Below are 60,948 nucleotides of genomic sequence, written 5' to 3' on the forward strand. Positions count from 1 at the left end.
GAGCTGAGATATTGACATCCCTTAAGCCTTAAGCCTTCTTGAATTACACACATTTAAGTTTGGATAGTGATGGGTGACAGTTAACGAATATTATTTTGTTTTAGAGCCTTTCATTGTAACAGTGTTAAAAGGCTCTGATTGAAAACACAGCTCATGTTTTCCTGCAAATCTGCAAAATGTGTTTTTAAAGTCATGTCATTTCCGTGCTTGCCGTTATGGGTCCTATCTGACCTAGAAGTGGTACATCCATAGTACAAAAATAAAACTTTGGACATGTGTATCTTTAGTTACGACTAATTTTGTATTATTCACTTATTATTCACTCATGCCTGTCAAAATAATAAGTGTGGATAAATCTTTCCTGGAGCAAACAGAAGCCGATGGTTTCCCGTCCGGAGTGATTGTGATAGTGTCCAGTGCTGGGGCTGATGTGGGATCAACTGTTTGTGTGTGTTCAATCAGATGGATCAAACTATTTCAGCGTTCTCAGCGCTCCTGTCACACACACACACACACACACACACACACACACACACACACACACACACACACACACACACACACACAGAGACTCCCTGAATCATCATCATCAGCACAGATCTCTATTGTCCAAGGCCTGAGATACACAAACACATTAACACTAATTTATCATTTAAATAAGACTGATCTCAACCCATTGGTCATAGAAAGCAGGCATTATGTATCACATTTCTGATGGTAAATTATATTTGTCTTGATTTATAGACCTCATGCACCAGAGAAACCGAGAAAAAAACAAGGCCACCGCCATCTTTAGAATATTGTCTTCGAACTTAAGTTTTGGCGGTTACTCTGTAAATTTTATTGGCATTGCTGTCCAGGAGTAATTAGCTTTTTGAAGTGAATTTACTTAATGTAACGTTAATGACAGTTTTCATGAGGAATGTATTGTTTAAAGCAGATGTTTTAACACATGTCAGTCGGTCGACCGGGAAGATTTTAAAACGAGCCGTTTATTCATACAAAGACTGCTGTGAAGATTAACTTACTTTAGTCCGGAAGACAAAAGACATACAAAAATCAAGTTCATAACTATAAGGCCGATATAAATAATGAATGTAATAACTTTACATCGCTTTATAAAACGGTTAGGTCCAATCCTTGATTCTGTCAAAACCCGTCTACTCTGCTGTGTTTTATTCACTATTAACAACATTATAATGACGACCGCTTCACCCAACGGTTCTGTGTGACACTACACATCACCCCTAGCAACCACTCTTAACAACTTAAACATGTCTGATAATGAGTGTAGGTAAGTTAGGCCTACCTGCGTTTACAGTAGACATAGCACTTTCCTCCAGGACATCAGTCTATTCACAATAAAACATCCGTTTGAATGTCCGCTGCGATATATTGTCCTTTTAACTTGTCTTGAGGTTTTTCCCATGCCGATTGTCTTCGCGCCTTTCTTCTCCATAATCACAAGTTTGAGTTCTTTCAATATAAAAGTCTTCTCTACTGACTCATTCAAAAGACAGTCTTTGTCGCCATCTAACGTCGAAATAACTTCTGTTGCTGTTCACGGTCAGGGACTATTTTATCCAGCTGAAGGAATTTAGGCTTTTAGGGATTTTACTTTATGAAAGTTGCATAGATAGGTTATATAGCCTACTTTTCAGCTTTAATGTGTATTGTGTGGTTAAATATATTGGTTTATGTTCTTCTCTCATTAATGGCAGTCTAACCCTCAATACTTCGCTTAGATAAGCTATTTTTTTCTCATATTTCTAGCCTCATTCTAAGGTGCCATGTCAAGTTATTAGTGTCATAATTCAACTGAATTCAGTTCAAAGTTGATTCAGTTTACTTCAGTGACAGTCAACATGAGTTATGCAAAAAAAAAAAAAAAAGATTCAGTTAGCAGAATTGAAGACAAAATTCAGATTAAATCAGCTCAAGTTTTTTTCTCATCTGATGGTTTGTGGTTAAATCTATAAGATATTGAATATATATTGAATAAAAGTATTTTAAACCCTCTTAAATATCATAACTGTACTTGCTGCTGCAATCCAGGAAAACCAGCAGGAATGAGAACAGAAATGCTTTTAAAAACTCATATTTTTGTCCAAACATATTTTGTGCATTTTGTTGAAATCTTAATTATTTATTAGGTTTCATTATGAGATAAGGTAGTCAGTGTTTAATCATTTGAATGTCTTACTTTTTCAACGTATTCATAATTATCAATAATCTATAGTAATTATAAAATATATAAATCCCACAACTCAGGCTGATCAAAACGCTGCTAATATTTCTGTGCAGATGCAAATTTGAGTATTGTTCAAGATTTATATATTTTTCTTTCTTAAATCCCACACAGCTAAGAATGGTTGTGTAGTGTGAGGTGCTATATTTCTTATTGTGTTGATGATGGACTAAATAGATCATTAATCTTATTGAGGCACAAACTGCATTCGATGCACAACAGTGTTTGTTGCTGGAAGCCTGTGATAGATGCAGAAATTAACAGAAAAGTTCTCTTGCTTGTTCATCAGCTTTGACTATTTGAATAACAAAAAGCTATAGCAGAGCTGATCAAGTATAAAAGCTCCTGCGGCGGATCAGTCCTGCACAGAACCAGCCATGAACAAGGTAAGCAAACATCCACTACTCATGTTAATGTTCAAAACGTTCAGTTTTATAAAATCGAAATTTGTTTTTGTTATGTGACTGTTAATGGCATTTAAACCTGGATTTTATTCTGCAAACATTATGGGATGCTTTTGAATGTTTTCTGCACGTTCAAAACGTTTTTTAAACCGTTTTTTAACCGCCTATTCGTGGTTATGAAATCGTAAAAGAAACATTTCATTTGGTCTTTTTCTATTACTTTTGAATATTCTCTAAACGTTCTGAAACAATTTGTAACATTATGAAAAATGGTAAGATCATCCAAATGTTTCAGAAAAAAAACGTACAAATAACGTTTTTCTAGCTCCCAGAATATTTTGTTGTATGAATATCTGAACATGCGAACACAAGAAAGAACAGCATCTTTTATACAAAAAAAAAATTAAAAAAATAATTCTGGCTTCATGCATTCTTCTTTATAAACACTTGAATGTGGGTAAATTTAATTAAAAAAAACTATTCTGAGCAAAAAAACTTCAGAGCGATGATCAGAACACAGATGAAGTAAATCTAGCCCATCAACACCTCAAAGCTTCAGTCTTTTCCCCTTCATGGGTTCGACATTTCATTCATACACTGATGTTTGATTTATATGCTGTTTAATGTTGATAATCATGTTATTTTACATGTGCTTCTATCGCTTGTTTCTGCTTTTTCTTCACCTGTGTTTTGATCCGTGGATTCAGTATTTTCAGATGATGAGTAACAGCGCCACCTACCGTATAACAGTGAAAACACAGACGCCAGGGAAAGAGTTAAAGACCAGATGGCAGAAGTTTGCTCTTTGAGAGAACATTAGCTGGGTCTCCTAATAAACCTTCACGTTTGTGTTTGGTCCAGATAATCTTCTACGAGGAGAGAAACTTCCAGGGCCGCTCATATGAGACGGGTAATGACTGCCCGGAGCTCAACTCGTTCCTGAGCCGCTGCAACTCCTGCCGGGTGGAGAGCGGCTGCTTCATGGTCTACGACCGCTCCAACTTCATGGGGAACCAGTTCTTCGCTCGTCGAGGCGAGTACTCCGACTGCAAGAGACTGGGCCTGAGCGACTCCATCCGATCCTGCAGGATCATCCCGCAGGTACAGCGCCCCACTCTGGCTTAGGGTCAAAATACTAAATATTAAACAAAACAACATTATCAAACTGAAATTTAGTACATTAATTCAATTTAATGACATTTTTTGAACGAATCAAAACCCTGACACTCTTCGCGTGTTGGTCAAATATGTCCGAAATTTTTGTATTTACATTAAATCAATGTAGGCTACTATATTTTAGTTCAATAGTGTTTATTTTTGTTTAATATTTTGTATTTTTAGGGGATTTTATGATCCTTAATTATATTTACGCTGTATTTATAATCGATTTGTTAATTTTTTGACCTTTGCACTTAAACTGCCATAAATCTTAAATGCTTTAGAGCGACAGATCTAAGTTTGATCTCTTTAAAAACGGCACTTGACCGATTATTGCTGAAGTGAAAAAAGTGAACTTAAAATTTACAGGATTTTATGCTTGTTGTAAATAAAAATAAATTTGTATATGAAATATAAATTTTCAAAAACATGTTTTACTCTGTTTTAATTAAAAATTTGAGGTTGATATCTCAAAACATGAGCGTTCAGTCAGATTTTATGTGGCTGCAGTACCGAACGCTTCCACTAGAGGAAACCACGTTTGGCTTTTTGACCAGTGTGACTATTTTATTGAGGACCATTTAACTTGTTCAAATCATGTCCATGATTTTTTTTGTGTGTGTTCACACAACAAGTACCAAAACCTTTACCAAGTTTCGTATAAAAAAAATTAAAATTGTGTTAACCCTCATTGATGCAAACTGTTACATCAGTACCAGACCTGTGTTTGTGTGTGTGAGCAGCACAGAGGAGCCTTCAGGATGAGGATCTACGAGAGGGAGAACTTCGGAGGGACGATGCACGAGCTCACGGACGACTGCGACTCCATGACGGACCGCTATCGTCTGGCTGAGATCCGGTCCTGTCACGTGATGGACGGGCACTGGCTGATGTACGAGCAGCCGCAGTTCCGGGGCAGAATGATGTACCTGAGACCCGGAGAGTACAGGAGCTTCAGGGACATGGGCTTCAGGTTCAGCTCCATGCGCAGGATCATGGACCCCTGCAATTAATCATGATCAATCAACAATCAATTAAATGACCTTCATATTTACCTACTCTTTGTTTTGATGTGTTTGTCATCCTTCCCTCGAGTCATTTTGACCCGAAACAAACATCGAGTGTTCATCAGAGGGGTCCAAGACTAGTCGCGCTTGAACCACAAACACACACAAAAATAATTTAATGGATTCGAGGAGTTTTGTGGTTGAAATTTAAAAAAACAACAACTCGCGGGTCTATTAGACCTCCTTAGGAATGAATGGAATTACACATGGAAAAAACATAAAAATGCTCAAAATTCAAACTAAAAATACAAAAAAATTAGCAAAAAAGTATTTTATGACTACATGTGTATCTGAATGCACACTGGAGAAAAATCACTTTAGGACCAGCTCATCTGCTGCATATTGAACTAGTCATGAAATATCATGTTATATTATTATTTTATCACAAGAGGCCGGCAAACACACCCAATTTAAAGGGTAGAAGTTATTTTGAATTTAAGTTGAAAGAATGTGCGTAAATTACTATTTATTGATAAAATCTAGTAATTTAAAGGTAAAAAAAATATCACATTACAAAATAGAAAAAATATTATCAAAATGAAATAAAATATGCTTTCTGAAAAAGAAAAAAAAAACTATTATACTGTTCTAACTATAATTTTAGGGCTTCAGGTCATTTTGACCTTTGAGGGAAGGATGAGGGTTCTCAAACCGTTAGCACAAAAACATCTACTCACCGTCCATGGAGAGTGTTTGAAACAAAGACATTACAAAGTAGCAATTATATTAACTTAATTTTTATTGCAAATATAAACTATACAAATACATTTTACAAAATGCATATCAGAGCAGTAAAAGAGGGGGCGGTGTCAGCCGAAGGCCGAGAGCGCCCACTGCTTGACGTCTGTGGGGCATTGTGGGTATTTCTGCAGCGCCTCCATCACCTGAGTGTGTTCCAGCATCAGCTTCATCAGCTGATACTCACGCTGGACTTTACACACACCCGAGTCTACCGGACGAACCAGCTCCAGCTGCAGGAGATGCTCAAACGCCTGAACACACACACACACACACACACACACACACACAGCATCGAATAACAGAGCATTAGAATAGGAGCGGAATAATTGAAACCGTGCAGTGCAGTGGTTAAAACACCACCATATTCACTCAATACACACATGCATCAATCCAAAAAACCAGCACTGAAACTTTCCACGCCTCGAGTGTGTGTGATTAATGTTGATGACAGTCCAAACACTCGCACTGACCTTCATCACCACAGGCTGCTCAAACTTATGGATGGAGTGAGACTTCCTCTGAATGAACTTCTTAAACTCTGAGGGATGGAGCGAATTACATTCATTCCAGCTGAAAATGAGCATTCACACATAAACACCACTTTAAAATGTGCGGGAGGATGTCGTACCGTTATGAACCATCTGGAAATTGAAGGGTTCTCCGTCATAAGTGTCATTCAGATGTTTCATAGCGATGATCAAACACAGCTCTAGGATAGACAGACCTGAGGAGAGGCACGAGAGAACGTTAGAGATGAGTGTTCCTGTCGGGCTGAACCATATTTCATTTTGGCATCGATATCGCAATGTGTGCATCCACGATAGACACATCACAATTGCAAAGTTGAACAATCATAGAGTAGTTCTGAGAGCTGAGGCGCATATTATGATCATATAACTCCATGTAAAACCAGAAACTAAGCTTTTTTTTTTTTGCACAGGCCTGTCTAAAGGGATAATGGTGCCACCTAGTTATCAACAGTAAAAATTACACATTGTACCGCTTCCCAACAGGGAAACCACCAACAATCAAAAATGCATGATTATATGATGTCATGGCTTTGCGATCAACAAATGTGGCTGTAATGAAAAAAGTCAATGGGGCAAAATTGTAAATGCAGTGTAAATGCATCTGGATGTTGAAACCACATGTAAAAATAAACGTGTTTGAGTGTGTTATAGGCTATATGTCAGTCCTTCCAGAAAAACGCGGAGTTTTTTTGTGATTGTTGCGGGCAAAAATCCTTGATTACGCGGCCTGTTTTCTTTAAAAATGCGATGGAATATGCGGGACATTTATGAAATTTTATGCGATAACTTGCAAAAACTGCGGTTTGATGAAAAAGACAAAAAAAGTGATTCCCCCACACCCTGTTCTCACTAGGCTAATGTAAGAGTCATTTCTTATTACTTCCTTTGATAAGCAAGCATACTACATCACAGAAAGTGCGGGGAATATTTAATTTCTCATCTTGTTTTATTTCAGACAGTAATGAGTGTAAATAAGGTGTGGCCCCTTTAAGAGCTGCGCGCTCCCTGTTGAACTCTCTCGAACCTCATGTGTGCGGGTAATTTCTGTTTGATGCAACTTCCTTTATCTTATGTTGTTTATTACGTAACGATGTGACGGTAGAACGTGTGACAGACAGTTATACGAGTTCGATTTGTGAGATGTCTATCCCCTACGTGAGTCTGTCTGGCCTCTGCAATAACTTCAGCTGTGAGCTATCCCGTCGTGTAATTGCGTCACTTCATAACGTTCCCATGGAAACAGGGGGAAATGGCTGCTCTTGTGTGAAGCAAACGCAACATTTTTCAACTTTCTGCTTAGATATATGTGGCTTTTTTGCAACGAAAATGCGAGGATTATAAAAATCATGCAAACCCCGCATATTTTGCACAGAAATCGGCAATTTATGTGGCGAAAGTGCGGAATATTTGAAAAAATGCGGCCCCCGCATAAATATGCGAACTTTGGCTTATTTTTGTGTTGAATTCAGCGATTGCATAATTGCATAATTTTCTGGAGGGACTGATATGTGATGTTATAGCGTTATTGCAGTACGCATCACCGCAGATGAATTACATTAAGCAAACGCAAATCACATGCTCAAAAAACACAATCGTCTTCATTAAAAGATTCAAAATTCAATACTTTTATTGCCATTCAACTCAGTGCAAGTCGTTAGGGATCCGTGTGCTCATATAACAGGACACAGCAAATATATACACAAAGGGGAATTGAAGATCGGATTTATAACCGTTTTGCGATGACTGATTTATGTGAGCAAGTGTAAACGGACCCGTTTTGATAAATCAGATGTGAACAGGCCCATAGAGATGCGGTGTAAATCATGTAAACATCAGTGTCTCACCGTGAAGGACGTTTGCTTTCGAGTCGGCCGAGATCAGGCGACTGGCCTCAAGCACATCAGACTCACGGAGGGTCGAATGAGACACACACACTCGACTCACAGCCAGAAACTACGAACACACAAACACACGTTCACACTACCGATGTCAAATTACACAAATTCCTCGTGAATGTAAGTACACATTGATGGTCTAAGACATGAAACGAGCGGTTTGGGTGAGAAAACCAACAGTAAAAAACGAGGTAAAAACGATATAAACACTGTTCGTTTTCTCACACAAACCGCTCGTTTCGTGTCTTAGGCCATCAATGTGTACTTACATTCACGAGTCATTAAATCATGTTTAATTTGGACTTCTCTGTGCTGCTCTTTGAGGTGGTGACCATAGACCTCCATTATATGACTGACAGACAAGAACGGTTTGACCTAAAAAAATCAAAATTAAAAATACTGCGGAAACAAAGACACCTACGTCTTGGATGGCCTTGAGGTAAGATAAAAAATTCAAAGTGAACTATCCCTTTAAAGTTGAGTTCATATATCTGACTGCTTGTATTTATTGACAAAATTACATACATGTAAAGCAAATATGATAATCATAATCAAGCCGAACCGTGAGACCAGTGTAGGTTCACACCTCTAATTGATAAATCTTATCAACTAAATCTGTTATCGACAATTAATCGATCGTTGATTTATCATTGACACACAAACACAGGAGCACAACTCAAGTGGTCTGAACGAGATCTGAACTTACCAGCAGCGAATGCAGAGAGCGGAGATCTTTACTGGAGTTAAAGCTCTTCTTCAAAACCTCCTCAACACACTTATCTTCACATAATTTCTGCAGGAGAACCGAAGGAGACGTCAGAAAACTGTGACGGGTTAAAAATATCCCATTCCTAAATCCCAAGAATCTTTTATTCAGTGCTGTTTACAGTTGATGTGTGAACACAACTACACTATACAGTCCCTCCAGGATTTCACGATTTTTTTTGTGTGATTTTTGCGATCAAAATGACTGATTTTGTGGTGGTAATTTCCAAAAATTTGCGAAAAAATTTGCGATTTATATATAACATTTACCATAATAGTATTCAGTCCTTCCAGAAAAACGCGGAGTTTTTTTGTGATTGTTGCGGGCAAAAATCCTTGATTACGTGGCCCGTTTTCTTTAAAAATGCGATGGAAAGAATATGTGGGATATTTATGCAATTTTATGGGATGAAATTGCAGGAATTTGCAAAAATTGTGGGAACTTGCAAAAATTGCGGTTTGATAAAAAAGAGAAAAAAAGTTATTCCCCCAACATCCTGTTCTCACTAGGCTAATGTAGTAATTTCTTATTACTTCCTTTGATAAGCAAACATACTACATCATAGAAAGTGCTGGGAATATTTAATTTCTCATCTTGTTTTATTTCAGACTGTAATGAGTGTAAATAAGGTGTGGCCCCTTTAAGAGCTGCGCGCTCCCTGCAGTGATACGTGCGCCTCAAACACCCCATGTGTGCGGGTAATTTCTGTTTGATGCTACTTCTTTTATATTATGTTGTTTATTAAGTAACGATGTGACAGACAGTTAAACGAGTTCGATTTGTGAGATGTCAATCGCCTCCGTGAGTCTGTCTGGCGTCGCGTAATTGCGTCACTTCATAACGTTCCCATGGAAACAGGGGGAAATGGCTGCTCTTGTGTGAAGCAAACGCACATTTTTCAACTTTCTGCTAAGATACATGTGATTTTTTTTGCAACGAAAATGCGAGGATTATGAAATTATGCAAACCCCACATATTTTGCACGGAAATCGGCAATTTATGCGGCGAAAGTGCGGCATATTTGAAAAAATGCGGCCCCCGCATAAATACGTGGACTTTGGCTGATTTTGCATTGAATTCAGCGATCGCATAATCGCGTTTTTCTGGAGGGACTGACTATAGTAGCGCCTGCCATCCAATAATAACTAATGAAAGAGTCTCAGCTTTCATACGGTTTCATCTCTTCATCTTTACAACTAATCACAGCAGCAAATGTGTGTAGCGTCGGTACCTCGATGCTGCGGTTCCACTCGGTGGAGAACCTGTGGTCCGGGAAGTCCTGAGGCAGACGGAGCTGATCGAGAACCACGTCCACATACTGAGCGAAAGAGAGCGAGCTGAAGAGATGAACCTGTCTGTGAGAGAACCGAGACTTCACTCGCTTCTCCAGCAGCTCCAGCACGTCCTGCAACACACACCATAACCACAGGAGGATCAGCTGGGCTTCCGGTAGATCCTCTCGTGTGCCGGAGTAACCAGGGCTACGACAACCAATCAATTTATAGGGCGTAAGTAGACTCTGTATGGCCGTAAGCTATTTTACTTCGCAACATGTTAAATGTGGATATTTCCGTTCACCTTTAATGTCTTAAGTAATTTTTCATCTGATTTAAGAATGTTTAGATATTTGTCATGAAAAAACAAGACTAAATGACTGGGGAATCACATCATGTTTTGCAGTGTACGTCACTGTTTAAAGAAAAGCCCTGGGCAAGAGTTGGAATGTTTGGAATATATTGAACACAAAAAAAGATATTTTGAAGAATGCTGGAAACCAGACAGTTGATGGACACCAATGAAGTCATCTTTCATCAATCATCTTTTGTGTTCAACAGAAGATAGAAACTCATACAGGTTTGAAACAACTTGAGGGTGAGTAAATGATGACAGAACTTTTATTTTGAAGTGAACTGTCCCTTTAAGTTTGTTGTTGACTCGTGTGTGTGTGTGTGCGCACCAGTCTGCAGGTCAGTCCCACCACAGCGACGGGCGTCTGCGCAGACTGGGACACGTCCAGCAGGTTATACAGCAGCGTCTGGTTCTTATGATGAGCGAACAGATCAAACTCATCCAGCAGGAACAGCACAGGACGACTGCTGCTCCGGTCACCTGACACAATCACACAAAACATTCAACGGTTCAATCGATTTCATTACTTAAAAAATACAGCTCAGATCAAATTTTAATAATGGATGAAAAACTTAAACTAAATGGAAAAGTAAAAAAGTAGTAAAATTACTGAAAACAAAACAATTTCAAATTAGAAATATTAAAATAAAATAAATTAAAAGATTAAAGCAACAATAAAATAAGACAAAAACTTCAACTTAAAAATAATAGAAATAGAATAGAAAATAAAAAAAAATAATAATACAAAAATGACAAAAATAACTAAATTAATTAACTAAAATGAATAAGAAAACTAATTCAAAATATTAAAACAGTATATAAATTATACTACAGTTACACTGATTAGGGTCGGGTATTTGAATTGTAGAGTTTCCGATTCTGCCTTTCAATTTCGATTATTTTCTTATTTTCCCATTTTAGATTCCAATTAGGTAAACATTTATTCTGTGTCTTTCTGCAAAACATTATATTTCAGACAGAACAACAATCCCATGAAGCATTGCGAACAGCAAAATTGAATTAAAACTTATGGAGATATATAATACAAGTCATTATATTAATAAAACAATACGTTTATTTCAAAATATGCATATTTATTTAAATATTTAAGTATCTTGAGAGTATAAGGAGATCGACTTGATTAAGTAGGCGGCACATTCTTTCTTATATTGACTCTGATTGGTGGAATATTCTGAACTGCATCATGGGTAATGTAGTTTTCTCCCCAAGAATCGTGTTAAACACGATTATTTTAAAACAAGTAATGTTTACAAGTAACAAATAAGTACGATTAAACTCTTAGCTCACAGAAGAGCGGGCTTTAAAGTGTTTATAAGATATATTTAAAAATAAATATGAAGCTTTCTGAGTTCTTCTTGCGCTTGAATGGTTTAAAACGGGCACATTGGAATCAATAAGCAAAATATGAATATTAATTTTACCGCAAGTATCCGATTGCAGAACTGATTTTCGATTGCCAACGCCTCACCTTTCTTGAGAGCTTCCAGAAGAAAAGCCAGATTCTCTGCAAAACTCCCCTAAAACACAAGAAAAGCTGCACTTTTTCAGTATATAATGACAGAACGTTGGTTTGTGGGTAAATTATTCCCGTCTCACTCACAAACACTTTGTCTCCAACGACGTTCTCCAGGTGCAGCTGGCGAGTGATTTCCTTCAGGGCGATTTTGTCGTCCGTCTGCAGAAGACCTGCGCTCAGAGAACCGGTGTGTGAAGATGTGGCGTCTCGTGTCGGTCTCACACTAACAGTAGGAACACACAAACACACACACACACACACACACACACACTCACCGTTGAGCTCCACTAGAAGGACATTCTTCTGCACTTCCTTCAGACTCATGAGCTCTCTGAGGACACAACCCAGCAGCTGCACACACACACACACACACACACACGTGCAAGGTTGAGCCACTGTAGTCACTATTCAGACTATCAGACTATTTTAACGATGTCTTTAATAACTTTCTGGTCCGGAAAGTTTCAATTACAATAGAAGCCTATGGAGGAGTGATCCAGCTCTCAGATTTAATCACAAATATCTTCATTTGTGTCCCGAAGATGAATCAAAGTCTTACGGGGTTGAAACAACATGACAGAGTTTTCATCTTTGGGTGAACTATCGCTTTAAAGGAGGGTGGATTCTGATTGGCTGGCAATGTTTTTATCCTTCATCAGCTGGAAAAAACATTATTCACTCTGAAAATTATTCCCACGATATCATGCCTCAGTGTCGTTATCATTACAGTTGTAGTGTGGACTTCACAATTATCAAATCTTGGTGTGAACAAGCCTTAAATCTCAGACGGGTCGTACCATAGTTTTACCCGATCCTCGAGGACCGACGATGAGGACAGAGTTACTCTCTCCATGAACAGCAGTGCGTCTCAACAGCTCCAGCAAGTGCCTGAACACACACACAGTGTTAGAATCCACACACACTCACTCATTCACTCTCTTTTTCTCTCTCTCACACACACACACAGAGAGAGATATTGTGTAATGAACACACTTGTACTGTGAGTCCAGACCCGAGGGCTGATCCGGCAGCTTCTGATGACACAGTCTCTCTCTCAGGATCTTCTGAGCCTGAACACACGATCACAACACTATTAAACACGATTAAACACTAACGATCTGTAGAAACCCAATCATGAGTGTAATAAACACTGACGGACCAGAGACACACACTGGGCTTCAGTGAGAGCGGCGGATCTGCGTTTGCTCATCTTCACCTGCAACACATTCAGCACATCTCAGTTAATACTATGCAGAAGATTACAAACATTAGACTGCAATTATTATAAATACATGCTAAAAAAGTATGTTGGACAAATATACAGCAAACATTATAGTAGATAAATATACAGTTACCGACCAAATCAGACCTTTTTATATTCATTAAAAACTTTTTTCCCACATTAAAGATCTAGGAATGTATATGAATGTATAGAGTATTTTATTTTTAGGCCCTGTCATTGGTCAGCAAGTGTTTTGCCATGTTAACACCCTTCTTTGTTTTATTGTAAATAGCACCGCAGTGTGACTTGGTGAATTTTGACAGTGTGGTTTACAATGACAATATTCCGTGTTATTTTTAAATTAATATGAGCTCATAAAACTAGAGATTGCACACATTTGTCTTTAGCACACTGTCTATCATCTTTACTCGTATTTACATTGTTGCACTTCATGTTGTCTTAGTCCTGAAACGTTATTTAATCATTATGTATTTATATGTGCAGCCATGATGACGTATAATTCAAAAGCATAATTCAAACATAATTCAAAAGAGTTTCATGTGTAGTTTAGTATGTCGTATGGCAGGACGCTGCTGCAACCGCTCACATACAGTAAACAACTAGTTCAATTACGTAAACAACTTCAGTAAAAGTATATAAACTCACCCACGAATGTCCAGAGATTACGCGCCAGTAGCAGTTTCTGCCCCGCGTGTTTCCGGGACACAGCGCAATGTATTTCCGGTAACCACATGAGGCGCTGTGCGGCCCACTAAACCGAAATTCTGATGCTTTTTTTGGTAACAGTCTATGGTAACAGCCACTAGGTGGCGCCACTGGACAACAGTACAGTTTTTGAGGTAGTTTTTTTTTCTTGCGTTAGTGAGTATTTCCATTGTATGCAACACTACTCCACTAGGCCTGAAATATATTTTGTACGTTTTAATCTATTTTTTTTTTACAGTCTATGGTTTTAATCCCCTGATCATGCTACAAACATGATGATATTATAAAACATGATTTCTGTGTGCGTTACCATAACTTTAATTGCGACTATGGACAGTGGCTTGTGTTTTTTTTTTTGTTTACACAATCTTGCTGGTTGCTGGTTAAGTAGCAAATTGTTTTTAACTGCTATAACGTTAACTGTTGTGAGTTAAAATAATCACCTAATTATTTCAACCTACTTGACCTCTGCACTGGACTAAATGTAGCCTGGCATGCCAGACCTACATCAAGATGTCAGCACACTTTGCTGCATATTTTTTTTTTCTTTTTTTTTTTTTTTTGCTGCCGCTAGGGTAGGGTGCGTCTAGATTTCTAGGCTACTAATCAATGATCAATGTTTTTCAAACAGGCCCAGAGAAAGTTACTCATCTTGAACTTTTCAGTAATCGATCCTAAAGCAGCAGGAGCTGGATGAAATATGATATTATTCTACAATCTGACTTGTGATGCATCCTGTAATCATAATCACAAAAATGGTGTTTTGTTTGGCCAGATGGACAACTTTTGAAAAAAAAGTTTTATTTACAGAATTCAAGTACACACAATTATGGCATAATTCAACATCATGCATTATGTTTTCGTGTTGATACAGCTCTAGAAAGTACCAAATACAATACAATTTTATTTATATAGCACATTTAAAAACAACTGGTGCTTACCAAAGTGCTTTAGAAAAGCCAAGAAAACGAGGTTAAATAAAAAATAAAATACCCCCTATTTTTAAGTTAGTAACAAATTCTAAGGGATCTTGATTGAGAGGATGGAAGCAATAGTCTGCTCCGTAAAACCGAATAAATTATGTTGTAGCCAATAAAGCGAGATCAAAACTGGTGTCCCGTGCCGTGCTGCGGCATTTTGAACTAGGGCTGCACGATTAATCGAAATGAAACTGCACGCGATTTGATAAAGGCTGTCAAAAAAGAAGTTTCATCTGTCCAACATCCATTAAAGAGATTTTACAAATAACTTAAAATCATTCTTCCATCCATTAAAATGGGGTTTATTGCAGGTCAGAGTATAGTGAGGCAATGTATAGAAAAAATAATGTATTCAATAAAAAAGTCTATGTAGAAAACAAACAAACAAAAAAAAAGTAAACAATGGGAAATCAACACTCTTAGAAAAAATGGTTCTATTTAGAACCAGAAATGGTTCCATCCCCCGCTTCATATATGGAACTCCAAAATGGTTCTATATAGAACCATTTTTTTGGTAAAAGGTTCTATTGGCCAAGTATGGAACCCCAGGGTTCTACATAGAACCCAGAGGAACCCTTTTTTTAATAGTGTATAGAACCTTTTAGGGGTTCCAAATACGTAGCGCTGATAGAACCTTTTAAGGTTCTATATAGAACCTTTTCTTAAGAGTGAATGGATCGCAATGACAGTTCGGACTCTGAGGAAATTGTAGCCTTTACGTTTACCATGACGGACCTCATGTAATTATGAGCCTGATATGTGGCCAAGAGAGCAGGGATTGTCCAGGATTAGACAAAACAACAGACAGAAGAGAGTCACGGGACACATTGAATTGCTAAAGCTGTCTAAATGTGTTGAGGAATGTTGGCGTTTAGTAATGAAGGAACATTAAAATATAAATCCCAAGAAATAATAAACTTTACCTGTATTCACCCTCACCTAGTATGCAGTGTTTCATTCAGGAGTGTGAAGTGTAGTAAATGTACAAAGACATAGGCTATATTATAAGCTCAATATTCAGATGTTTATAATGTTTGGATGAGCTCAGGTTGATTGGGAAATTTTTCACCAAAAAAAAAAAAAAAAAAAAAGCCAATACCAAAATGTGTCCCAATCAACCTGAATGCACCCTACTATCTGTTGGTTTCTTTAAAGAGCGTAAATAAATGCGAGTGTAAATGTACATGATGATACTTGCAAGTAAAAATGCTACAATGATACCAAAGAATAATCCTGTGACAGACCCTGAAACTCCATTTTCAGCTCCAGCAACTGCACCAATAAGAGCTCCAAATACACCCATCAATATCACTACAAACTGTGTGGATTCCATGGAGATTTTCGATGTGTTTTCTAAAGGTTTGTCAGCCTCTGTGGTTTCTTTCTTCTCCACACCAGCATCTCCTTTGTCTTTATTCACTGTAAAAGAAAATAACACTAATAGATCCAGATCCATCCAGGGCTTCAGTAAATATAGGTTTAGTGAAGTAATACTCACAGTCAGGAGGATCTGCGATACTTCCCCGTCTCTTTCTGAGCTCACTCTCACCAGGCGCTTCTTGTGTCTCGAGTTTAATCAGTTCAGCTTGTGGTGTGAAGAAATCACCACCGTTCTCCTGCACTAGCTCGTCTATCTTCTTTATAAGTTCATGGTTCTGAGCGCTCTTCTGAAGAACATAGTGTCGTCCTCCACACTTGTCCAGGATTTTCTTTGTGCTGCGAATGTGTTCTTTGATTTGTGAGTCCTCCACTCCTTCATCACAAGTGAACAGCACGATGGTGTGTTTCCAAACGCACTCAGACAGTAACTTCATTTGAGTTTGTGCTGCTGTGATTTCATTTGTAGAAGGTTCATTAGAGAGAGTTTCCACCGGGATGACCAGAAGAAGAGCGTGAGGTCCTGGAGGAAAAAGAGACACGCTTCTCTTTACTTCTTCTTTTATGTTCTCTGGTGTTTGTTGTTTTGAGGATCTGTCCCATCCTGGAGCTTCAACAACACTGATCCTCCTTCCATCTTGATCTCGCTGATATAACGCACACTGACCAACTTTCACTCCTGTCAGATTCTCACAGTTCAGGACTGATTTGACCACTTTATTCTTATCGTCTCCCGCGTTTCCTAGAATCACAATTCTGAGCTCTGACTGTACAGACGAACCTCCTTTAAAGAGCAAATCAACAAATTAATATTATTCCACAATGGTGTTAAATTAAATCTAGGGCTGTGCAAAAATTTGCATCCAAAATAAAAGTCTGTGTTTACATAATATATTTGTGTGTGCTGTAATTATTTTGTATATATATAAATACACACACGTTATTCATATATAAAATATTTATATAATATAGATTATGTATATATATATATACACAGAATTTAAGCGCAAATAATTCTTAAATATATACATGCATAGTTATTTATATATACAAAATAATTATATACAGCACACACAAATATATTGTGTAAACACAGACTTTTTTTTGGATGCGATTAATCGCAATTAATTTTTGCACAGCCCTAATTAAATCATTTGATCATTGGAAAACACGCACAGAATGTTTGACCTACCTGTAGGAGATTTATCAGCCATGATCTCTGTGTGAAGGTTTGTTTGCTCTTCATGGAAACTGATAACAAGAAAACACACAGAGAATCTTAAAGCTCTTAAGACCATAAACTTGTTGGAACTTTTTAATTTAATTTATTAATGCATTCTGTTCTGTTTTATTTATTTTTATTTTTATTTTGTTTGTATGTATATTATGTGGCTATATGCATATGTGCTGTATTGTTTTCATTATTTCTCCTATGTGCAATTTGTATATTGTTGTAATTTAATTGTATGTTTGATACCTTGGCATTAATAAAAAAAAAAAAAAAAAAAAAAGATAGGCTGATAAAATAAATAAATAAATAAATAAAAACAAGAAAACACACAGTCTGTTCTACAAGTTTCTATTATTTCCCAAAGCCATTTGATCTTGTTTTAAAACATTAAAGGAACATGGTGACTTTTGGGGACTTTAGCTTATTCACTGTATCCCCAGTTATAAGTCCATACATACATTTTTCATCTCCGTGCGTGCCGCCGTAACTCTGTCTGACGCACCCACCGCTAGCCTAGCTTAGCACAAAGACTGGATGTAAATGACTCCAGCTAGCATACTAATCCCAAAACGGTGACAAAATAACACCAACATTTTCCTATTTACATATTGTGATTTGTATAGTCACAATAAAAATAACAAGGTCATATCAAGCACAGCCATCTTTTAACCGTATAAATACTGGGAAATATTCTCAGAAGGTAAAGCACTACTTGGGTGGAGTGATAAGCGCAGCACCTCGAGACGCCGTGGTGAAGAGCTGAGAGTTTGAGAGTCCAAAAAAGTTGGCGTGTTCCTTTAAGCAATGCCTAATCATCCAATTAGAAGATATAACATTCGTTTTGAAGTAGGCTAATTATTTATGCTTAATTTTCGCATGATTTTTTCAGAGGAAATGTGTTAAAAAAAAAAAAAAAAAAAAAAATTTGCAGGGAAGGTTTATTTCAATAGCTCAGAAAAAGGTAATATGCAAATTATAAAGCTATCATTAGTCTATTAGCTTTGAGTCCACAGTCATTAAGTATGAAAAAATACAGAAAACTTGGGGAAAATTTGAAGATCAAGTCCTGTTTTCTCATTTCAGCTTCAACGCTGAACAAAAGCTTATTCAACAGCAGAATACACTTAAACAGTTTTTCATGCAAGCACAGAAAACATATCAAGCAATAAGCAAAATGTAATATTGTATCGACCTACCTCGCATTGCTTGTTGGTTGTTTTTCTGTTTCTTTACATCCGTGTTAAAGTACTTTCAGTTGTGCCGTTTATGGTGTTGTGAACTTTGAACAGTACCTTACCCAGGTAAAATTAATATTTGATGATAGTTGCACATAAGGCGCATGCGGGCTCTGGTGGCGTGATCTCGTAGGATCTGGTAACTGGTCTCATATTTCAAAAATCCAGAGACTTTCTCAAATCTCAGCTATTCAGTTGCAAATAAATACAGACTGAAAACAGTCTGTATAAACAGTCTGTATTTAAAATACATAAAGATTGCAAAATTTGTGATTTCTGTGACTGGATACTTGACATTACATACTTTCTGAGTGACAATAATACTCCAAACTATTCTAAAACAACATTTTGATCATTGTTTTTATAATAATCACACGTTACATCATACAAAAAAATCATTTATATAGAAACCATTATAATTAATCAAAGTTTTTTTTTTATTGTTCACAGTTAAATCCCATCAAAATAGCCTATAAGCTTAAAAACTACATATTTTCAACCCTTTTTGTTTTTAAGGGCTGAAAAGGGTTTGGAAGTCATTTATAAAATGGAATAAATGACTGTGAATCAATTGTTTTTCATCTCTCCGTATCCATGAATGATCACTTTAACCAGCTTGTTTTATCAGTAAACTGTTGCAGGTGGAAAATGGCCTCACATTGTTTATGACATATGAGTGTCTACGAATGATTTACTATAAACTACAATGAAAAACCATTAAATGTCAATATATTTCCCAAAATTTACAGTATCTGCTTACTGGGCCATGAGTCTCAGACTTAACCTATACATAAAATACTAAACAACAAAAATGATTTACTCCAAATAAATTGTATTTACATAGGGCTTAAACAGTCATTTAGCCATGAGAAACATATTTAAATGCTGATGTGTTAAAAAATCACCTGCAAGAAGTAAGATCCAGAAAAACATTACGAGTGTAGCATATTAACGTGTGCTCAGGAAAATCCATCAACAACAGCACAAAATCTATAGCAAACACTTGTTTAGCTTCCTCACATCTTTAATATCTAATTCGCTAATGTTGACATCATAGCTGATTAAATGTGTTATTCCCACAGAAATGATGGAAGAACCAAAGAGGCAGAGGTTAGGATGAATGCTGGTATTTAATAATGCGAGAATATAATAATAATAAATCCCACTTCACCTGTATTCACTCCTTCTGTCATATGCAGTATTTCCTTCAGGAGTGTAAATTAGTGTAGTAAAAGTATTTTATTTCTGTTCTCTCATTATAACTGTCTTTTCTCCTGTTTTTCAGGTTTCAGTTTTCCAGTGTCAACGTTATACAAATTATCCCTCGCAGTTTTCAACTGTTTTCAAGAAAACATCAGTGCCAGTGTTGGGGAAAGTTACTTTTAAAAGTAGTAGCGCATTACAATGTTGTGTTACACCCTAAAAAATATTGTGTTAAACCCTAAAAAGTAATTAATTGTGTTACTTATTTACTGGGGGACAAAATGGGGGGGAAATGTTTTCGATTTGAATGCCATTTCCTCCATTTACATACATTTAGGGACTATGGTAAAAAATCCAGGAAATAATTTGATTATAATGATAAATTCTGCCAAAAAATAATAGTAGGCTATACTACAAGCTTTGTATAAGAAAAAGATGTCTTATTTTATTGTTTAATTGGGATTGATCACCAAAGCTTGAGAGAATCATTTCATAAAGTCAAAAATGTTAGCCATTAATGTTTTGTGTGTAAAAAAAAAATTAATAATGTGAGACTCACTCACTTTCCACTATAATGTAGAAACAACATAAATACAGTATATTTTAAATAATTGTTTAATGGCATCTTTTTATGAATGAGGCCAGTATCACTGATTTTAACACTTGATGTCTCAATGAAAATTATTTTCCCCTCAAATTTAAACATTTATTAGGCATCAAAAAATATAACAACTTTTAACTTAAGTGAACTGAAAACAAACCTTACATAAACCCACAATAAATGCCATATTTACCTGCATCGTACAAAAGTTTACAGTTCACCTTTAAATGAGTAGGCCTAACGTTACACTTAATGCTTAATTGAAAAAAAAAAATAGTAATGTGAAATTGACTATTACTTTACTGAGCATGAAGTTTATTTACTTAAAAAAAAGAGGAAAACCAGTTGCCTTATAATTATTAAGTAAGTGAACTTAACACTTTTTACAGTGTGTGCTGCGTTAATTCCCGTTGCATATTTTAACAAATTAAAGCTGGTTAAAACTAATCGCATGCGTTAATATGACTGTACATTGCTGACAGAAAATGCTGCGGTTTAAAGAGGACTCGTTGTCATGTGTTTTTAGTAACCTACACAGAATGTTCTACATGAAATATTTAGCTAACAGTCTGAAGTTACATAGTGTATGCTAACAGTGTTAGCTCAGTCAACATAAGGCTAACATCAACAGGTGAAGAGAGAAAATATGATGATCCTGACCTGAGCTAATTTACTGAATCAATCAACTCACATCTCCTTTCTTTCTGTTCATCCATGATGACATTAGTCGCCTGTTGTTGTTTCTGGTGTTTCATCGTTGACTGCCACAGAACTTTCCACTGCAATTTTGCGTTTAAAAGACGCGCAATGGCCGTCAAGGCAAACATTTGTCTGTCCCCATTAAGCCTGTAACTTAAAGGAGTAGGTCACTTTAAAAAAAAAAAACAAAACAAAAAAAACTTTTGCTGATTTACTCACCCCCATGTCATCCAAGATGTCCATGTCTTTCTTTCTTCAGTCAAAAAGAAATTAAGGTTTTTGATGAAAACATTCCAGGATTTTTCTCCATATAATGGACTTCAATGGGAAGCAAACGGTTCAAGGTCCAAAAGACAGTTTCAGTGCAGCTGCAAAGGGCTTTAAACGACACCAGACGATGAATAAGGGACTTATCAAGCGAAACGATCGCTCATTTAAAAATAAATAAAAAAGTTTAGGTTTTATAAGCACAAATGCTCGCCTTGCTCTGTTCTGTGATGCGCGTTCGTGACTCCTGTTCGAACTCGTTTATCAAAATGAACAAATCTTTTTCCAAATCATGACTCGAAGGGTCCTAGATAAGGTCTGGGATCATTTAAAGCCCTTAGAAGCTGCACTGACACTCTCATTTGGACCTTGAATCTTTGGTTCCCATTGAAGTCCATTATAGAAAGAAAGACGTGGACATCTTGGATGACATGGGGGTGAGTAAATTATCAGCAAAAGTTTTTTTTAAAGAGAACTACTCCTTTAAATAACATTATACAATACTATTCTGGACTGTCCGCGCTAATGTCTGTACCAGCCTGTATCTGATCAACTTTCTAGCGTATGGTGTAAATGTTTTGCTTAAGGTTAAAAGCGTGAATAAATTTGAATGTAAATGTACACAGTGTAAAAAAATAAATGTAAGTTCAGTTGCTGCCTTACATTTTTAAGTAAAGCCAACTTGGCTAGTAAGAAAATATTGTTGTTTTAACTTAAAAAAGTAAATGACCTGGTTGCCTCATAATTTATAGATAATACAATGGGATTCAAAATATGATGTTATCTACAGTAAACCATATTAATTATTAAAGAAAAAGTTGTGATAACAAATCACGAAAATGTGTGTTAACAGTGTGCCTATAAGATCTTGAAACTGCTTATTTTAAGAGTAAAAGTAGTGTAAAATCATATGTTGCCATGAGTTATTGACATCAATTTTGAAAGTATAATCCCTACAAGAACTCCGGAGATCATTCCCTTGCAAGATCCCGAAACTCCAGCTTGAGCTCCAACAACTGAGCCGATAAGAGCCGCAACCACAACCATCAACATCAGCACACATCTGTGGAGTTCAATGCAAACTCTCTGCGTCTTCTCTTGTCTGTCATTTCCCACTGTGAAAGAGAATAACACTAATAATAATCAGTGCTTTAGTGATTGAGAGAGCAGCTGAATAGGTGGAAAATACTCACAGTTATGAATATTGTTCTGCGAAATGACCTCACTTTCACAAAATGGTTTTTCCTTTTTCTCAATCGGTTCGTTCTCTTGAGGAAAGAAATCACCATGACTCTCTTCTAATAAATATGCTAGGTGTCTAATCAAATTATTTAATTATTGAAATAAATTGACCGACCTTTAGAAGGTGCAGCACCCATGATGTCAGTGTGTGAAAGGGTTTTAGCTCTTCATGAAATTGATAACAAGAAAACTGAACTTAATACACAGCCATTTCATGTCACACTAACACATATTAACACTAATTTCATTAAATAATTTCCCCCATTATCATTATATGACAAAAAAAATGTGTAGGAAAGATGCAAAAGTGAATCTATGCTGAACAAAAGCTTATGCAACAACCAAATACACTTTTTGGAAATTTTTTTTAAACACAGAAAACATATCGAACAAGAAGCAAAATATAATATTTCATCCGCATACCTCGTCTTGGTCGTTCTTCTGTAGTCTATAGCTTTACTTCCGTGTAAAATATGTTCATTTACGAACTTTGAGCAATACTTTATCCACGTAAATTAATTATTAACTTGGCCATAAAGGTGCATGGAGAATTTTGTTGATTAATTTTTTGTAATAAAATATTGGTATTTTGTAGGACACTTCTCTACCCTAAAGTGTTACCATTATAAATTATATTTTTACATGTAACACTTTATAATACATGAAGTATAATATTCTTGTTGCCTAAAACAATGAGTTAATTATTTTCAAATATTGAAAAAAATTGCTTTCATTGTTTAAAGTTAAATAGCCAATCATGCATTTTGGATACAGATATGTTGTGCATTAGTATTTTTAATATTGGACAAACATTTCATCATCTATCTGTCAATAAACAGATTCCCTCATTTCATTCTGTTTTTCTTCCTAAAGATGAATATATTGAACATTTCCATTGTTATTACATAAAGGACTCGATATACAAAACACCATGTTTCCTCTGGTAACGGAATTCTCTTATTTCTCCTCAAAGGTCACACACACACACACACACACACACACACACACACACACACACACACACACACACACACACACACACACACACACACACACACACACACACACACACACACACACACACACACTGTACAGTTTCCAAAATGAATTCATAAACAGCAAATGAGACCAAGCTGGATATAAGAAAGAAAACATCATGACATCATATCAGTTTAAAATAAAGCACATGTCTTATGATGCATGTACACACATGAAATAAAATAGAAATAAAAGAGTTAACAGGCTCTTGTCTCGATTTAAGGGCCGTCTTTGAAAAACGCGCATTAGCAAACCTTCAGATGTTTCACTCTGCAGATAAACGGCAGCTTTCAGATCAGTGTGAACGAGCTTCTGCTGGAACGCTCAAAGGCCTTTGGCTGGGTTTCAGTGGGTCAAAGGTCAGACTCTCGCCCCATCCTCAGAGGTCAAAGGTCAGACCTTCACCCCATCCTCAGAGGTCAAAGGTCAGACCTTCACCCCATCCTCAGAGATCAAAGGTCAGACTCTCACCCATCCCCAAAGGTCAGACTCTCACCCCACCCTCAGAGGTCAAAAGTCAGACCCTCACCCATCATCAGAGGTCAAAGGTCAGACTCTCACCCCACCCTCAGAGGTCAAAAGTCAGACTCTCGCCCCATCCTCAGAGGTCAAAGGTCAGACTCTCGCCCACGCCCCCTCCTGCGAGCGGCGGTAGAGCTGAGCCTGTCCGCCGGGGAACAGCTCGTCCGCGCTGGGATGGTCCAGGAGGAACCGGATGGTGGATTTGATGTGCTGGATGAAGTGAGGAGGTTCTGCTCGCGGAGACGTGGACAAAAACTGAAGGACAAACAGACGTTAATTAGCTTCGCTTTTCATCCTGCAGATCTCAATAATGACTGAACACACATCAAGCAACATTTATCACTTCTACATGATCCGATAAACTTCTCACACACACTCTCCTACACTTCTCCTTTAGACTTTTTAATACAGTAAAAGTCTTCTAGTATAATTATCGTGTATTTCTGATGTCAAATATGCAGTAAAAGCAAGAATAACTTTAATATCGTTAGTGATATTTTAAGATGAACACTTACTGGACTGAAGCAACTGAGGTTTACTTGATTATACATCTAATTTTTTTTAAATCATGAGTATGAAATATGATAAACAGGCTTTTAAGGAAGGTTTATTTGTTCATCTCGCAATCATCATTCTATTTTATTGCATTATAAGTTTAAAAAATACAGAGCTTTGATCATAAAAGCATTTAAATATCATCTTCAGACATTATAGGCAGATAATAATATTTATATGATTTTATGACAGTATCTGCTATACTGTGATAACGATCTCATTGATTTATATTGCAAGCATCAGAATTTCATCTTATTTTTTGTCCATGTAAATATCAGGATCTGCACCAAATTACATATTTTTGCTCGGTTTGAGTGTCTGAATTAAAGTATACCAGGAAAGAGCCTGATATATGAGATGTGATCCTCAAGTGTATACTCTGAAGGGCGTTCAGACCTGGAGGATGGTTTCATCATCTTGAGAAAGCCAGAAGCCCATGTCTTCGTTCGGCGTCCATCGGCACGGGCCGATCCTCACGAGCTCTCGGCTGGAGTCATACACGTCAACCATCTGTCAAGAACGGTTACAGTCAACCACATTTAATTATACTGTCTACAGGACAGAGTGTTTCAAAGCAGCTTTACTGAGATAACAGGAAATAATGCAACAAAGTTTGTTTCTAGAAGAGAATCGCGTCACAGTCCAGCTTAAGTTCAGTGATGGTTCATTTTTGTTGTAAGAAAGTTATTATTTTAGTTAATTTATATATATATATATATATAGAGAGAGAGAGAAAACCGTGATGTCATCGTCCAGCTCAGATCAGTTCTCATATAATGGTGTAAATCTAGCAGATCAATAATATCGTTGAACATTAATTTAAAGGAGTCGTTCACTTTTAAAAAAACTTTTGCTGATAATTTACTCACCCCCATGTCATCCAAGATGTCCATGTCTTTCTTTCTTCAGTCAAAAAGAAATTAAGGTTTTTGATGAAAACATTCCAGGATTTTTCTCCATATAATGGACTTCAATGGGGTCCAAACGGTTCAAGGTCCAAAAGACAGTTTCAGTGCAAACTGTTCAAAGGGCTTTAAACGATTCCAGACGATGAATAAGGGTCTTATCAAGCGAAACGATCGCTCATTTAATAAATAAATAACAACGTTTAAGTTTTATAAGCTCAAATGCTTCTAACTCGTTCATTAAAACGAACAAATCTTTTCGTTCAATCGAAAAAAGATTTGTTCATTTTGATGAACGAGTTCGAACAGGAGAGTCATGAACACGCATCACAGGACAGAGCATTTGAGCTTATAAAACTTAAACTTTGCTGTTTTTTGTTTTTTTAAAAATGACCGATGGTTTCGCTAGATAAGACCCTTATTCATTGTCTGAACAGTTTGCACTGAAACTGTCTTTTGGACCTTGAACCGTTTGGACCCCATTGAAGTCCATTATACGGAGAAAATCCTGGAATGTTTTCATCAAAAACCTTAATTTCTTTTCGACTGAAGAAAGAAAGACATGGACATCTTGGATGACATGGGGGTGAGTAAATTATCAGCAAAGGTTTGTTTAAAGTGAACTACTCCTTTAAATGTCCCCAACTAAGCAAAACAAAAGCCAAAGGTGAAAAAGGGCGACAGTGACAATGAATAGAATAGAGAAAAAAACCTTCCCAGCAGGCAATTTTACTTTTAAAAGACGTCTAATAGCCGTCTTAACTCAGCTCAGACGTCTAGGCTGAAACTAGGCAAAACGTGGGTAAATTTAATAGACGTTTAAAAACCATCGCCCAAGAATAGATTAGTCATCAATTACATAACAAACAAATGAAATGAGTGAAGAAATGAAACCGAACACCTTGTAATCACTGTTGACTTTGTGTACATGATGAAACATCTAAAGTTATTCTGCAAAAAAACGACATGTGCCCAAATTCAGGGTTATATTGGCTAGAAGTGTGTTACAAGTGTGTACCGGTCCTCCAGAGAAGCTGCGAGCGGACCTGAGCTCCTCCGCCGGCCCTCGACACGCAAACGAGGCTGGAAACACGTGACCGGTTTTAACATTCACCCCTGCGATCAGACAGAAACAGGACTCATGCAATAACTCAACGAGAAACGCTTATAAACTGGTGGATTACACAACTAAAAGCTTGATAGCTTAACATTTGAAAATGAACTAATTATACAGTTATATTGTGATATAATGAACTTCATTTTATTATTATTATTTTTTAAATATTTTCATTTAAATAAACAATAATAAACAAATATTTTTATTTTAAAGAGAAATAAAATATATTTAATAATAATAATCATTATTAAATTATAAATTATTATTTATTTATTTAATATTTATTTATTTATTATTATTATATATATTGCCCAAGTAATGTCATCACACACATTTTGGCTAAGAATAATAAATAATAATAAATAGTAATAATAATAATTATTAAATTATAAATCTAATAAAAAATGTTAATTATTTTATTGCCTAAGTAATATGATCACACAAATTTTGGCTAAACTAGCACAGCTTTAAAAAATCAAATAAACTGCAATCACAATATTTATCACAATTTGACCGCACTGGTCACACTTCATGTTTGTTGTTGAGTGAAACTGGTGAGGACATTGAAAATATGCCTTTTTATTAGGGTATTTTATATTTTTGTGCATCATCCTTGTAATTGATAATGTAAATGCACACTTCAGATAACAGAGAGCTGATATTACCGATCCCGTACACCACTGGCCGATGAACCCCGTCTCGGACCGCGTCGTTCATGTCTGAACAAACACAGTTATTCATTATTCAGAGTTTCCTGAAGTCTTACATCAGCTGAAGAACACACTCATCAACTGCATCAAACACAATGTGCAAATGTACAGTCAAGTATTTATTTTAAGTTCCTCTCATAAAGCATAATTTAACCTCCTGATTTGGAGTATAATAAATGAATTGTAATGACTGCTTTTCCAGTGTTTTTTTTTTTTTTTTTTGGATGTGGTTTGCTGAGGTTTCATCAAATGATTTTGTTTTTTGTGGTACACAGGTTTACATTTTAAGGGTGAACTGTCACTTTAAAAGGGGTTATATGTAAGAATTTTCCCAGGAGTCAGACCTGTGATGCAGCACGTCTCCAGGTGAACGTCTTCCTTCTGCTTCTGAAAGGCAGCTGCAAATCAAAACACTCTCATATTCGGATCTCACACTGAGCGTTTCGCCTTCATCACACACTTGTACACACGTACCCAGAATACTAAGGCTGAGCGAGTGAGAGGTCTTCTTGTCGTCATCGAAACCCCCGACAAGATGCAGCTCCAGTCTGAAAACACACACACACACACACTCCTAAAAGTCATTATACATGTGAAAACCCCATTAGAGCCGAGTGATGCGTGAAGATCTACAGCACCTGCCGTCTTTATCCGGGTTGCTTTTAGAAGTGACGGCATTGACTATCAGAGGAACTTCAGTCCATGTGCTGGACCCATCACAGTGTGCAAGGCAAGTCGCTCCGCTGCCTTCAGAACAGAGGAAACACAGGATCACACACCCGTACATGCAGTGAAACGACATCAGGTATGGATTTGAAGACGGTTTCGTGTCACCTGTGTGTCGGAGAACGACTAAATGGCATGTCGTGGCATCATCAGAGCCCAGGATGGAGACCGAATCTGAGGAAAGAGAAACCTCAGGGTCTGTTTGATTGACAGATGTCATTCGCTCATCACACACACACACTCACTGTCCGCTGGAGTCGTGGACGCAAACTCTCTCTGCTGGACGTACAGGAGCTGCTCAGGGTCCACGGGCTCCGGGCTTCGGCACACAAACTCCTGCGCACTTTCCTAAGAGAGAAACACACGTTAATGCTAAAGAGGAATGTTTTTAACAACAAGATGCATGTAAGAATTCAAGTTTGAACCTTTTTAAATTTTATTTATTATTATACATTTTTGCAATACACTTCAATAGTGCTGCTGAGTGGAAAATAAATTCATAACAACATTACATGTAGTCTGTATATGAGCTCATTATTAGGTTGCATGCAAAAATTATAAGAGCAATACATATATATATATGAAGAGTTCAGATGCAAAAGCCTCTAAGTGCCATTTGAAATTTTCTTCTAGAATGATGATTTTTATCAAACTTGTATATTTAAGTTCAGTAATTTCACTTAAATAACAATTAATAGGTAATTATCATTGCCATTTAAGTGAAATTACTGAACTTAAGTATACAAGTTTGATAAAAATCATCATTAAAGAAGAAAATTTCAAATGGCATTTAGAGGCTTTTGCATATGAACTCTTCATATATATATATATATATTTATTAAGAGTTCAGATGCAAAAGCCTCTAAATGCCATTTGAAATTTTCTTCTTGAATGATTTTTATCAAGCTTGTATACTTAAGTTCAGTAATTTCACTTAAATAACAATTAATAGGTAATTATCATTGCCATTTAAGTGAAATCACTGAACTTAAATATACATATTGCTCTTATTATCTTAATGATATATAATAGAGCTGTAAAATCATGTGTATATACATACACATTATAAAGTATATTTGAGTATTATTGTACTTTTAAGGATTTCTACCTTTGTACCTGTGTACTCGAGTAATTTTTTAACTATAAAGTGAAAGAGGATCTATGTATCATAGTTTCTGCATAGACACTGCCATATTATATTACTTCAAATATTAAATTGGCTATCAGATTACTATGTTTGTACCTTCAGATCCGGGTATTTGCTGAAGAGTTCTGCGGTTGAGTTCACGCGCTCTACTCGCTTATTCTGAGTCCACAGCGGCATCCTGGTAGAGATTACATCTGATCATCCGATTATTTTATTAAACTTTGATGATTAATAACTCATGTGAGATTCTCCTCCATCTCACCGCTGGACCTCTCTCTCTTCCGCGGTGCACACACGTCACAGGTCATGTGACTCTGAACAGCAGAACTGATTCGCTAGAAGGGACATTAAACGGAAGTCAGTTTAACAGTAGAACTAATCCAGAGGAAAGGCTGATGCGGGTTCATCATATGCGATACATGTAAAATCCGACAGGCGGCGCACTGCTAACTGCAATTAATAAACGACTCATTAATAAAAAAATTGGCATTTAATTGAAGTCCTTGTAAAACACGTAGACATTTTCTGTAATCTAGCTTGTATAATAATTTAATTAAATAAATATTTAAATATCTACATGTGAACATATGTAATATCACTGTTGACCAGCAGGGGGCTCTAGTGCATCACCTTTATCTTAGTTAATGAGATCCAGCGCCTGGGTTTGCTCAGGATGGTTTTTCTTTCCTTATGCTAAATGTTTAAGAAATGTATTGACAAGTACATTGATGTATGAACACAATGTACAGAAGAATATCCGTTCAAGAATTTTACAGAATAAAGAATGATTATAAAAAAGCAACCCCTTCATCACTTATCCGATTATGGGAAATATTTTTATTTTTAATAGGCAGTTAATAAGAAGCTAAAAAAGCTAGTTACATTTTCTTAACCCCAAATTAATTCAAATTCATCTTACATTTTTATTTGTCTCTTTTAGCTTGGCAAATCTTACTAACGTTATAAGGTTTATAACTATTTAAACCAAAGAATTAAAGTGCCAACTCACTGTGACCGTGTGTGTGTGCGTATTGATCACAGTTTATAAGTTTTCCTGGGAACATGTTTGCAATGGGATCACAATGACAGGAATTACTCAGTGTTTAATCACTTTAATTGCACAACTACAGTACAAACAGTGACAAATACAAGTCTGAAACCACTGAAGCTATCTTGCATTCATAATTTACACAATTCTCATATTTTTTACCATAGTCTAACTTTGTCCTGTGACTAAACCAAGTTTGATCTCATGCTGGAGAAACACATCCATATTGAATATTTAATATTAATAAATATTTGAATAACGTTTTATTAATTTATACCTAAATTATCTGTTTACCTATTTATTTGAACCTTTCTTATTTATCATCATGGGCAATAAAAACCCAAATATGACATGAGGTTGTTTCTCTACATAAATAGTTCAGACACAAATATAGAATATTAATGCATTTTTAACCTTCAAATGGTCTTTGCTTCCTTATGGACTTCGGGGATTGAGTAATTGTACAAAAAAATATACATTTTTAATCACTCAAATAATATCAATTTTTATTTTTATTTTTTACTCCTCATCTATTCATTAATGCTGTGTTTTTGGAGATATAAAGTACTTTTGTATCCATATACCACACAATTCCACAACTACACCATCATTTTTTATGATACATTGCATTTATGCTCTAGTACTAGGCCTTCTTTTCTGTGTAAAAATGTTCAGATTTATGTCGGATTTTTTTTTTTCTGACACATGAAGAAAACATTTTTTCCCCACATTTCCCATTCATTTCAATGTGGGGTCATATTGACCCCGAAGACCGGAAGTGTAAACATTTTTTTATATACCTTCAGAACAAGCCCAGTTAGATAGATTACGAAAAGTTACAAAATCTTTTTTTTATTAAGTAAAAGTCGATTGGGGTCGTATAGACCCCACGACCCGATTGAGGGCTACAGAAAATTAAGTAATATATCCGTTACATGTTCCTTGGTTTTGCGTTTAGTTTGTGGTATTTGGACTTTTATTTTGAAGTGTATTTTCCGTTCGGCATCGCCTGTTTCCTGTTGCCACAGTGATTGATTACCGTCATCTGTTCCTGGTCAGTCTTTGGTGAAACATCTTGCGTTGCACTATCAGTCCACAGCAGGCTGGTTTTAATGAGCACCATTATATAAAACCAAAGAGAATGAGGCACCAACTCTCTCCTAGATTCACACACACACTCTGGTCTGGTGTGTTTGATCCGTCGGTCTGTGATTATTCCCTCACTGAATGGATCGCATGAAAATGAGGTGTTTTATCCTCAGTTTTTCAGTCTGTGGTGTTTTTTGTCTCGGATGAATACACCCGCACTTCACAGGAACAGGTGTGTGTATGTGTGAGTTTTTCCAATGCATGCGTGTGAATATTCATGCACTGTCATCAAAAGAACGAGCTGTCTAAACTCACTTTTATACCGAATGAATCAAGCAAACACTAGAAAGTGAGCGTCGTGTTTGTAGTGTAAGTGGCCTGAACAGATCCTGTCCGGAACGGCCGATTCCTGTTGAGGGAAATGGAGCTTTTCCTGTTTATAAGGAGATTCCAGCCAATCAGGGGCTTTCATTCAATCCAGACACATCAATCCAATCATCTAAAAACAATAAAAGCTGCAGTCTGAGACCAATAAAGTTTTTGGACTCTAAAGAAACAAGAACAAATGCATCTGTTTTCTTAAAAAACAATTCCTCCTTTTGCTGAATTGCATTAAATGTTTTTAGATAAAACAAGCTTTTAATTTTTAGCAAATCCTCTCAAAGCTGCTTTTAGATATTATCCATTAATGAAATCCCTGGAAACAATAACTAATATGAAATTAACTAAACTATCACAAATCGTCTATATATTCTGATCAACATATATTCAATGGGCATATTCATTATAATTTAAATAATATAAATTATGCATTTAATTGCACTCCCTTTCAAGCAGAACACATATTTTGAATGTTAGTTAAAGCGCATGTGTTAGATAAATTAAACACTCCTGTGAGAAATTTAGGTTGTGCAGTTTTATTAAAGTCCATGAACAGAATTAAACATGTACATTTAACAGGAGCTGAGTGACAGATGTATGGAGTGAATAAAGCAAATAAACAGCAAACATGCATTTATTTGTGAATGAATCCTCCAAACAGACACATGTAATCCAGTGATGTAAAGATATATATATATACACATTTATAAAAATATGAACATACACATTTTATTGATATTTCTAGGTGCTTTAACAGGCATCACAAACTACAAATGAGTTTGTGTTTCATCTTGGTGACGCCCGTTAAATACTTTCACGAGGAAGCATCTACATGCTGCATTTGGTTTGCGCTTCGATCACGTCTCTGTTACTCGACCACTAAATCAGAGAATAATAATAATAGCAATAATAATAATAATAATAATGAGAGCGGGAAGTGAAATCCCGCTACTAGAATCCTGACGAGCAATTGATGACTATTAAATATAGAAAATGAGTCTTCTACAACCAAACGAAAGGAAAGTGTCCAGAGCGCATGATAATAACATGGATTCCCATTTAAAGACCAAGTGCAGAAAACATCAGTCGTAACCCGCCACTGAGCGTGGGTTAGGGGTTATGACATCACGGAGCACCACCTGCGCATGTGTGTGAAAAGAAACCACAAGCGCATTTGGTGCATTTCTGACTCGGACGGTGATTTTGTGCAGAGTAACCCCGCCGTCTAACAGGCTGTCAATCAATATCCCTCTCCCAATCATCGGTCTCTTCAACAAGTGAAGCCCCGCCTCCAAAGGCCGTCGTGTCTGATGGCTCCGCCCCTTCCAGCACGTGACACAAGGGAACGGCAGACACAAAAGCCTTCTGTAAGCAGTGAAACATCGTGATGTTGTACCTCTAGATTCGGAGACTCGAGGGTGAGTGGGATAAAACACCAGTCTAAACTGGTCCTGACAGCCTGTTAAACCAGCAGGGTTTAACCTCAGCAGCCCGACTGAGTGATGTCACCGCCAGAGCTTTTGGTGACCTCCATCGTGGTGAATATCTGAAACAAATGAAGGGAGGACATGTTAAGAACATCAAATGAGTAATCCGCCTCAATGTTCATCTTTCTTTAGTGTGTAATGTTGCACAATATTCCTCATTATAATAATTCATGCGCAGAATAAAGGGGCGGGGCCTGGTTAAGTAAGTTAGTAGTGTGTTAAACTGGCGGTTATGGTGAGAGCGAACCAGACACACTCGAAACGCTCGACCAATCGCAACACACCGTCCAGCCGACCAATCAGAGCACAGTGTGCTTTTCAGAAGGAAGTGAACAGAGCGTTACTGACAGACTGGGAAGAGAGGAGCCGCAACAATGGAGAATATAGCCATGTTTCCATCCACTTGTCAATCGAATTATCTGAAGTTCGGTTAAAAAACTCATGCGGATAAAGCTGGTGAAAGTGTGTTTCCATCAAACGGCTTTAAAGCGAATAAAAACCTGTACGTGATGACATCACATGCTGTTTTGCGATCAAATTGAGACATTTTAAGGCGTTTCCATTCATTTTCGCACTGAATCGAACAACATTCAAGCAAACTTTCGCGAACAAAGTTTTGTTAGAGAAAACAGATCGCGCCATCTACCAACAAATGATCAATATTTCACAAGTTGAAGGCTAATAATGCTTATGTGCCAGCTGATAGCGACATATGAATGGGATAATGCATGCGAGGCGGTTGTTGAAGGGGATGTATTCGCTATAACAACCGCCTCGCTTTATATTATCCTGCTCATCAACCAAATAAATAAATAAATCAATAATTTGACTCAAAATATTGACTTAAAAACGAGTTTATTGATTTAAAATTCGATTTATTGCTTCTGCTAAAGAAAATAGTCTGTTCCGTCTCTGAACTGCGTCCATGGCAACGGTGTGTTATAGAAGCGCCGCAGTCTGTTAACTAGAAATAACAGACCACATTATACATTAGAATTCAACCAAGCCACGTAAAAACAAGCAAAACTAACCTAAGAAAACAACGACGCTATAAACATTGCTATGATGATGCGATGCCCGTTAATGCCCGACGACAGCGGAGGTGACTGTGGCGTGGGAACGACAGCGCTCCATCAGTTCTGGGAGATCGTGGTTCACGGAAACCCTTTAGTTGAAGCATTTTTTTACTTTGTCCACTTACATCTGTCTTTGTTGACATACTGGCTGGAAATGAACTCGTCTTCTGGCGTCTTGCAACCATAAAAGGGCCTAAAACTTAATCGCAATTCATTATTTATTCGGCAAATAACATTTCCATCAGCTTTTATCGCATTAGCCGTATATTGATCAAGAGAAAATCCGATGAGGCCGAACGCATTTCATTTGAGTCGATTTTCATGAAATTTCATCGACTTTTACTGTTTCCATAAGGCATTTTTCATTCGATATCACTTAATTTGGATAAAAACGTGTCAATGGAAACATGGCTTATGAGGAGAATAATCAACATTCAAGCAGGAAAACCTGTTCTAGCAGAGAAGGGCGTAACAGATCCACTTTAAGGAGGAGTGAAAGGAAACGCACCTCAGCACAGGTGGGGTGAATCCCGATGGTGTGGTCCAGCTGGTCTTTGGTAATCCCACACTTCATAGCGGCTCCGAAGCCCTGTGTGACCTCTCCAGCATTAGGACCCAGATAGTGAAAGCCAATCACACGGTCCTGCAAACACACACACGGGTTACAGGATCACATCTCTAATACTGATAGAATGCAATCAAATGCTTTTCATTCAAAAAAAATTCTTTAATAGAAATCAAGTCACTGCTTGATACTTTTTTTCTTCATTTCATTGCCGAAATGGAGAAGCACTTTTTATATTCGTTTCTAACAGAACACACAAATCTGCTGTTGGAATGCAATTGTTCATTGTTTGTTCACATTGTGCAACTTTTTATTCTTAAAAGGTATTGGTAAATATTGAAATTAAAAAAATTATGTGGAAGCCAGTTATTTATCGAAGCTTGTTTCCACCAGAGAGGAAAAAAAAAAGAAAAAAAAGAGAAATCAAGTCTTAAAAAAACTTTTTTCCTTGAGCTTTATTTTTACTTTACAACCCAAAATTGCGAGACAAAAAAAAAAAAAAAAAAAAAAGGGAATTAAAAATTAGAAGTTAACAAGTCAAGTCACAACCTTTTTTATTATGTGGCAGAAACAAGCTTCCAGCCTCACTTTAGTATCTATTTTTAATTATTACAACATTCATTTTTCACTTAGCTTTTATTTATTTATATTTTGAGTTGTCATTTTAAGTTTAGTTTTAGTAATTTAAGTACTTCAACTTGACCCTATTTCCTAATTTCAACTAGCTTCCAAGGCAACAGTTGTTTATTTTAAGTTTTTGATCTAATCTTTATATTTTATTTCAGCTTTATTTCCATTACAACAGTTTTAGAAAACAAAAACTAACAATGAAGTGCTTCTCCCAGTGCTGTTTGTTAAGAACAATAAATTAGACCTTATTGTAAAGTGTAGAATTGTATAATCAAATGTCTGATCTTGACTTGACATCAACATTGCTAGCGGACGCTGGCCGTCACGCGCGTCTTACACTGTCGAGTTTATTGCAGATGATCTTGGCGTAGCACTTGTTGTTGTCTCGGTTGGGAACGGTGAACTCCAGAGGCCAGAACAGGCTGTGATAAACCTGCACAGACACGCAAGCATCATTACAACAATTACCAGCACACACACTACTCATGTTCCCCGCCCGAGCGCACACACACACACACACACACACCTCGAGGTTCTCCTGTCCGTAGATCTCCACGGCCTTCTCCTCTGCGTGACCACAGCTGCCGTATTCCATAGGAGTGAAGACAGTGGTGGGAACGTTCACATAATCGCACTGTTACACACACACACACACACACAGAAGAAAAAGTTATAATCACCAAAAAAATAAAAAATAAACCGCTCTTTATTAGAGTGCCAGATTATGCGATTTTGACTAAAATCTTGCCGTGGGCAAGAAACATGTCTGACTACATGCTGCTTTCCAACCAGTCACACACACCACAGTGGAGGACCGGAAAAAATAAACATGCTAGTATTTTTATATGATGTCATGAACCATCGCAGACGCGACTTCGGTTGTTTCCCACTATACGAGATGAAACGATCCAGTCTTGTGTCAAGTCTTCATTTATAAAGCACTTTAACAATGTAGATCAGGGCTATTCAATTGGCGACCAGCGGGCCAAGTGCGGCCCGCCAATCATCTCCATGCGGCCCGAGAGCACTCCAACCTCCCCCTCCTATTTTCTGGTGGTGCGGCTAAATTTGGTTTGATATGCGTGTGGCCGCAGTAGCGCGTGCAGCTGGATGACTACACGCACTGTGTGTACCATGAGCGCTCCGACTGAACTGAGAGAAACGTTTTCAGTCCGAATATTTCAGCAGTTATTATGCGTGTCCCGTATTTCTGTCGACTGAACCAGCGATATTAATCATTCGTTGGTTCGATTCCTATTTCCTTTTCATGAATTGGCCAAACGCGCGTGCATAACAGTCGGAAACGATTCGGATTCGTTCGGACCGTTCTGTCACTGAATCATCTGAAGCGGTTTCTCGGTCAGTAAGAACAAATAGAGAACAAAATAGCGCTGGTTTCAGTTGTTTCACTAGTTTACTTTGAGCTTGGCAGCACAGTCCAGTGGATAACAGAACGTAAGCTTAAAGGAGTTGCGTTTACTCCCGGTCCCGGACACTATTATTAAACAGCGTTGCGACATCCTTTGAGAAGCGTTTCAATCGGACACTCCTCTCTGTTACAAACCACAAATCACTCAAGGATTTTAACTAGTTTTAAATCGGATGAAACAGCCTTAACATTCCCAACACTACTGATGAGGTAAATAGCAGAAACATGAACAAAGTTAGAATACTATAAATGCCATAATCACCACCCTTACAAACATTTACCATGAATGTAAAAATTTACCATGATTTGGGCAGAAATGTCATTTATTTTGCATTAGATTTATTAGGGGGGTAGAGGAATATATAATTCATTAGTGTGTAAAATTGTTTACCTGTTTAGGCATTTTTTATACAGTGGTAGTGAGCCACAAGTCTCACTGTCAGGATATTTTAATTTAAGCCTATAAAAATTATTAATAAAATAATTCTTACCAATAGCTATGATATTGTATAATTCAATATATTTGTATATAGCTGTAAAAAAGTTATTTATTATTATGGTCTGCATACTGTTGGGTACCACATTTTCTAGTAAATGCAAAACCCTTTTTTTTTTGTTTACTTTAGCTTACTTATTGATACTGTTATGTGTCAATAGATAAGCTAAACCCACCGGCCCAGCTCAACTTTTCGATTTAATAATGCGGCCCTCGAATGAAGCTAATTGAATAGCCCTGATGTAGATTGTTCCAAAGCTGCTTTACAGTGATAACAGGAAATTAAAGTAACAGATTGTTTTGGCTTTATGACTCTAGAATTATTATTACGTTATTGTCCAGCTAAAGTTAGTTTTGATTGATTCACTTCCGTCAAAATGATCGTTAGTTATTAACTTAGGGGGCCGCTAACTTGACAACGCTCCAACAGAAAACTCTTATAGGTAAACTTTAAAACCGCGAACCTGTGAGAAGGCTGACGGCGTGCACATGCGTATTATATTAATATGGCGTCCTAATGCCCGAATCCCCACGACGTCAAACGGATTGTGCCAAAATGGTGTAACCTGAACCAGGCATAAGACTTTAATCTCCCAGGAGACGGCAGCGATGGTTGTGAGTATGGCAGACCTTTAAAGAGGATCCGGCGTACAGTCGTCGAGCCAGAAGTTTCCCGGCCTGAATGGCCACAGGCGTGAGCTCCCACTTTCCCTCCAGAATATCTCCAATCGCATAGATGTGAGGAATATTAGTCTGCTCCTCGTCGTTCACGGGAACCTTCCCAGTCCTGGATGGAGGAACAGACTGTGTGAGTCAATGGGGACCAAAAGCCACTGTAATTGGACTGTATGTGCATGAACGGCATACGAATGAGTCACAATAGAAGAATATTTCACACTTGGCTCAAACCATCAAAACTTTAGATCGATATTTTTATTAAATGACCTAAAAATCTGTTTGTTTAAAGGATAAATAAAACATCTTGGAGAGAAATGAAAAATGCTTCGTAATAATGCATCAGCCACATTACATCATCATCATTACTTCCCTTCTGCAATTTAAGAAAAGTCAGAGTTACTGTAACAAATGCAATATATTAAAATCCCACACAGTTTATTTTATGCAACACACAATGCACATTACAAAACTGAGAAACCATGGACTATAAAACAGCCGTGCATCAGTCATGTGTGTGTGGGTCATATGGAATCACATGACTGTGCTCGAGAACGGATCTAAAACCTCTGTGCTGCACTAATCCCTCAAACCACACACACACACTTCAGTCTGTGTGTGAATTAATATACATACTCTCATGCTTTACTTTGCTTAATTCGTCCCGCCCGTCTAGTGGCGTGTTCTGTAAACACACTCGGTGTCACCGAGGTCAAACGCTGGACACACTCCCAGAGGAAATACTGCTGATTCACCATGACACTCCAGACCCCGCCTCTCCTACTCACTCTGACCCCGCCCCTTTAAATGCTACCGTGACAACAAGGAGTCTTATGGGTTGTGGGGGAGGAGCTATGAGGCCACATGACCAAAATAATCTAGTCAAAAGAAAGAGACATACTTGGCATTGACTTTAACTCCAGCTTTGTCCAGACCGATCTTTCCTGTACAGGCGTCACGGCCCACTGCGATCAACACCTGACACACACACACACACACACACACACACACACACATTAGCAACATGAAAGGAATGTCACAATGCTGACAAGTGAATTTGCCTTTTGTTACAAAACAACAATTTCATGAATATCTTTATTTACATTTATTTTTTCTTTTCTAAAAACAATACAAAATAAAGTTATTATCAGAATACATTGTTGATTCAGTTCTTACACACTTTTTATCTTTTTTTGGAACATACGTTGAGTATAATTTTGTCTTGAGATATTCTCTATTGTGATTCTCAGGTGATTGTCACATGACCAACTAATCGCTGCTTTAAAGGACCTTAAAAGGTGTGCAGTTAATTATTTTTGTGTATATATATATATATATGAAGAGTTCAGATGCAAAAGCCTCCAAGTGCCATTTGAAATTTTCTTCTAGAATGATCATTTTTATCAAGCTTGTATATCTAAGTTTAGTAATTTCACTTAAATGGCAATGATAATTACCTATTAATTGTTATTTAAGTGAAATTACTGAACTTAAATATACAAGTTTGACAAAAATCATCATTAAAGAAGAAAATTTCAAATGGCATTTAGAGGCTTTTGCATCTGAACTCTTCATATATATATATATATATATAAAAATACACACACACACATATATATATATATATATATATATATATACATGCTTGTATATAATTTAAGAAATATTTTCATGTATGTACTGTATATAGATTTATATATAATTTATATATATTATAAATATTTTATATATAAATACTATTTTTTCTTAAATATACAAGCATGTGTGTGTATTTATATATATACAAAATAATTATACACAGTGCACCCACATATATTATGTAAACACAAACGATTAATCGCATCCAAAATAAAAGTTTGACAGCCCTACTTTTTATATACTTTAAACTCTCGGGTGCCTTGGTTTGATACGTTTTAATGAACAAAATAATATTAAGGCAAAGCATTGTTCACACGGCGCAAACTCCACTCACAGGAATGATTTACATTTCCCTTGACCTGTAGTCAGACCACACACACACTTAGACAACTATACCGCTCATGTAGGGTCAAACTAAATAATTGATGAAAGTGCTTTAGGGTTCGTACACGCACTGTAAAATTAAATTCCAGGACTACTTTTTTGGTTTTCAATGACTTTAAAGATCTCATTTATCAAACAATATCTTTATTACCTTCAAAAGCTGAAAAAAGGTAAATAGAAAAACAAAAATAAACCAACCAAACAAAATTGTACAAATTAAGTGCAGCGGATGCAGTGACTGTGGAACCGTAACCATTGAAAGGATATGATGACAGAGATATCCCTTTCCTCAAACTGATTTATTTCCATGAATATTTGATTGATCTGAAGAATTAAATCTGTATCATATAGTCTGATATTTATGAGCAATATCACACTCACAGTCATGAGAAACGCCTCTATATCTGTATCAGACAGACTGCAATTCATTATGCTTGAAAAGATTGTTTTATCGATAAAATTAAACACTAAACATATATTGTCTTTCAATAACTCAAACGCTTTTTAAGTACATTTTCATATATATGGCTGATTTAAAGGGTTTTCCAGGACTTACATTTTAAAAAGTCAAATTGAAGTACTTGAACGAACAAATACTTGCTTTTAAACTGAAACTACAATCTTTTTCCGGCCTTTCATGTTTCCCAATGACTTTTAAGCAAATGTGTCACAGGTTCACCACATTTATATGGAAATTATCTACTAACATTTCACAGTCACTGGGTTCATTTCAGAGAAGAGAATGTAAAATGTTTGAATAATAAACGACACTCGGATTTGAAACCGAGCCAAAGATGACAGACAAGATAAAAACAGGCTGTAATGATATGTGAAATTTTGGCCAATAGAAAGGCAGGACACTCACAGTGTTGTATTCCCCTTCATAGATCTCGTTACTCTCGGTTGATTTGGCCGTGACTTTGAGTCGGCCCGGAGTTCCAGCTTCCAGCTCCTCGATCTAAGGAAAAAAGAAATCCCTGTGATGTTTTATCACCTCGTAAAGATGCCATGATAATGAGCATTACATAATCACGGCTACGATAGATAATGCATCATTACAGATTTCAGTAATGTTTAACCGCACGCATGCACCAACCTTGGTCGGGACAAACTTCCTGAGGAATTTGACCCCGTGCGTCTCCATGTAATCTCCCGCACGGTTGGCCATGTCCTGGTCGAATCCTCGAAGCAGAATGGAGCGAACCATGACGGTCACGTCCAGCCCCAAGCCGGCCAGAAAACCCCCACACTCCAGAGCCACATACGACGCCCCGACAACCAGAGTCTTCCCGGGACAGTAGGGCAACGAAAACAGGTCATCACTGTGAAGAACGAAGAACAAAACCCATGAGGGCACAAGACAGATGGATCATGTTTTCCTCCAACGCAGACACAAGCTCAGATGTACAGGTAAACGTTATAAAGGCGTCCAAAGAGAAAAGTCAATATGGTCAAAACCACAAAGGCTCAAATCCTGCGCTTCACTTCCTCATCAGATAAAAGAAGGATAAACATCAGCAAATTTCAGCTGAGTCATAAAAGAGCACACACACACACACCGTACGGACTCAATTCCATTTTTTCTGTTTTAATATTTCTGGATTTATTATTTTACTTTACATTTCTCTGGACTCTGTAAGCAATCTGTTAAATGTTAACAAACAAAAAGCATGACTTTAATGAAATGATGAAGCTTAGAATTTATTTAACAGCAATTAATTAAAAATAAAATAATTTGTTTTATTTTATTTATTTACAGGATCAATGCACATTAATAAACAAGTGTAAACGTGCCAGAATTAGCCCAAGAGGCTATTTTTCATCCGTAGACCCTTGACAAATAAAATATATGATAATTTATAAAATAATATATAATAAAATAATATATTTTATTTATAATACAAATAAAAAATATTTTAAATAAAATATTTTATTATTAAAATAAAATCTTAAATATTTTATGTAATAAAATATTTTATTATTAAAATAAAATCTTAAATATTTTATTTAATAATAAAATATTTTATTATTAAAATAATAAAATAACATTTGATTTGTCTGAATATATAATTTTATGATTTTTTTTTTTAATTCAAAAGAATCAAACCTCAGATGAAGGCATAAAACATGAACAATTTATGTAATCTTTTAAAATGTAATTCAAACGAAAAAAAAAATCCTTTATTTTTTTGTCAAACTGCTGAAAACAATATGAGCATCATGCTTGTGTGTATTTTACCATTCACAGCACATTTAGCTGTTTTATATATGTATACACTTTCCAGATCCCAATTTGGTTAAATGCACCAGTCCTAGATCATTTATACATCCAAAACTTGGCCAATTCTGGGACATTCCCACTTTACACAATTCCCTCGTCTATGACTATTCCACGATTCTATACGAGTCACAGAAATCATAATCATACACATTTAATAACAGCGCACTATGGAATTATTATTTAAAAAAAAATCCTGATTTATGATATAATACAAATTTATCAAACTCTGGTAATCAAATGAAGGCATAAAACATTAAACATTTTTTAACCTACTAAGTCAAAATGAAAATTAAACAATTAGTTTTATTTTTTGGCAAACAAAACTAAAAAAGTATCAAGTGATTAAGCGCACAGTCCTAGTTTTGATGTATTCATCCAAAATTTGATTGATTTCATTCTGCATTACACAATTGCATTTTCTATGACTATTCCGCAATTTTAATACGCCTCACATAAATCCTAGAGCCAATCATGTACACCGTGCCATTTTTAAATAAGCAACACGAACCACGAAGTTGATCATTTTGCACATTTATGCCACTCACTTCAGAGCTCCAGAAGGAAATCCTCCTCTTATTTGACACGTCATTCAGTGGAAGCTTTTGTTCCCTTAGCGACTGAGCATGAACCAGCTTTAGATCAATAAATGCTGTAAATAAGTCCTGTAACGACCCCCTGAGGTCCAGCTGCGTTTACCCAGCTCTCCAGAGAAGGTTTACCGCTGTGAACTCAGTCTCACCTTGTGATGCAATACTCTTTATCTCCCGGGACGCCCAGGTAACGAGGCCGCTCTCCTGTCGCCAGGACAAACCTAGCCGCGGTGTAGAACGTCTCTTTACCACGCTTGTTGGTGGCCTGTCGGGAAGAGTCAACAAAAAAATAAGATGAGGGCAGCTTTAGACATACTGTGAGTGTGATCTGAACTGTATTATGCATTTTAATAAAGCTAAAAGAAAAGCCTTAAACACACAGAAACAGCTCTCCAATGTCATAAAGGCACATTTTTCTTTACACTTAAACTCATGCCTTTTTTTAATCCTCTAAATGTAATTCAAGTGGAAATGAATCCAGTTCTCTTCGCATTCACATTGCATCTAGACCTGTATTGGAGTCAGCTCTCCTTTTGGTCATTTTACATGCATTTCAATGCATTTATTAGTGAATATGCCCTTACGAAAAAGAAGTTTATTCAAGTGTGCCATTAGTATACTTCTTTTAAACTAAAAATAAGAAAGTATACTTTCAGTTTATTTTTCCTGTACTTCTCAGAAGTATACTTCAAATTACACTTAAGTGTACTTGACTTATACTGAGAGAAAAGCAAGTATATTTGACCTGTTCTTGCACTCAATCTTTTGATCTAAAAATACTTAAAAGTATAATTAAGTATTCAAAGTATACTTGTATAAATATTAAAGTAAACTACTAGTATACCCATAAATTCACTTGCAGTACACATGAGATACATAATTATGAACTAGTTGTGCACTTAAACATATACTTTTATGTACTAAAAGTGGGCCAATTTAGTCCCAAGCGGTATTAAAATAGTACACTTACAAGTTTACTACTAGTACATAGTGACATTAGTATACTTACTACATAATGTATACTTAAAAATATACTTGAACATTACTTAAGTATACTACATAAAATGAACTTGAAATATACTTCTTTTTCGTAAGGGTGGTGAAGAACACACTTGCCTTTATCTTGTGCGGCTCCACAAACTCAGCGTAGGCGTTGACGTAATTGACGTTTTTGTCTCGTAGGGAAACTCTGTAGCCCCAGTTCAATGAGCCGATGTAGTTATTCACCGCAGTCCTCATCGTCTCCCAGTTGTGAGTCACTTTAATAAAGAGACGATATTTGATGAGAAAGTGAAACAAAAAGAAATCTACATTAACCCTTGTGCATCAATTAAAAAAAGTTACACATAGGTAAAAAGAGGACAAAAATGTCCATGTCAAAAAACTGTCATAAAAATGTGACGTTTGGAGCACAGACTTAAGTTTGGTATCATTTTAAAGAAGACCCAGATTATTGCTGAAGTAAAAAAATTATAATAAGTAAATCCCCCCAAAAATTATATAGGTATAAGTTTATGAAAATTATTTAGGTATAAGTTTATGAAAATTATTTATAAAAATTAATTTATATAAAATATATATTTTAAATATCAGGTTGAACCAAAAACTGCAATAAAATCAAAGCCTTGAATCTAAATAGGTTGTGTTCCAAATTTTGAAGCCTTGCCATCAGAATGAAAGCCTCTAAACAAAGATTGCATAATTTTATAGTTAACTGAACCGGGGATTAAAAATGGCAGTTTTAATGGGTTTCAATGGGGACATTTTTGTCCAAAAGGCGCTGAGAGGGAGTATTTTTTGTACCTAATGCAAAAAATATTTTTGACGGTGAAATAGTAAAATTCCAATAAAAATACACACCTGTGCCAAGTTTTTTGCCGTTAGCTTTAACACAGGCAAAGTGATCAAAAAAACAAAACTGAAAAGGACAAAAATGTCCATAAGGATGCACAAGGGTTAAGAGAAAAAGTGAACATGCTTGAAAGCAAAAACTTCACGACACATTGAGATGTTGTAATTATCAGTGTGTTTTAGGAAGTTTTCTTGTGTTAAATCACCCATTAATAATCCTTTTAATTAAAGATATAACTGAGGACCCTCATAGTCTTTCACAAGGTTGCGGTCACTAAAATTGTTCCATAAAATTGCTAATCAACTTTCAGAGAAAGAGGAAATACATTTGCAAACTGAAATGTCTTCACAGCAGAAAACACAATATTGCATCACTACTTTAACCACTCATGCACATTATCAAAAAGGCACTTTTTAAGTGCAATGCATTACATCACGTGGTGTAATCCCGATCACAGAGCCAGTGCATCATATTCCCAGCCGTGTTGAACGTTACGACTGACCTTGCTCACTGAACTCCCAGCCGAACTTGCGGGCGTCTCCAATGGCCGTGCCAAGCAATGCCGTCTGATGCATCAGCTTCTTAGGAATACAGCCCACATTCACACACGTGCCGCCCAGACCTGGAGACAGACCTCGCATCATCATATCATACGTCTCTATCATATCTTAAGAACGTTTGATTCGGGTATTTTCTTACCCCAGGTTGTGCCCTTTGGTGTGGGAACAACATAATCCAGAACCATGACCTTCTTGCCCAAGGCAGCTGCTTCCTGTTTGGGCAGGAAGGAGACGTGTTAAAAAACCCACAGAATTGCATGAAGATTTCCAGGTTCAATTCTGTATCAGGCCTTTACTTGTACCACCAATATATTTACAGTGCAAGTGAGTATTCATGATGATTTTGTATATATACACACACACTAAGGTCTAACACAGGGTGAATCCATGCAACTTGAGCCTTAGTTTCAAAAGACAGTGTCCCGAATGACTCGACTTGACACACACATACAGTATTTAAACCGCATTACAGATGAAGGATCTTCCTGCCCCGGTGTAATTTAACTCGCCTTTGAACACGCCAGACCGCCAGAACCCCCGCCGATGACGATGAGGTCATAGTCGTACGCCTCGCTCCCTTCACCCAGCAGTTTCTGCAGGACGCCATCACTGTGTGCCTGTTACCACAACAACCAGACGATCATCAGAGCATAAAAACATGCTGATAAGAGCCATTGTGAAGAGGCACTTGTGCATTATTCAGCTCTATTACCAAAGGTCTTTCCCACAGAGCTGCTTAACACTCAACTGAGAAAGGGCTTTTATAGACAGCTGACAGATCTATAGACAGATGCATTAGTGATGAGACAGGCACTGTTGATCAGACATTTCATATGTAGATCCTACGAGTAGACCTCCGATGGGGTAAAACAACATATTTAACAAATAATAAATCAGTGTGATAACATTTGAAAACTAGAGCTGTGCTGGTCAACTTGACCATGTTGGTATAAAACTGCCATCGGATTCGTCACAGTCCTATAACAAAAAAAGTAATAAAAGTACTCATAAAAGCTTCCAAAATGGCAAGCTTTAACGCAAATAAATGGTGCATTTGGACTTATGGATGCTACTAACTAAAAATGTATTTAACAGCCACCAAGATGACGTTATAGAAGCAGTTCAAGGCCGATTTTCTCAGTTGTCATTTCTAAGGCTGAAATATCAAACAATTCATAACAGCGTGAGCCCAGCAGTGCTTTATACACTGAAAGCACTTGTGATGTTTGTGTTTTTCACTTTTTGTATTTTTTTAAAGCAATTAATTTGAAAAATACTTGACTTAAATGACATTAATTTATTATTGTATAATTTATATATTTATTCAATAAATAAAAAGTATCTGTTAGTTTGCAAAACAGAAATTAAATAATAAATAAAATGCTAAATGAAATAAATAAATAAATAAATAAATAGCAAGCTAGATATTGTTATAATATAGATAAATAATATCGGGAGGTCTAAGGAAATTCCCCAGGCCTAATAATAACAATGGTTGGAAAATACTTGACTTAAATGACATTCATTTATTATTATATAATTTATATATTTTTTTTAAATAAATAAAAAGTATGTGTTCGCTTGTAAAACAGAAATTAAATTAATGAATAAAATGCTAAATGAAATAAATAAATAAATAGCAAGCTAGATATTGTTATAATATAGATAAATAATATCGGGAGGTCTAAGGAAATTCCCCAGGCCTAATAATAACAATGGTTGGAAAATACTTGACTTAAATGACATTAATTTATTATTATATATTTTATATGTTTTTTTTAAATAAATAAAAAGTATGTGTTAGTTTGTAAAACAGAAATTAAATTAATGAATAAAATGCTAAATGAAATAAATAAATAAATAAATAGCAAACTAGATATTGTTATAATATAGATAAATAATATCGGGAGGTCTAAGGAAATTCCCCAGGCCTAATAATAACAATGGTTGGAAAAAACTTGACTTAAATGACATTAATTTATTATTATATATTTTATATATATTTTTTAAATAAATAAAAAGTATGTGTTAGTTTGTAAAACAGAAATTAAATTAATGAATAAAATGCTAATTGAAATAAATAAATAAATAAATAAATAGCAAACTAGATATTGTTATAATATAGATAAATAATATCGGGAGGTCTAAGGAAATTCCCCAGGCCTAATAATAACAATGGTTGGAAAAAACTTGACTTAAATGACATTAATTTATTATTATATATTTTATATATATTTTTTAAATAAATAAAAAGTATGTGTTAGTTTGTAAAACAGAAATTAAATTAATGAATAAAATGCTAAATGAAATAAATAAATAAATAGCAAACTAGATATTGTTATAATATAGATAAATAATATCGGGAGGTCTAAGGAAATTCCCCAGGCCTAATAATAACAATGGTTGGAAAAAACTTGACTTAAATGACATTAATTTATTATTATATATTTTATATATTTTTTTTAAATAAATAAAAAGTATGTGTTAGTTTGTAAAACAGAAATTAAATTAATGAATAAAATGCTAAATGAAATAAATAAATAAATAGCAAACTAGATATTGTTATAATATAGATAAATAATATCGGGAGGTCTAAGGAAATTCCCCAGGCCTAATAATAACAATGGTTGGAAAAAACTTGACTTAAATGACATTAATTTATTATTATATATTTTGTATATATTTTTTAAATAAATAAAAAGTATGTGTTAGTTTGTAAAACAGAAATTAAATTAATGAATAAAATGCTAATTGAAATAAATAAATAAATAAATAGCAAGCTAGATATTGTTATAATATAGATAAATAATATCGGGAGGTCTAAGGAAATTCCCCAGGCCTAATAATAACAATGGTTGGAAAAAACTTGACTTAAATGGCATTAATTTATTATTATATATTTTATATATATTTTTTAAATAAATAAAAAGTATGTGTTAGTTTGTAAAACAGAAATTAAATTAATGAATAAAATGCTAATTGAAATAAATAAATAAATAAATAAATAAATAGCAAGCTAGATATTGTTATAATATAGATAAATAATATCAGGAGGTCTAAGGAAATTCCCCAGGCCTAATAATAACAATGGTTGCATAGTTGCTAATTAATCAAAATTTGATGAGTTGAGAAGTTTGTCTCGGAGTGAAACCAACACATTCTACAACGAAACTGCAAGTCCTGGCCTGAATCAATGATGACAGCAATTTTGTCAATTAAATAGGAAAAACACTTTCTAGCAGACATGTGGGACGGACAGAAATGGTTTAATTACTTATACTTATTCTCCTACTACAGCTAAAATGAAAGGGTGTGTGTGTGTGTGTGTGGCGATTCTGCAGCAGAACGTTCTTGAACTCCGTCACTAATGACCATAAAAATAAAAAACCCAGTGTACTGCATACTAAACACTGACTGCATGTTCCCTTCCAGAAAACAGTTGAAACCGTGTGCAAGGATTTATGCTTTTTAGCAAATGTTTAAACAGCTTGGGAATTTATCGTAAGCTTTCATGCCATCAAATCTTTAATCTTAAAAAGAGTTTGCTTAAGGAAATGTCATTTTTATGTCTGTAAATTACCCAAACTAATTTCTCCGGTGAACTTTGGTTCGTACAGACGTTCACAAACACTTTCAGAGCAAACTAATCACACTATGGTCGGTCGTTTCGCATGTCAATCAGATGTTCCTCGTCTACATGAATAGAATAAATAATCGGCAGACATAATTAAAAGAGACAAAAGTCCGGCCAGCGTGACCGAGTAAGACTCACTGTCGAGCAAGGGCTGCACAATATCGTTTTTAGGGGTCACGATTTGATACGATTTTACTGCGATCCTCCAAGACATATGAGAAAAGATTAACAAAAAAATGTTCTGTTGATTAAAATGCTAAATTTGGTATTATTGTGCGTGTAAACGAATAGGCTTGGACTTGGTGCTGGAAACCCAAAGCACAGGACAATAGAGACAGAATAAAAATATTCATGATTCTGAACCTGAAAATATAGAATTATTTTTAGACGAATATACTTTCACTGTTTCACTGGCTAGATGCACTTAAAATCATGTAGGACACTTTTTACTGGTAACACAAGACTTTTGCCATTATCAAGACCCATAAATATTATATTTGCAATACAAAAAAGCAAACAAAGCAAAAAAATCAAAATCAATCACACATTTAAAACACATGCCGAGTCAGTACCTTCATGGTGTTGTCGCAGCCTCCGATGTGTTTCTTGTTGATGAAGACGCTGGGGACGGTTTTCTGTCCGGTTATCTCATGCAGCAACTCCTGGTAGTTGGTCCCGTCCTCTAAAACACATCAGACACGATCAGTCTGGATCTCAGCGCTCACGTTTCACATCTACACCACATGGGCGGCCCTCCAAGATGGATAATCGAATCGGGTTCGGATCTGGCACTAATGTCTGGCTTCGAAAGCAGCTAATCAGGTTTAAAGGCTTTCAGCAAGGAAATCCATTATCAGTGATGCTACGAACATGAGCAGAACAGCTGTGCATGGACAGCGAGATAAAGGCGGTGCAAATGAGTGAATGAAAATAAGGAAAGACGAGTTGGCTGGAGTGACTCAGCAGGTCTGAACGCTTAAACATTAACTTCAGAGGTTCAGCGAACACATGCACGAGTATCTCAGCACTTCTGTCAATGAGGTAGTAAAACTGCTGTTACCCTAAACGTGGACATTACATAATCGCAGCATGCATATTCAGTTATCGTGCATATCAGAAAGAACTACAGGAAAAAGTGTTATGCAACTGAATGTTCAGCTCAAATGTTGTTGAAGTTGAATAGTCCTGATAAATAAATGCAGAGTAGGGCACAAAAAATGCTAAAATAAACAGTTCTTTTTCTAGTATTTTTTCTTCTTTAATTCTAAAACTTTAGTTTCGTGTTAAAAAAATATGTTTTGATTGTTTTTTAAATTCCATGGCAGAGTATTTGGTTATTTTAATGGTGAAAACCACATTTGAGGTATTACCATTTTAGAATAGAAAAAGATATTCAAGACACGTTTCTTAAATTAAAAACGTTTGACAGACAATGAGCTCTATACATAAATATATACACTACGGATTATTTAAGATTTTTTTTATGTTTTTAAATGAAGTCTCTTCTGCTCACCAAGGCTGCTTTATTTGATGAATAAAAAAAGACAAACCGTAATATTGTGAAATATTAAGACAATTTAAAATGACTGTTTTCTATTTGAATATATTTTAAGATGTAATTTGAAAGCTGAATTTTCAACATCATTACACATCAGTTTTCAGTGTCACATGATCCTTCAGAAATCATTCTAATATGCTGATTTTATGCTCAAAAACATAAATTATTATTTTCAATGTTGAAAACAGTCGTGTACCATTTATTCCCCCCCAAAATTCTATGATGAATAGAAAGTTCAAAAGAACAGCATTTACTTAAAAAATACTCTTTTCTAACATTATAAATGTCTTTACTGTAACTTTTGATCAATTTAACTCATCCTTGATGAATAAAAGTATTTTCTAATTTCTTTCCCCCAAAAATAAGAAATAAATTCTTACTGACCTCAAACGTTTGAATGGTAGTGATTAATGTTACAAAAGCTTTCCATTTCAGATCAATTCTGTTCTTTTGAATTTTTTATTAAAATAAAAATGTAAAAAACTATTTTCAACATGGATAATAATCATAAATGTTTCTTGAGGATCATATTATAATAATTTCTGTAGGATCATGCGACACTGAAGACTGGAGTAATGATGCTGTAAATTCAGCTTTGATCACAGGAATAAATTACACTTCACTATATATTCACATAGAAAACCGCTCTTTTAAATTGTAATAATATTTCACAATATTACTGTTTATTTTTTGTATTTTTTATCAAATAATTTCAGCCTTGGTGAGCAGAAGAGACTTCTTTTAAAAACACAAAAAATCTTACCGATCTAAAACTTTTGACCGGTAGTGTATGTGCATATAAAAAAAAAATTAGACTGAAGAAGAAAAAAGAAAAAAAAAGGCAGTAAGTGGCACATCCTGGCATTTCATTTCACTCTCGGAAAGGAATTATTATTAAAGTCATCATTATGCAAAATGATCCCGTGATTGTTCTCACCCATCAGGTCCAGCTCTAAGGTGATGTACTTGACATTCAGCTCTTTAAAGAGATCCTTCACCTGAAATCACAGAGAGCCCAACATGTTAGTTATTCAACAAGACTCGCGTTTCAAACACGACAACATTTAGCAGAGGAAAAACATCCATTTGAATACAGTACAGTGTGACAGCATTAAAAACTACATGAAATCTCATGTCAGCCGTGAAGCACTTTCCGTAAGTAATGTACAAAAATTCAAAGGAGGAAAATAAATTAAGTGGTGGTAAAAGTGGAGTTATATTTAACTACTTACTGTACTTAAAACAGAAAGTCTCTACTATTCTTAAAATAATTACTACAGAATCTCAGCATTTTAAAACACTGATCGGTCTGTTCATGAATGCGAAACATCGCAGCACTTCGACACACTTGCCTGGTTCAGTCGACACAATCACAGGTTCGTATCGCTTACTTTGATAAAGGGTTTTTCTACATCAGTCATAATTGGATATTTCATTTGCCACCATTTGAAGTCACCTTAAAGCGATATTGATGGATTAGGTTACAGCAGAGATTTAAAACTTTAAGAATGTTTTATTACAGCTCAGACCTTTAAATGTTTTTTTTTTTTTTTAAGTCAAATAGACATTAGTCTTTAGATTTCTCATTGTACATTATAAATGCTGTGATTACTAAAAACATGAACTCAACATTGACAAACTTTTGATTTTTGTTTTTAGTACTATATAAAATACATTTTTAGTTTTTAGTACAACATAAAATGGAAAAATTAAATCCAGACTTTAAATATTATAAATATTTTTAAAACAATTTAATTTACCATAACGATTAGCGAGATATTTTCAAGCAAATTTCTCCCAAAACTAGTCTATAACTAGTTTAAAAAACGTGAAAATAATAATTAAACAGCTTTATTAAAGTTGTCTTCTCAAAGAACAGAGAAAACTCAACCCATTCAACAAAATTAAAGAGACAGTTCAACCAAAAATGACACTTCTGTCATCATTGACTCACCCTCAAATTTTTATCTTGAAAGAAAGAATGGATCATGTGACACTTTCTTGTTAGTCAGTGAGGTCGATCAACTTGTTCGGTTTCCACAATTCCTCAAAATATCTTAGTTTGTGTTCATACAGGTTTGGAACAACTTGATGCCGAGTAAATGATGAAAGAATTGTATTTTTAGGTGAACTGTCCCTTTAAGAAATAAGCTTGAGAACTTATGTACACTCTTTGGTTCTTTTACAAAGCTTCTTAACGTTAAATGACATGACAGTTTCGAGGAGATATTATATTTATGACGGCTTGCCACTCACCTTGACGCAGAAAGGACAGTAGCTCTTGCTGAACACCATCACTTGATTGGAATCGATCAGTTCTTTGATTTTCTGTCGGATCTGCTCGCGACCCCCGTCCTTCTCGATGGGCGGCATGATGATCAATAACCGGTCACGGATCGATTTACCGTGCTCTTCTACTTCCTGAGTCGCTACTTATGAATAAAGTGAAGCTTAATCTCAAAATAAACTCATGAAGCGACATTAATTAACAAAAAAGAACATTAAAATCACTCGACAATAAACATAACTATAACTTCATCTCGCGCCGCTGCCGAATGACGCTCCGCCTCGCGCGCGCCTCTTACATAAGACCCCACGAGTCTGACCTGAACGCGCCTGAGTGAAATCAACCCACATTTTTACTCGCTATGATCTATGATCCACTTGTTGCCTGTCATGGCCATTATGATTTATAAAGTAGACTAAAATGAACGTGGAAATAGTAAAAAAAAAAAAAAAAAAAAACTATTTCAAGGGAATCTCTCTGTAGACCTCTAATTCTGAATAAATACATCGACCATTAATGAAAACATAATATGCTATGAATAACTTACTTTTATTAGACATTCTCTGGTAATGTAAAGCAAGCGTGTAAAAACAATCAGGCAGTATTTTTAGACGCCTCACAATGTTTGAGACAGACACGTGCGCCACCTGGTGACTGAAACCGACCAAGAACTGCAACTCATTTTACAATGAATTTGCATAAAACAAATTTGACTTAAATAGACTCTTTGTTTGACTTTTTTTGTTGTTGTTGTTGCTTTGTTTGACTTTGTAGTAGCCTAGTTTATGTTGTATTTCTAGTGTATTATGTAAAAAAAAAAACGCTAGATGGCACAACTACATATTTATTGTATAACAAATTGTCCTTGAACATTTTTGTGTGTAAATATATTGTAAAAAGTCAGGATACACCTATTCATTCTTAATTATTAGAGTAAAAAAACAAAACAAAACAAAAAACGCCAACTCAAATAGGCTACATAAAAAAACTGAAGTCACAAAAGTAAAATAAAACAATAAAAGTGCAATAAAATTGACGGGTAGAATAAGCCTGATCAAAAATGTGAAACTAATCACACTTGAACTGTTTTTGAGTTTTCCCACAATTAATGTTGTGCTTTCCCAAAGAACATAATCTAGTTTTAGATGCTTTGCAAGTAAATATAGGTGGAAAATAAAAGAAAGAGAAATGTCAGTAATTCTTATATAAATTAATTCACATATAATTTGCTTTTACTGCATCTGATTTGAAATATTTCAGCAAAAGTGAAAACAAAACATGAGCTAAAATGAGCTTTGATGTCATTTATTGCATATTAATTTCTGCATAGATTTAATGGAATAATATTTTATGATCCAAATGTTTATCTTTTTGCTTCTTTACTGACTTGCTAAAAATTCACTGTATCTGGCTTCAAATAAAAAAAGTGACATGTCGTCATAATATGCAGAGACCCAGATGAAGGCGTGCACCTCCTTCATTCCCCTTCCCGAAACTGATCGCCTGTCCTTCTGGGAATCTCCCGGCTGTGTTACCATGGTGACAGTCAATCATTCCCATAACAAGAGGTACAGATATGACAGTGTCCCTCGTCAGGGGCCTCATGTATAAACGTTGCGTACGCACAAAATGGGCATAGAAATATGCGTACGCATTTTTCCACGTGCACATCGGGATTTATAAAAAATAAACTTGGCGTAAATAAGTGCGCACCGTAAGGATGCTCTTGACCGTGCGTACGCACTCTTTTAGAAGATTATGGGTTTTGGCGACACCGATGGTGAGCTGGAGTCAAATGTCTTTTTGCTCACTATTAGACAGAGAATCTAAAGAAAATTATACATCTACAGAAAGATAATACAAATATAATTTCACAAACCTATCACTTGAAGCAAACATCCATCCCTTCTTAAATGACCGCGCCAGCACGCGCGTTCCGTTTAGTGAAACTGACGCACATATAGCCTATAATCTAACGGCAGATGGAGTAAAACCGTAAATCTTCATTATGAGTCCAAATCATAAATACAGTCCATATTCACAATAATAGTTTAAATAAATAAAAGAATGGTACTATGTTTTACTTCTGATATAAACATTTAGATTAAATATGCCATTCTCATTAATGGAGTTAAACTCTTAAACTACATGAAATCATTAGCCTACTGAGAAGTTACAATATATATATATATATATATATATATTCAATAAATAGAAATAGACCTATTTGTTGTGGATACATTGCTTTTGAACACTTTTCTTCTGGCATGCTGTGTTTTAATGTTTTAACTACAGATTGTCTGAGAAAACTGTTTCGTGCAAATAATGCACAACCATGTCTATCTCTTCCATTAAAATCTCTTCCATTATCCATTAAAATATAAATCAATTAAAAATACTATTTGGCCAGTGGAAAAGATTGAGAAAAACTTTCTTTGAAATGTATTTAACACTATTTGATTTATTCATTCAAAAACAAGGCAAGGATATAGGCTACAAAAAAAAAATGTTTGTAATAATGTGACGGCACATCCGCATTTCATATTTTCCTAACGTCTTGTACCGTTAAACTTGGTATCACGTGGATGAATAATCATATGCAAATGATATGCAGATGAGGATATGCATAGTAAAACTAGGCGTTGTAATCTCCATATATGGTTATTTCGGGGAGGAGACGCACGTGCGCATAATCTCCCGCTGACTGGGATTTATAAAGTGAATTCTGCGCAGGTTCTGGCGTACGAACGGTTTTATAAATCTGAAAACTTTTGTGCGTACGCAAATTCTGCCTTATGTGCGTACGCACACTTTAAGGATGAAATCTACGCAAAGTTTTATGCATGAGGCCCCTGGTCCTCTAATCACACACACACTCACACAGACACACAGACACACACACACACACACACACACACACACACACACACACACACACACACACACACACACACACACACACACACACTTAAACAAACAAACAAACAAACAAACAAACAAACAAACACTTACATAAATACAGGGATAATACTGTTTCTCAAGTGTCACACTGTTTCTCTTCTTGTGTGTGTGTGTGTGTGTATGTGTGTAGCACATTGATTTCATGGTCGGGTGTTTTCTCGGATCACCTCAACTGTGTGGTTTTCAAAAGAAACACATCTTCGATTGGTTAACCTTCACGGATCTGTTCATCTCGTCAGACACAATTATATGTATATATTATATATATATTATGGATGACAGAGTTACAGTAACACACTCTTTAGCACGCTCTCAACAGGAGTGCTTACACACCTTTTTATTTATTTATTTATTTATCTGTTTACAATTGCTGTAGGACTTGGGTCACACTACAGTTCAATTATAATCAAGGATTTGAGCATAGTTAGCACTAAGTGCACTTCTTTAAAGCAAGACAAAACATTAAAATATAGCCTGATATTAAAAAAAATGTAGGCTACTTCAAATTAAAATTACAATTTACTTTCTTAAAAGTGTGTTTAGTTCTCTCTTCTCTGCCCTTAATTTCATTAATATTATATTCTTTGCACTTTTCACACATGAAGTACACTAAGTGCTCATATTTCTATAAGGCTATATTTGATTAATTCCCCTCGGCCTGTGATGGGGAGAGCGACAGTAAACTGGACATATCTGGTGTTTCATTGCTGGGAATATATGACAGTTTCTTCCTGTATAAAAAGTTTTGATAAATACATCATCTTTAAAGACAATTGGTACATGTTTGTCTCTTATTCAGTAATAGAAAATAGAGTAAATATGGGTTTGGAATGATTTGCGTAAGTAAGAGTTTTCATTTAAGGCTGAAGTGTGTGTCAGTCCTGAGTCTAACACTGGGAGGCGCTGTTGAACTCTGAATGAGACACGAGACACGGACTCCCTGTGAGACTAATTACACACTGTCAAATCTCTGCATAATTAAACATTCAGAGGCACAGATGACATTCGCCAATCTTGTGTCATTAATAAAAACGAAAGTGGTTCTTTTTCAACATCAGATGATATTTCACGTTATAAAAGCAATGTCTCCACAGGTATAAATAGGCTATGTATGTTACACGCATGAATAATTTAATTTAGATTTTAGACACGAGCTGAACTTAATAGTGGCATTTGACTTACATATGTCACAGGAAAGAACATGATATGAACTCTTTATTCATTCTTTGTGAGGAAATATTCTGTTGCTTTTGCTTCTGTTGTTTTTATGGTCAGTAATTTACTCTCTGTGAAAGTTTCAAGAAATATTTTGGCCTAATTCGCCGTAATTTATTCTGCATATATGTGACAGAAGACAACTTTGTATTTAATTCTTTTCCGATTTCAAATATGAGCCGAATCATCCACTTAAAGCAAATCCCTTTTGTCCAAAACACAAAGTAGCCTATCGCTTTATAGTGTTTACATAAAGCAGAAAATGAAATGATCTTTTAAAGAAAGAGAGACAAATGCAATGCCGCAATGATAAGTCAATTCTGTCTCAGAGCAAGAAAAGCAGAACAATAAAGCAAACAGTCCTTTATATTGTGTGATAAAGGGACATTCAAGAGGAAATGTGCTTTGTAAAAGTTTCTCCTAATTAAACAGTCTCAATATATTCAAGTGAAAAGCTTCTGTGCAAAACTTGCAGAATGATTGACGGACTGAACTGGATTTCAGTCTTTTGCAGTTAACTTTCACTTTTCACGAAGTGCTATGAGTTCATTTTACACATCATTCCTGGATATGAAACTCTGTCTTTTCACTGCGCGAGTTCAATTAGCACCTGTGATTTCATAGTTTAAAAAAAGCGCATTACATCATCAACATTATATGCGGATCAGAGAGAGGTCTGTTGACTTCTAAAAGCATTTTAGATCAAACTGCATGAATACACTTTCATATATTCAGATTGACATTCTTGATATATAGAACCATAAAGGGGTTGCAATTTCATTTCATGAATTTAGCAGCTTGTAAATACACTTTATCACAAAAAACACTGTGAATTAACCTATCAAACATGAAATTATTACCGGTATGCAATCATTCAAAGGTGCAGTGTGTAATTTTTGGCGGTATCTAGTGGTGAGGTTGCGCATTGCACCCAACAGAAGTTACGGTGGCCGAGAGGAAGTGATGTCATCGTCTGAGAGATCAGAGAGTAGCCAGTTAAGCAAGATAAATTAAGAAATTGGGTTTACTTGATTATTCAGTGAAACGATATATTATTGTGAATATTATTTTGTCCATCATTGTGTCAGTGTTTTATTCGCTGACTTTAGCAGCTTCTTTATACGAAGAACACTGGATGGATGTAAGGATAAACATGGATGTAAGGAGACCCGCGCCCGCGATGTGTGTAGAGAGAAATGTCTCATTCTAAGGTAATAAAAACATAACATTTCATTATGTTTGATGAAGCTTTATTTTTAATGTCTGTTTTCTCAATATAATGTGCAAATAACTATTTAAAATAAATGTTTCTTGAGCATCAAATCAGCATATTAGGATGATTTCTAAAGGCTCCATTTCTGTCACCAATCTACTACATTTAAGAAATACAGCAGTTTTAAGAATGTTAAACTCAATAAACAGAGACAAATCTCTTTTTTGAATATCAGAGACATTAAACCAGATTATTTAGCTGTTATTGTTGAAGATATTTTGAAGAATGTTTGATCTCAGGCCTAGTTTTCCTATGGAAACATTCTTCAAAATATCTTCCTTTGTGTTCAGCTGAACAAAGTAATGTATAAAGATTTGGAAAAACTAATGTATATGATGAGTAAATGATGACAGAATTATCATTTTTGGGTGAACTATCCATTTAAAACAGATTGTTTATTAAGTTATTAAATATAAGCATGTTGACTAGAAAGAGAAAACTGATAGTAGAAGAAGACACTACTAATGATTACACTACTAATATCTCCAGCGCCTCTTGTAGCAAATAATGCACAAATAATTATTATGCTGCATTATGAATTGCCCTCGGACATTTTAAAATGCAATCAAACTTTTGAGGCTATAACAGTCTGCATTCATGCACTCTCAGAAAAAAAGGTACAAAAGCTGTCACTGGCTGTACCTTTTCAAAAAGTAAACTTTTGTCCATTTTAGGTGCTAATATTTACATTTCAGGTGCTATTATGTACATTTTAGGTGCCAATATTTACATTTCAGGTGCTAATATGTCCATTTTTTGTGCTAATATGTACATTTTAGGTGATAATATTTACATTTCAGGTGCTAATATGTACATTTTAGGTCCTAATATGTAAATTTTAGGTACTAATATGGCCATTTTAGATGCTAATATGTACATTTCAGGTGCTAATATGTAAATTTTAGGTACTAATATGGCCATTTTAGGTGCTGATATGTCCATTTCAGGTGCTAATATGTACATTTTAGGTACTAATATGGCCATTTTAGATGCTAATATGTACATTTCAGGTGCTAATATGTAAATTTTAGGTACTAATATGGCCATTTCAGGTGCTAATGTGTGCCCCAGTGACAGCTTTTGTACCTTTTTATCTGAGAGTGTGTATTTGCATATGTTTTGGTCCTTAGAGCAACCAAGACCAGAAACACAAGAAGCTATAGATGAAATGAATGTATATTTTTGGACATGATATCTTGTTAGAAACGCCTCATGCATCTCACATCCAGAACTGCACAATCCAAGTGCACGATTCAGTGCCTTTGATCATTATGAAATCCAAATCTACGTGCACTTTCATAACAAGATTATGTACACGTATGAACACGCCTCAGTGTCACACATGTAGATAAAACACGCATTCACCTCCAGATTACATTAGCTGGATCGTCCTCCTTCACTGCATGTGTGTGTGTGTGTGTGTGTCTGAACACGCTTGAGCACGCCAGCACTGCATGTGTGTGTTTAATTATTCTAATCCGGTTCTCCGTGTGCTCCCCGCTGATTTCATTGCATATATTTAATTCTGTAAAACACAAATATAGAGGATCTCACCCGAGTGCACACAAAACGCTCGTCTTAATCAGCAAACCTCCAAGAGAGAGGAACACAGATGAGTCTTTTCATAGCATTACTGTAGGCGGACTTGAACAGCAACATGCATGATGATCATTGCTGGTGTTAAACTGATGGCATTGCTCACTCTGTTGATCATTTCATCCATCCAACCGTGTGTGTGTTTGAGGTTTTACAGCCCTTTTAAAGCTTGTTAGCCATGACCTGGCATTAATTGGTTTAACCCCACGGCTGCTGCAGATGCAAACATTAAGGGAACATTACATTTTATCATTCTCGCAAACATAAGTACACTAGTTTTAGCAACATTTAAAAAAAACATCTAAAACATTTCAGGGGGAAAAAATCCATGAAGAATGCATAAACAGTTTTGAAAATATGATTAAAAACCAGATAACTGAATGAATGTTCTGTTAAGATTACTGGAAGAATGTTTGCTCATAACGTTCACAATATAGTATAGGCACACACACACACACTTCTTTTTTGATATGAATAACCCATAAACTAACCCTAACAGTAAAAGAAAACTTTCAGCATTTTTACAGTTACAAATCAACTTTATTTACCAACCTGCCACAGGATCTGCTGATTCAGTTCTGCTCAGCTGTCATGGAGTCTGTCCTGTGCACATCCATCCCTGTCTGCCACAGGCCATTTCCCTCCTGAACAGTTAACACACTTCCCAAGGCATATGCCTTTAGTGCAATTGTAACCATACCCGGGTCCTACTCGAACCCAGGTCTCCGGCATGAGAGTCAGGCGCTCTAATAAGGAGGCTAAAGA

At 35.8% G+C, this 60,948-nt stretch overlaps 5 protein-coding genes and 1 long non-coding RNA gene across 9 annotated transcripts; 1 reads left to right on the plus strand and 5 right to left on the minus strand.

The window, feature by feature from the left end:
- The first annotated feature begins 1,274 nt into the window (after window positions 1-1,274).
- Window positions 1,275-4,864, plus strand: crygm4 (crystallin, gamma M4). The gene is made up of 3 exons (XM_039656484.2): window positions 1,275-1,294; window positions 3,435-3,753; window positions 4,554-4,864. The coding sequence occupies exons 1-3, from the start codon at window positions 1,275-1,277 to the stop codon at window positions 4,821-4,823; spliced, it is 609 nt and encodes a 202-aa protein (XP_039512418.2). The 3' UTR covers window positions 4,824-4,864.
- A 734-nt stretch (window positions 4,865-5,598) lies between these two features.
- orc4 (origin recognition complex, subunit 4) lies at window positions 5,599-13,966 on the minus strand. Of its 3 annotated transcripts, none has more exons than XM_039656573.2 (14): window positions 13,864-13,966; window positions 13,135-13,222; window positions 12,969-13,045; window positions 12,773-12,863; window positions 12,251-12,326; window positions 12,060-12,145; window positions 11,928-11,976; window positions 10,767-10,918; window positions 10,041-10,214; window positions 8,750-8,836; window positions 7,993-8,101; window positions 6,247-6,342; window positions 6,089-6,156; window positions 5,599-5,869 (listed from the first exon to the last, which is right to left on the minus strand). In XM_039656573.2, the coding sequence occupies exons 2-14, from the start codon at window positions 13,183-13,185 to the stop codon at window positions 5,687-5,689; spliced, it is 1,299 nt and encodes a 432-aa protein (XP_039512507.2). In that variant the 5' UTR covers window positions 13,186-13,222; window positions 13,864-13,966; the 3' UTR covers window positions 5,599-5,686. The 3 variants fall into 3 exon arrangements, with proteins under 3 accessions (XP_039512507.2, XP_039512505.2, XP_039512506.2); XM_039656571.2 differs by having other exon boundaries at window positions 13,135-13,191; window positions 13,864-13,956; XM_039656572.2 differs by having other exon boundaries at window positions 13,135-13,194; window positions 13,864-13,914.
- A 735-nt stretch (window positions 13,967-14,701) lies between these two features.
- LOC120467953 (GTPase IMAP family member 9) lies at window positions 14,702-21,429 on the minus strand. Of its 2 annotated transcripts, none has more exons than XM_089133698.1 (4): window positions 21,242-21,429; window positions 17,473-17,531; window positions 16,402-17,064; window positions 14,702-16,322 (listed from the first exon to the last, which is right to left on the minus strand). In XM_089133698.1, exons 2-4 carry the CDS (start codon window positions 17,492-17,494, stop codon window positions 16,018-16,020), a joined length of 990 nt encoding a protein of 329 aa, XP_088989824.1. In that variant the 5' UTR covers window positions 17,495-17,531; window positions 21,242-21,429; the 3' UTR covers window positions 14,702-16,017. The 2 variants fall into 2 exon arrangements, with proteins under 2 accessions (XP_088989824.1, XP_039512504.2); XM_039656570.2 differs by lacking the exon at window positions 21,242-21,429 and adding an exon at window positions 18,708-18,793.
- A 554-nt stretch (window positions 21,430-21,983) lies between these two features.
- LOC148977619 (uncharacterized) lies at window positions 21,984-22,965 on the minus strand. The gene is made up of 3 exons (XR_016169421.1): window positions 22,874-22,965; window positions 22,710-22,784; window positions 21,984-22,631 (listed from the first exon to the last, which is right to left on the minus strand). It is a non-coding gene; the product is annotated as an uncharacterized LOC148977619 (long non-coding RNA).
- Window positions 22,966-24,275: 1,310 nt separating this feature from the next.
- On the minus strand, window positions 24,276-29,786 carry ntan1 (N-terminal asparagine amidase). The gene is made up of 10 exons (XM_039656491.2): window positions 29,575-29,786; window positions 28,577-28,679; window positions 28,440-28,505; window positions 28,244-28,352; window positions 28,080-28,153; window positions 27,950-28,003; window positions 27,561-27,614; window positions 26,797-26,894; window positions 25,270-25,383; window positions 24,276-24,573 (listed from the first exon to the last, which is right to left on the minus strand). Exons 1-10 carry the CDS (start codon window positions 29,653-29,655, stop codon window positions 24,412-24,414), a joined length of 915 nt encoding a protein of 304 aa, XP_039512425.2. The 5' UTR covers window positions 29,656-29,786; the 3' UTR covers window positions 24,276-24,411.
- A 3,217-nt stretch (window positions 29,787-33,003) lies between these two features.
- Window positions 33,004-53,451, minus strand: txnrd3 (thioredoxin reductase 3). The gene is made up of 16 exons (XM_039656490.2): window positions 53,108-53,451; window positions 51,789-51,849; window positions 49,866-49,975; window positions 46,169-46,276; window positions 45,799-45,871; window positions 45,602-45,721; window positions 44,364-44,506; window positions 43,397-43,512; window positions 41,473-41,698; window positions 41,242-41,334; window positions 39,256-39,332; window positions 38,310-38,466; window positions 36,281-36,388; window positions 36,092-36,187; window positions 35,068-35,202; window positions 33,004-33,542 (listed from the first exon to the last, which is right to left on the minus strand). Exons 1-16 carry the CDS (start codon window positions 53,222-53,224, stop codon window positions 33,474-33,476), a joined length of 1,809 nt encoding a protein of 602 aa, XP_039512424.2. The 5' UTR covers window positions 53,225-53,451; the 3' UTR covers window positions 33,004-33,473.
- Window positions 53,452-60,948: the final 7,497 nt, after the last annotated feature.

Source organism: Pimephales promelas, chromosome 8 (assembly GCF_988280905.1).
Source record: "Pimephales promelas chromosome 8, fPimPro1.hap1.1, whole genome shotgun sequence".
In the NCBI taxonomy this organism is placed as follows: Eukaryota; Metazoa; Chordata; class Actinopteri; order Cypriniformes; family Leuciscidae; genus Pimephales; species Pimephales promelas.

What these genes read in the sequence shown, in the direction of transcription:
- crygm4 (XM_039656484.2), top strand. Translation starts at nt 1,275, where the DNA reads ATGTCTGATAATGAGTGTAG. An exon ending in ATGTCTGATAATGAGTGTAG is followed by an intron (nt 1,295 to 3,434) that starts GTAAGTTAGGCC and finishes AAAGAGTTAAAG; the next exon opens with ACCAGATGGCAGAAGTTTGC. An exon ending in CCTGCAGGATCATCCCGCAG is followed by an intron (nt 3,754 to 4,553) that starts GTACAGCGCCCC and finishes GTGTGTGAGCAG; the next exon opens with CACAGAGGAGCCTTCAGGAT.
- orc4 (XM_039656573.2), bottom strand. Translation starts at nt 13,185, where the DNA reads ATGAGCAAACGCAGATCCGCCGCTCTCACTGAAGCCCAGTGTGTGTCT. An exon ending in AAGCCCAGTGTGTGTCTCTG is followed by an intron (nt 13,046 to 13,134) that starts GTCCGTCAGTGT and finishes TCGTGTGTTCAG; the next exon opens with GCTCAGAAGATCCTGAGAGA. An exon ending in GGTCTGGACTCACAGTACAA is followed by an intron (nt 12,864 to 12,968) that starts GTGTGTTCATTA and finishes GTGTGTGTTCAG; the next exon opens with GCACTTGCTGGAGCTGTTGA.
- LOC120467953 (XM_089133698.1), bottom strand. Translation starts at nt 17,494, where the DNA reads ATGGCTGATAAATCTCCTACAG. An exon ending in GGCTGATAAATCTCCTACAG is followed by an intron (nt 17,065 to 17,472) that starts GTAGGTCAAACA and finishes TGCTCTTTAAAG; the next exon opens with GAGGTTCGTCTGTACAGTCA. An exon ending in TATCGCAGATCCTCCTGACT is followed by an intron (nt 16,323 to 16,401) that starts GTGAGTATTACT and finishes TTTCTTTTACAG; the next exon opens with TGAATAAAGACAAAGGAGAT.
- ntan1 (XM_039656491.2), bottom strand. Translation starts at nt 29,655, where the DNA reads ATGCCGCTGTGGACTCAGAATAAGCGAGTAGAGCGCGTGAACTCAACC. An exon ending in GCAAATACCCGGATCTGAAG is followed by an intron (nt 28,680 to 29,574) that starts GTACAAACATAG and finishes TTTCTCTCTTAG; the next exon opens with GAAAGTGCGCAGGAGTTTGT. An exon ending in ATGATGAAACCATCCTCCAG is followed by an intron (nt 24,574 to 25,269) that starts GTCTGAACGCCC and finishes TTTGTCCTTCAG; the next exon opens with TTTTTGTCCACGTCTCCGCG.